General features: G+C 41.0%; 1 protein-coding gene and 2 pseudogenes across 3 annotated transcripts in view; all 3 read left to right on the top strand.

Annotated features, from left to right (window-relative positions):
- The first annotated feature begins 12,724 nt into the window (after window positions 1-12,724).
- LOC143718484 (E3 ubiquitin/ISG15 ligase TRIM25-like) lies at window positions 12,725-16,685 on the top strand (annotated as a pseudogene). Its single transcript, XR_013196395.1, has 2 exons — window positions 12,725-13,348; window positions 16,572-16,685. The product of XR_013196395.1 is annotated as an E3 ubiquitin/ISG15 ligase TRIM25-like (transcript).
- Window positions 16,686-20,260: 3,575 nt separating this feature from the next.
- LOC143718609 (uncharacterized) lies at window positions 20,261-32,805 on the top strand. The gene is made up of 3 exons (XM_077209630.1): window positions 20,261-20,525; window positions 20,941-21,078; window positions 30,480-32,805. The coding sequence occupies exons 2-3, from the start codon at window positions 20,994-20,996 to the stop codon at window positions 31,892-31,894; spliced, it is 1,500 nt and encodes a 499-aa protein (XP_077065745.1). The 5' UTR covers window positions 20,261-20,525; window positions 20,941-20,993; the 3' UTR covers window positions 31,895-32,805.
- An 8,893-nt stretch (window positions 32,806-41,698) lies between these two features.
- The window catches only part of LOC143718613 (E3 ubiquitin/ISG15 ligase TRIM25-like), a 24,460-nt pseudogene continuing 1,833 nt past the window's right edge, over window positions 41,699-64,325 (top strand). Inside the window, exons 1-5 of the transcript XR_013196457.1 lie at window positions 41,699-42,081; window positions 42,380-42,605; window positions 44,087-44,167; window positions 44,253-44,486; window positions 46,499-46,655. The product of XR_013196457.1 is annotated as an E3 ubiquitin/ISG15 ligase TRIM25-like (transcript). The remainder of the gene's footprint in view (window positions 42,082-42,379; window positions 42,606-44,086; window positions 44,168-44,252; window positions 44,487-46,498; window positions 46,656-64,325) is intronic.

Here is a 64,325-nt window from a genome sequence, read left to right as displayed (position 1 = left end):
TTACATTTAGTTTCATGACTCTCTTCTCTTTTCTTTTACTTTTTTTTATACTATAATGATTGAAGTTTACTGTAATGAAAATATACCTATCAAAAACTGGACAAAAGCACACACATTACCAGGAAAATGGTGCTCGACAGAGAAAATACTAAAAAACAGAAGAAAAAGTCAGCACACCAAGGCTCCAAAAATGCTAAAATTTTAATAATGGACTCTTACACAGGTAGCATTTCTAGCTCGTAGACTCTTCATCGTTGCCCTTTTGGAACTCTCTGCCTGTTATGACATGGCCCTTGAGACCAACCCTAACCTCTCTGTGCTCTTTGTTCCAGTTCCTCCTGCCCTGGTGGTTTTAGGCCCCGCTGTGGTGGTCCTCAGATACGCCTTTGTGGTTGTCAGCTCTGCCTTGGTTTTCAGCTCCGCTGAGTTGGTTTTCAGTCCTGCTCTGCTCCACCCTGGCTCAGTTTCTGAAGTCATTTCGAAATCAAGCCGCTTATACTGGTCTATGGAGTAAATTGTGTGTTCAAGATCACAAACCTGAATCTGATGTAAAATCCATGTGGGGAACAAATTCTTCCATCCGTTCGAAAGCTGTCCTAAGTGAGTGTTTGTGACGAACTTAAAAGCAACAGATTAGTGTTTCAAAGATGTCTTGAGCAAATGTCTGGTGCCAAATTAGAAGCAGACTAATGACTGGAAAAGCTGCCTTAGCGCGTGCAACAGAACTGAAAGCTGACTAGGCATTCTGACGGAATTGGATTTCGCGATCTCCACAGCTGCCGCTGTTGTGGAAACACGGCCCCGATCCTGTCAAGACAATAACGGGTTTACTACTAGTACTAAGTTAAGTGCCGTTATGTCTACTTCGTAGTTCAGTGCAGTGGGATTGACTGCCTGTGACTCCCCTGATCTGCACATCATTGTGAGCTTCGCTCATATTTTGGTTTCTCTGCCCCACTTTCTCCGTCAGTAAAAACAAGAGGTTTCTCAGGTGTTCCCTCGGCCCGACCACTCTTCTGCTCTCTTAACAAAGCAATTAACCAGCCCAACTGCAGGGAGATGTTTGCCTGGATACTGTTCGTTTCCCTTGGTCACAGTGAGTTTACTGTTTGAAGTGTCTTGTTCCTTGAAGTGTTCACATTGAGAAGTATCTTGTTGTTTGAAGTGTACACGAGTGCTTTGATGGGTTTTGTATTGTTTGGTCTGCACCTAGACCACTATGATTCCAGATAATCAGTCACCTGTGACCTGGGTGGGTTATGTTGATAACTTGAGTTAACACGAGTGTTATAAACAGCGGCTACCTGGATGCTAACTAGCTTTCCATTGTCAGAGCCCCCTGCTGGAGAGAACGAGAAATTGCTGTGTTGATGTTAACTAGCTTTCCATTGCCAGAGCCCCCTGCTGGAGAGAACGAGAACCTGCTGTGCTGATGCTAACTAGCGTTCCACTGCCCAAACCCCCTACTGGAGAGAACAAGAACTTGCTGTGTTGAGGCTAACTAGCTTTCCATTGCCAGAGCTCCCTGCTGGAGAGAACGAGAACCTGCTGCACTGATGCTAACTAGACTTCCACTGCCTAAGCCCCCTGTTGGAGAGAATGAGATATTGCTGTGTTGATGTTAACCAGAGCTCCATTGCCAGAGCTCCCTGCTGGAGAGAACGAGAACCTGCTGTGCTGATGCTAACTAGCCTTCCCCTGCCCAAGTCCCCTGCTGGAGGGAATGAGAACTTGCTGTGCTGATGCTAACTAGCTTTCCATTGTCAGAGACCCCTGCTGGAGAGAACGAGAACCTGCTGCACTGATGCTAACTAGCCTTACACTGCCCAAGCCCCCTGCTGGAGAGAATGAGAAATTGCTGTGTTGATGCTAACTAGCTTTCCATTGCCAGAGCTCCCTGTTGGAGAGAACAAGAACTTGCTGTGTTGATGCTAACTAGGTTTCCATTGCCAGAGCTCCCTGTTGGAGAGAACGAGAACTTGCTGTGTTGATGCTAACTACTTTTCCATAACCAGAGCTCCCTGTTGGAGAGAACGAGAACTTGCTGTGTTGATGCTAACTAGTTTTCCATTGCCAGAGCTCCCTGCTGGAGAGGATGAGAACCTGTTGCACTGATGCTAACTAGCCTTCCACTGCCAACCCCCCCTGTTGGAGAGAATGAGATATTGCTGTGTTGATGTTAACCAGAGCTCCATTGCCAGAGCTCCCTGCTGGAGAGAACGAGATCCTGCTGTGCTGATGCTAACTAGCCTTCCACTGCCCAAGCCCCCTGCTGGAGGGAATGAGAACTTGCTGTGCTGATGCTAACTAGCTTTCCATTGTCAGAGACCCCTGCTGGAGAGAACGAGAACCTGCTGCACTGATGCTAACTAGCCTTCCACTGCCCAAGCCCCCTGCTGGAGACAATGAGAAATTGCTGTGTTGATGCTAACTAGCTTTCCATTCCCAGAGCTCCCTGTTGGAGAGAACAAGAACTTGCTGTGTTGATGCTAACTAGTTTTCCATTGCCAGAGCTCCCTGTTGGAGAGAACGAGAACTTGCTGTGTTGATGCTAACTACTTTTCCATTACCAGAGCTCCCTGTTGGAGAGAACGAGAACTTGCTGTGTTGATGCTAACTAGTTTTCCATTGCCAACCCCCCCCTGTTGGAGAGAATGAGAAATTGCTGTGTTGATGTTAACCAGAGCTCCATTGCCAGAGCTCCCTGCTGGAGAGAACAAGAACCTGCTGTGCTGATGCTAACTAGCCTTCCACTGCCCAAGCCCCCTGGTGGAGAGAATGAGAACTTGCTGTGCTGATGCTAACTAGCTTTCCATTGTCAGAGACCCCTGCTGGAGAGAACGAGAACCTGCTGCACTGATGCTAACTAACCTTCCACTGCCCAAACCCCTGCTGGAGAGAATGAGAAATTGCTGTGTTGATGCTTACTAGCTTTCCATTGCCAGAGCTCCCTGTTGGAGAGAACGAGAACTTGCTTTGTTGATGCTAACTAGTTTTCCATTTCCAGAGCTCCCTGCTGGAGAGAACGAGAACCTGTTGCACTGATGCTAGTCTCGCGTATCCAGAGCTTCAGACTGACGGCAGAAGGTCTGGACTCTATCGCAGCTTTTCTTGGTCAAGGATCGCCCAAGAGGACGTTTGACTGACATGTAACGCAACCAATCACAGTTAGTTTTGTTCTGCGTCATGTTTAGGGGCAGGACGATATAATGTCGATGTCCCTACAATAACAGACTGGCGTGCATCTAATCAATTATTAATTATCATTCAAGAACGTTATGCAAGTTTACTGCAACAGTGGAGCTGCAAATTTCACATACTTTTGAAAATCCAGCGTTAAGTTGATCCTGGTAAGCGTTTATTGTCCCGGTTGTAAATACAACGGCTTTCTTCTTCCACGAGGGGTTTTGGCGTCACGGCATTTGTTTCCAGGCGGACTGATAAAGAACGCGATGCACACGTCTCCCGGACATCCTGTAGAATTCAACCAATCAGATCACGACTTCGAAACTCCTGAAGTGTTTCCAGAAAAGTGTGCCGTATGCATCAGACGTTCAGCCAACGGTTCGTGGGCATGAGGTCTGTGGCTGAGACTACACTGATGCGAACTAGCCTTCCACTGCCCAAGCCCCCTCCTGGAGAGAACGAGAACTTGCTGTGTTGATGCAACCTAGCTCTCCATTATCAGAGCCCCCTGCTGGAGAGAACAAGAAACTGCTTCGCGGACGCTAACTAGCTTTCCATTGTCCAATCCCCCTGCTGGATTAACCGAGGAACTGCTGGGCTGACATTGACTAGCCCAATTACCTCCCTAAGACTCTTTTAATAATTGAATAAAAATAAATGTTTTGAAGCTACCCATTGAGTTCTGACTTCTTTGTGGAGATACGGTTTGCTCCTCAGAGTAGCATAGAAACGAGTGACGGTTTGCGCCCCTGTCTGTGACACTTGTCCGTGCGACAGACTAAAAGCTGTTTTAGGGAACTTACTCACCCTACAACACTGGCAAAAGCCAAATCGACTCTTTGCGGATACTTCTAATATGGGCTTCATAGTTTTTGTGCTACTACTGTCTACAAACTCTGGTTATTTATAATTAACTTGCATGATTCTCTTTTCTATGCATATCGCTTGTGCATTATTGTAGTGAGCCTGAAGTTTAAAATTTTCATTGCCATTGAGCGCATCAGTGCCAGAACCTACAGATCCACCCACTCATTCCACCTCACCTGAATCCTAACCTGCTGCACCTGTTCACACTCATTATGAACTCAGTTAAATACTCACCAGTCTCCACACATCCTATGTCTGGTCCCGCCACTCACTACCGTGTCTATGGACTTATCTAACTGCTTATCTGCCTTTGGATACTTACTGTGCGATGCCCCAGACAATCAGCTTGTGCTCTGGATTGTGCAGTTGAAACAAACGAGTTCCCCTTTGGCGATTGATATATGCCACCACCGTCATGTTGTCTGTCCTGACCAGAACATGAAACCCTTCCAAGAATGGGAGAAAATGTTTCAGGGCCAGAATGACTGCCATCAGCTCCAACTTATTTATGTGAAGTTTTGCAAAGCTGGGGCGGCCAGCAACCGTTTACTGATATGCCCTGAGAAACTGCCCCCCAACCCATCAGGGATGCACCGGTTGTCTCTACTTTTCTCAGAGACATGCCCCCCAGCAGAACCCCTGTCTGGAATAGACAGGGATCTCTCCACTGATAAAGAGCCTTTACGCAATCTGCAGAGTCACTTTGTGGCGAGGTGTCGACGAGGACACAGATGCCTTGCTGCTACCCATCGCTGGAAGTCTCTCATTTTTTAGCAAGCCCAGCGGGACCACAGACAGTGACGAAGCCATCATGCCCAAAAGGCGGAGACATGTCCTGAACGATACCAAGTATACCCTACGAGCCAGGCACTGATAAAATGCCATTATCCTCCTTTCCAAAAGCATAGAGCGGTGAGCCACATAATAAGTTCGTAAACCCAGATACACTATCTCCTGAGATGGAATCAGTTGGCTTTTGGCATAGTTGATTCTGAATCCCAAATTTGTGAGATGAGATGTGAGCATCTCTGTGTCCCATTCCGTGCGCTCCCGAGATTGAGCGAAATATCATATAATCGTCCAGATCAGCAAAAATTCTGAGCCCCTTGTGTCTCAGTGATAACGCTTCCTCTATGCACCTGCTGAACATGCGTGGAGCTAAGCTGAGCCCAAATGGGAGTATAAAAAATTCATACACTTCGGGAAAGCTGAAAGGAAAACCTGAGATATTTCCTGTGCGCAGGATAGATGCTTATATGAAAGTATCATCCCTGAGATCAACCGCGGTGAACCAAACGCCCCGGTGGATTGCGCAAGTGAGAGCTGCCACTGTGAGCATCTAGAATTTGTACTTTTATGAAGTGCTTGTTTAGAGCATGTAGGTCTATTATTGGGCGTAAACCCCCATCTTCCTTTGGAATTAGAAAATAACAGGAGTAATAGCCCTTCTGAGTTTCCCCCACTGAAACTCGTCTTATAGCTCTTTTCTCTAAGGGGGAAAATATTTCTGCTTTCAACACCCAAGCTGAATCCCCCTTTGCTACAGATGCTATGACCCCATTGAAAGGAGGGGGTTTTACAGCGAACTGACGCCTGTAACCCTTGGTTACAGTGGCGAGGACCCACGGATGCGCAGTACACTCTCTACAAGACTCCTGATAAAGAGCCAGAGGGTCCTGTTGAACCGATTCCATAGATGGAGTGTTGGCGTCCTCTAGTGGACAGAGTGAGAGAAACGGACAGGACCATTGAGCCTGGATACAACAGAGAATTTCTTTTTTGCTTTGTGCCAATACACAGGAAACTCATGCTTGAACTTATCAGAGCACATTCTATTGGTTGTTGAGAATTCTCAATGCACTCAAAAATGTCCTGAAGTTGGTTAGAAGCCCCCTCTGGCAAGGTTCTTATAGTTCTTACAGGTGGCTTAATTTTCCCGATGAGAGGTTTGTAAAAAAAAAAATAGAAGAAAGATAAATGGTCAGACTGGCATGGCACAATGGGGGGGGGGGGAGTACTGACTTTGTATCCATCCCTATATATATCACTATATACATGATCCAAAACATTAAATTGATTGGCCTGATAAAATAAAATAATTTATCAGACTAAAGAAGGGAGGTGTCAACATTGATTAAATGTAGGTGTTACATTTTTATAGAGCTGTGATTGAAAGTGTGTTGACTTTATCGATTACGGTTTGGTTTGGCAGCTCCATAGTTTAGTAGAGAAGTCAGTTCCTTAAAATAGAGCGGTCTGCCTCAAAAATTATAGATCTTCCCATCATTGATGACATTTATGTCTCACGTTCGCAGAGAAAAGGACTAATAATTCTGAAAGATCCCACACATCCGGCAAAACACCTATTAACCCTCTACCTTCAGGCTGATGGTTGCAGGATGGTTCTGTCACGGAAATCACCAGGCTCCACCCTCACTCAGCCACAGCGATCACTATCACCCAAGTACTGATCTGCACCAGCTGTCACCCATCCCCTCAGCACATGTTAAAAGGACCTGCCACACAAACACTTTGTCTAGTCTCGTCTAGAGCTCGGACTGATTCCTGTTGGTTCCTCTCATACTTGAAAGCATACCTACCTTCCTCGTTCTCGTTCCTGGCTTCCAGTACCTTGTTAACCTCCAGTCTCCGTGATATTGTCCTGCAAAGAGAAAAAGGAAAGTTTTATTCTTTATCCATCAGTGACTGTCTAACACACCAGTCACTGCACCGAACACTACTCGCCCCCAACCATCTTCACAAGTCTCATGGCCAGCCTGGTGCTCTACTCTGGTTCAGCGCAGAAGTGCAACGGATTTCTGCTGCAATCTTCGCTGGCCCTCGAGATGCAGCCGCAAAGATTCCATACAGAGAGAGCTAAAATATCGTTTACTCTTCTATTGACAGGGAGAGGACTGCAATGGGCGTAAATTATATAGCAGCAATCCGGACCAGCAATCAGTCAACGGTTTTGTGGCCAATTTCCGAGTAATGTTCGATTCACACATGAGAAGACAATTTCCTTTTCAGTTAGAAAAGGAAATATTCAATAAAATGTAAAGTGTTTCATGTTATTTATTAATTTGTTTATTTATTGTCATCACAAACTAGTTGTATGAAATATTTCCTGGTGAGCTCATCAACAATAATTACATACATTTAGTCAAAACAACACACATCCATTAACCCATCAATTACAAGGAGTGAAATACAGATGCACTTAATCTGAGAGTAATTCAGACATCCCAAGTCTCCGGGAAGTTCCGGGAGTCTCCCGGATATTGATAGCAGCTCCCTGATGCCCGCAAATTAGTTCAAATCTCCCGGAATCTAGCGCAAGAGCTCGCACATACTGTGCTCTAAACCGTGTAGCGTGCGCAGGGCAGAGAGGGGGAGAGCGAGAGACCTTGTGTGTGTGTGTGTGTGTGCTAGTGTGCGTGTGTGCCTCATGAAGCGCATGTAAGACCACATCACCCCCCTCCCCACATCGACCGAACAACCAAATAGATTTGGGCTAATTTAAGTTTTACTGAAAAATAATAAGCTACGGTCGCATTATTAAAAGTGAAGAAACAATACTGTTAAAGGAAATAATATAACATTTCTCATTTTAGGCCACGTTTACAAATAGCCAGGTATTTAGAGAAACAAATATTTCCCCCCTTCCGTTTTCAATAATAACTTCGTGCACACAACATCTTTTTCAAAAAAGTTGTCGTTTACATCAACCCGCATAAATACGCCGTCGAGTGCCATCATAACTATGCCAAACCTATGGGCGGCAGTGTAGGGAGAAGGATAAAGTCATGCAAGCCAATCAGAATCGACAACAAACACGAGCGACTTCCTTTTCCTTTCAAAACAACAAATATGGCGCGAGGTTCGTTTGTTTGGACAGACAGCAAAGTTGAGTTACTCCTTAATGTCGCGTTAGACTACAAGGCAAGTAAAGCCCAAGACAATGTCGACTGGTAATCTTGCCAGTCCAAATATGTCGACATGTTGGCGCAATTCTTGGAGCAATACCCGTCCGAGACCAACGAGGAGTTTCCTCATGTGAAGGAGTAGGTAACGCGAGCCCATCTGACAACGAAACTTAAGGCAATAAGAGGGAAATACAGAAATTCAATGGACACTGGACGCAGAAGCAGCCACGGAAGAGTGGTGCTCCTCTACTTTGAACTGTGCGAGCAGGTTTGGGGTGGTCCCCCAGCCACTGCGAACATCGCCTCCGGCAACGAGACCGAACTGGAGGATTCCGTTGTTCCTTTCCCCGCCACATCTGCTTTGGACGCCGGGGCTGAAGCAGAGGTTTAAGATGTTGATGGCAGTGTGGCCATCCCCCCCACAGTGAATCAGAGGAGAGACCTGCTTCAGTTATGTATTTATAGTCACATCTTTGTCATGTACAGGTGAAAGTCGAAAAATTAGAATATTGTGCAAACGTTATAATTTTGATGATTATGGCTTACAGCTTATGAAAACCCCAAATTCAGAATCTCAGAAAATTACAATATTACATGAAATCAATAAAAAAAAGGATTTTAAATACAGAAATGTCGGTCCTCTGAAAAGTATAATCATGCATTTGTATATATTTATAAATACTAAATATATTAGTTTGACCTTTTAATTTGAATTACTGAAATACATGAACTTTTGCACGATATTCTAATTTTTCGAGTTTCACCTGTATGTATTGTTAGCTTTGTTTCAATGAATGTGTGTATGTATCTGTGAAATATAAGATAAGATAAGTAATACTTCATCAGAATAATTCATTCTGAAGGAAATTGTAACTGTAGTTCTGTCCATACACAACGTAGTGATAAAAGGCAAAAATGAAAAACTAGATGAAGAGAAGTCACATCAGTCGATCTCATGTGCTACAACTGTACGGCAACAGGGACGTGTAGTACAGTTTAATGTTCATTGCCAAAAACAGATTTCCTGTGTCTCTCAGATGCACATTTGGGGAGATTAGCCTTCCAATGAAAGTATGTTTTAATTTCTATATTCCTATAGTCTGTTGTGAATCGTGACGTTTAGTGTTAAGTACTTGTTCATAGATTGATTATGCTGAGGGAAATATAGGCCATCATTCATCATGGTAATATCAAATGTGCTTATTTTTGGATAGCTTTACTTCTGCAAATGAGCATGTTTTAATACCTTTTCTTTGGTCTACTCTGTAAAGGCTTAACTGAAGGCACACCGGCATGAACGGTTAAAAAGGAAGCTGCATGCTGAGGCCCAGTGGCTGAATGCCGTTGAGGATGACAAAAATGTCAAGAAGAAACTCGTGGAAATTATTGAGACCTCAGAAAAGCTGGCATCTGAGAATTTTGCTAAAATAACAAATACCCTGGATAGGCTAACATCATCAATTACAGATGGGTTTGCTCTCCTGCGGCAAGTTGTGCAGACACAGCCACCGCCACATTACAATATCCCATTTGAGGGAAGAGGTCCTTATGGACCAGTATATGCTCACTCGCAACCACTACACACACACACTCCTATTTTCCAAATCCAGCACCAATTCAGCACAAATTCTCACCCACCTTGTCGGACAACAGACCACCCAATGCAGTGCCACTCAGCACCATCAACATAACTGATTTGACACACACACACACACACACACACACCTGTTGAGGGCATACAGGGTCAGTTTTTATATACCCAAGCCTTAAGGAAGATTAGCGATATTGAGATATAAAAAGTTTCAATTGATGTGCAAAAAAATTACTGTACTGTACTGTACTGTATTTTGGGGACATGTTTTTATAGTGTGAAATGTTACCCAGAGTTGTTCCAATATTTTTGTACCAAGAGTTTAAAAATGGGTTTTATGTAGGTAGCCTTGAGTAAAGGCCTCTTGAAGTTTTTTTTTATACTTTAAAAAAGTTTTTTTTTACTTGAAAAGTGCCTATTGCTTAAACAGCAGTACTGAAGAGGCAGCTTATATGCACTACTTTTGTCAATTTGTGAATTCCTCTTGAAGTGTCAGATCTCTTCAGAAGTAAAATGTCTGAAAAATGAAGACGTGTGTCTGTGATTATTCAATATGTGTCAAACCAGATCAACCTATTATAGAAAGCATTCACACAAGACCATTTAGAATTTATCATTCTTTATGTGGATAATAGCATTCTACCAAACAACTAATATTTACACTTGGCAATGTCAATACATTAAATCCAAGTGACTTGTAAACATGTACAATGTAAAGAACAGAAAACTAAACATATTTGCTTTAACATGTTGTAAATTTAAAGGCTTAACACCTTGAAATGTAGCCAAAACATACTGCCTAAGTACTGGCATGAAAGGAGCAGTTTTTAGGTCTGTGATGAACATAGGCAAAATATTGTGAAATATATGACAATGAGAACTTTAAACTTTGAGATGTCATACTGTCTGATACCCCACACACAATGGAGAGAAGATTGTCCCTTTTATGGATCCAGGAATTGAGTGAGGATTCTCCTAATCCGCTTCCCTTCTGACGTCATGCTGTCTCCTCTGGCAGCTGGTTGTGTGTCTGGCTGGTTTTCCCTGTCGTATTGAATTGCCTCAGTAACACTGTTGTCGTCTACCGTCTCCTTGGAAGCCTCACAGTAATTGTGCAGCACGAAACATGCATATATTACAAAGGGAAGATCAGCCAGATTAATGTCCATGGCCCTTCTCAGGGCTCCGAACCGGGCTTTTAGTCTCCCAAATGCACATTCTATCGCCATCCGTGCTCTGCACAAAGATAGTCCAAAGTACTGCTCCTGGGCAGTGCTTCCTCCATTAACATATTCTTTCATAAGATATGGGAGCAGTGGATATGCAGGGTCGCCTATTATGTAAACGGTATGGCTTCTTCATCTTCAATGATTTGCCTTTGACAGGGAGGGATGCTTGTCTGGTGGTTGCTTTATCTCTACATGCGTCCCATCCACAGCACCTAGGCACTGAGCGAGGCCATTAAGCTTCTTCAAATCTCTGCACAAGTTGCTGGACAGCAGCTTCGGTTTTCGGCAGTGTTATATATTTAGGACCCAAGTGGACAGTTATCGCTCTACACACCTTTCTGATTATTATTGAAAGGGCTGATCTAGACAGACCGAATGCGTTTGCCGTCTTACGTAGTCTACACTCATCAGCTAAATAGTATAGGGTGAGGGCAACTTTTTTCTCTACCCTGACCGGAGACTGCATGACAGTAGTCTGACCTTCTATGGAGGGACGCAGTAACTCCGAAAGCGACAGTAGAGATCACTGTGACATTCGGAAGTTCTCATGCCATTCCTCCGGGAGGACGACTTCTTTCTCGAAGTTTTCCCACCAGACCGCGGTACGCCCAGGTCGGATCCAAATCCGGCGGTGGCGACGTGAAGGGAAAGCTGCAGTAAAAATGCTGACCTCCGTGCACTCCTTCGCCTCTGCTCCTCGAAATTGTACTGCAGTTGTATTTGCAAATGCAAACAGGCCAAAAGCGTTTGCACAAAAGTATAAATTTGTACCACCTTAACAGCATCTATGATCAGTAGCCAAACAAACTGCAAACTTAGGGCTCTCACATGACGTTAAGCACTTTCTAGCGCATAATGTGACGTATGAGAACCTAAAACCCCGTTTCTCCCAGATGACACGACAACACATAACCGGTGTTTTCAGAAATCTCCACTTTGGCCGGAGTTTTTAGAAAAAATAGTTTTCTGTGATAAAAACAAGGTTTTCGTGTAGAGTGGCCAAACCGCAGGGAAATATCTGCGTTTTTCCTTCGTGTAAACGGGGCCTTATTCTATCCATTTTTTTTCATTGAATACACCGTGCATCTAGTGATTCGAATTATTTAAAGGTGCATTGTGTAATATTTAGGAGGATCTGCTAACAGAAATGCAATATCATATACAACCTTACTTAATGAACCGTGATGTTTTTATTACCTTAGAATGAGCCATTTCTATCTACATACACCACGGGTCCCTGTGTATTGAAATGCGGCAACATGTTTATAAGTACTTTTATTATGGTTGCTAACTTCTTATTTGCCCTTAGATTAACCCAACCACCAAAAAAAGTTTTTTTCTTAGTTTTTATTTTTAAGTTCAATTTGTGGAAAGGAGATCAATTAGGAGGTCACACACAGCCTCAATCAGAAGTTCTGGAAGCTCAAAATTCATACTGTAAAGTCTGGAGAGACTCATGTGAAATGATACAGGAGAAAAGCCAGTCAGTTGTGTTTGTGGCAAAACCTTTTAAAGTGCTTTTATATTGTTGTCTTTCAATGCATTTGATAATTCACACTCAAAGTAGAACTGAAATGACATTCAGTTATAACATTTCGAAATACTCCTGCAGAATATTTTTCCAGTCATGAATTTTGTCATTGAAGATTTGTATAAAATATTGTGCAAAAATCGCTTCGTCTCGTGAACCCAAACTCGTGTCTCGTCTCGTCTCGTGAGATAAGCATCTCGTCGCACCTCTAGAAGGTAATGTTCATCTAAGGACAGTCATGCAATGACATACTGTAGATAAATTTCGTCAAGAAATGAGTGTCTTTCTGAGACTGATATCTAGTGGACGTTTTATGATCTGTGACTTTCCAGACTTCCATACATTTGCACACATCACTCAGACAAAGAAACAGGAATCACATGAGTTCAGAGAAACTGAAGTGTAGTTGGGCTGTTGTGTGTTTGTGTCTCTGTATTTATGCAGTAAAATGGCAGAAGCCAGAATTACTCAGGATGAGTTCATGTGTTCAGTGTGTCTGGATCTCCTGAAGGATCCAGTGACCATTCCCTATGGACACAGTTACTGTAAGATCTGTATTACAGACTGCTGGGATCAGAAGGATGAGAAGAGAGTCTACAGCTGCTCTCAGTGCAGACAGACCTTCAGTCCAAGACCTGCTTTAGCTAAAAACACCATTCTGACTGAAGTGGTGGAGAAACTGAAGAAGACTAAACTTCCTGCTGACGGTTACACTGGAGCTGGAGATGTGCAGTGTGACGTCTGTACTGGAAGAAAACAAGCCGTCAAGTCCTGTCTGGTGTGTCTGGAGTCTTACTGTCAAACCCATCTCGACCGCCATGAGGAATTTCACTCCCGTTAGCCACATAAAGTGACTGAAGCCACTGGACGACTGCCGGAGATGATCTGCCAGAAACCCGACAAGCTTCTTGATGTTTTCTGCCACACTGATCAGAAGTGTATATGTGTGCTGTGTGTGATGGATGAACATAAAAACCACGACACTGTATCAGCTGCAGCTCAGAGGACAGAGAAACAGGTATGAACTTAAAGAGACGTATTATGCTCATTTACAGGTTCATAATGTTGTTCATGGGGTCTACTAGAATACGTTTACATAATTTAATGTCTGCTTTTTAGTTTCAGCTTCTTTAAAACTCGCCTTCTGATAGTTCCAGTCTGTTGTGATTGGTTTACTGCAGAAATGCAACACAGCTTACCGTAAACGGCGAGAAAGCTGCGAACACTACTGTAATTACACTAACTGTGGCGTCAGTTTTGATGTATCAGTTCAAACCTAAGTCTGATAATGACAGCCAAGAAGAACAAGCTGATCAACCTGAACCACCTTCACAAGCATGAATTATGCAGGGTGTTTCACAGTGGTGATTCTTTATTTAATACCTTTCTTACAACTGTCATTTCTCGAGTTCGCCTGCCCTAATAGAAATAGAGGTGGCAATGGAGAAGTGGAGGAATGCCGGAAGAATTGTTGCTTGGATGGTGCAATGACTGCTGCTTATATATGCTCATAATGATTACTGACAGGAATGAATGATTAAGCTCCAGTGTTGGGAGTAACGCGTTACAAAAGTAATGCATTACAGTAACATATTACTTTTTGCTGTAACGCAGTAGTGTAAGGCATTACTAATCAATTTTCAGTAATATTTTACTCGGTACATGTTCAGTAAGGCTTGCGTTACAACAGACTTTTAGTTTTAATTGTAAAACAACAAAAAAACAAAAAAACATCAAGACCGCGAGACATTAACAAATGAAAAATGCAAGTAGGCTGAATTACCTGTTCGTGGTCAGTCAATAGCCGCGTGTGGTGTCCAAGTCTCTAAATAAAGACTAAATGGCAGCGTCTGATATATTTGTATGGCGATTTATTTTTTACAGGAGTGCAGTGAGGTATGATTTCGGCCTCTGTGCTCACGCTGGCCAGAGGAAAAGCGGCTAATGGTGAAGATGGCATGAAGAAGACTATACATTCGCGAGATGGACGTATGAGCATTAGGCTTTTCGTTCTGTGTTTTCTTTCTAAACAGTTAGGCTATGTTTATGTGGTATTTTTCATGTTTTCATCACGCAATCATGTTTTTGATGCCGTGGTGACGCGTTCATGTAAGGGCGGTGGCGCTGCCGATAAAGCACCTAAAAGCTGTCACAAAGAACCGGCAAAAGCAATGATTATGAATATGTCAAATATAGGAGAAGGAGACATGTTGATTGTTTATTAATAAAGTCAAGATGAAGTTGACGATGCTGATTCGCGATCTTCGCAGTAGGCTAGTGAATGCACCCGAGAGAAATGCACATTTCATTTCATAAGCAGAGAGCAGTCTGTTTTCTTTCGTTTTGAATTGTTCTGTTTACAAGTAGACATTTCAATATATATATATTTTTCAGGTCCGTGAATAAGCTTATAGGCTACGCTGAGTTTCGGTTCATTTATGAGACGCTCCAGTTCACGCCCTGGCGCCTCCGTGTCGTGATTATCTATAATTGTCTGCTATATTTAGCCTACTTCTTATTTTTTAAATCCAGGCAATTGGTTGATGAAACATTGATTAAAATTATTATACAATTAATACAAAACGAAATTCACTTTAAAGAAAGGCTTTGTGTCTTCTGTGTAAGGCCTCTGTGAAAGTTTTAAAGCAGTCTTTTAACGTCCGTAACGGAGAACTGTCACGTCTGTAACATTGTTTTTTCCTCATAAATGCGAACACGAAAAATAAAAAATAAATGAATATTTTATGTTCTGTGGAGAGGCAACCCTTCTTCATCCGATTTTCGCAGTGTAATTCACAGAATTACAACAAAAAAAATCGTTGCCTCCTAAAAGTTAAAGATTGTTTTTGTCACACATGACTGTCTATTTCCCTCATATTAAATATAAAACGCATGTGTAGACTGATATTTTTCTAATGTCTGGACTGCTTTCAAGGAGGAGCCTATGGATAAACATACGTTTCAATATTTTGGTATTAATGTATTTTCTGAGAATTTATATTTCAAGTTTTGACTGCAAATGTCATGTCCATAACGCTGGAATTCCCAAATTTAAAATAATTTATCCTCAGCTAGTTTTGTGGTGTAGGTCTACGTATTTTATAATGTTAAGTTAACTTCAAATAATACTAATAGTAATTTAAAGATGTGATAGCATTGGATCTGGACGGTATGGATAACGCTGGGAGTTGGAAGTCGTGTGTCGATCTGAGTGTCCCGATTTCGGTTTCATATCGCATATCGTTACAGCCCTAGTCATTTTAGAATGTTAAGTTCTACTTCTGTATAGTTATTTTGGTGAAAGTAACTCAAAAGTAATACAGGAGTAATGTAACGCATTACAATTCTGAGACAGTAATATTGTAAGGTAATGAATTACTTTTAAATAACAGTAACAAGTAATGTATAATGTATTACAGTTTGGAAGTAACTTGCACAACACTGATAAGCTCCTCCCGAACCTACATTTGTAACTTCATTTATAACATCTGACCTGCATTGAATTGCACAGTTCAGAAAGCAATTGTCATTAAAATGGTGAGGACACACAAAACATTGTGGTTGTATACTGTTGAGGAATAGTGTTAAAAGTAGATTTTAACCATCAAGTAAGTCTGCATTAGGAAGGCCATAAAAGCAGTAAAAGCAGTCTCTTTGACATGACAAAAACACACCACTAACTAACTCAACCAGGCCTCGCCCCCTTTATTTAGCATATGCCTTGGGAAGAAATTCATTTACTGAGGAATATTGTGACGTGTTTGTTCCAAAAGGAAAATTCAAAACTACAATGGAGGAGTTTCAGTGAGTTCAGAAACAGTGACAGATATAGAGAATAACTGGAGCTTTGCAGTGCTTTTTCATGCTCAAACAGTAACATTACACACTAAAGAAAGATGAACAAATCAATTCGTGATGTGCATGGTTTGATGTCATTGACGTGTCATCATATTTGATTTGGGCATTAGAAACAGCGACATTCTTCAGAATATCTTGTTTTGTGTTCTGCAAGAGAAGTTTGGAAAGACATGAGGATCAGTAAACAATGAAAGAATTTACATTTCTGAGTGAACTATCCCTATAAAACTAGGCAATGATAAAATAATCCTGTCACGTATGAATTAACCTATGATTTTATCAAGCAAGATCTTTAACCCTCAATCTCACCACTTCACTGATACTGGATTCTGTTTACCTGATGATTTCTGTGATGTTTCTCCTGTCATTGGTTTGTCCTTTAGCACCAGCTGAAGGAGACGCAGAGGTCGTTCCAGCAGAGGATCCAGCAGAGAGAGAAAGATGAAAGAAAAAGAAAAAAAATGAAAATGGTCTGCAACATTCTAACAACAACGTGAGTTTGTGATAACCTACGTAATTAAAGTAATAAATGATATATAAATAATAATAATAATAATAATATACACCAAAATAAATATAGTAAAGGTATGTTGTTATGGGAAGGAGGCGTGAAACGGCGAACGTTTAACAAACTTTAATAATCCTAAAATAAACCAACAACAAAATGAAAGTAAAGATGACAGCCCCTCACGGACAACTTTACTTTTGTTTTGTTGTTGGTATAAACATAAAAAAAGATAGCATAAATAGTCCAGGCCTGGTCTTCTCTCATCCTTCACTGTCGTCGCTCCTCCTTTTAAGCTTCCGAAGCTCCTCCGTGAGAGATACGATACGATACTGGTGATGACTTGAGAAGACAGAACAGTACAAATGCAACTATACAGTTTACAACCACTATACTAACAAAGAATGTTTCAGTTAAATATCTTACACACAGTATACTTGGACTCTAATAACAGTGATAATCACAAAACAGAGTAACCAGCAGCAGCAATCGAGCAAACAGCTGGCGACACGGAGGAGATGCGGGTATTTAAACAGGGTGACGTGAGGAGACTGGCAGCGTGAACTGGGGCGTCATCTTCCCTGGCTGTGGCTCCAATAAAATCTGAAACATACAAAACAGCCTAACCACACATACAGAGTGATCACTATCACTGACACAGAGCAGCCGTATCCTGATCACCCAGACAGATTTGATGATGAGTGTCAGGTGTTGTGTAGAGAGAGTGTGTGTTGACGCTGTTACTGGGAGATTGAGTGGAGTGGTGGTGTGTTTATACCAGTGTCATATAAGAGCATCATCAGGAAGAGACAGGGTAATGAGTGTGTGTTCGGATATAATGATCAGTCCTGGAGTTTGTACTGCTCTCCCTACAGATACTCATTCAGACACAATAACATCCAGACTAGGCTTGCTAAGGTAGTCGGTGTTACCGGTGTTACACGGTGTTCAGTCGCAACACCGGTTTCATCACTTGCCCAGCGCGACACCGTAAAAAAAAATAAAAAATTTTTTAAAAGCGTTACAAATATTTAACGCAATTACGCAGCATCCGTTAAGTCCTGCCTATTACACACACACACATGGCCCACAGAAAAGACGAGCGTCAGTGTCGAATTTTCTTTCGGGTTTTTCATTAAGAATAATAACGAACCAACCATTCAAGCCATTCGCAAAGACCCTTTACTTACTGTTGTCAGACAAGCCATGCCGCTCTCACGCCACACACTGTCGATGAATCCGAAATCGCCCCCTATACCCTCAAATAGGGCGTTATTTGAGGAGATAGACATTTTTAGTGGTGTCCGAAACCATAGTGGACAATAAGTGCACATATTCATTCCCACATTGCACTGCATTAACGAGTGTACAGCTGTACGCTCAACGGCTGTCCGAAATCGCTCACTCGTTTTCATTCACTCCTTGAAGTGAACAGTATTAGTGGACTAACGTAGGGAATAGGCCTAACTTAGTGAATGAGGGTTTAGGGGGCGATTTCGGATTCAACCCATGTTCTGAAGCAGTGAAAAATAGAGGAGACTGACAACGCGCTGACAGACAGGACCGAGCAGGTAATATTTAATATGGAACAAAGTCTCAACTTACAAATTTGGTCAGTCAAAGACAATTAAACACTAAATAGGCCTACCGTTTTGGGGCTCCTTAATGTGTCGTGAGAGATTGCCTCAGTTAAAGCCAAATTCAAATCCACCGACTTTAATCTACTTCTGACCACTTTGTCGGACAAAATTTTGATTGGTCAGATTGCATGTCAAGCAAACTCCCTGTGAAGGATGAATTGACACTAAAAGTGAAAGTGAAGTGCTGCTGCATCAGCTTTTTATAAGCATGTAAAAAAAAAATTGTTTTGTTTTCAAATTAGCGCCAGTTCAGGGCAAAATAATAAAACAGTACTCCAAACGACGCACCATTATGCCCGTGAAAACGCGCGCATTTTAGGTTTGCCTTTAAATTAGCGATTTAAAAGCTCCCGCCGGTGATACCGGTATTACCGGTGTTGTCACACGTCGATTAACCGGTGGGAAAATATCCTCACCGTCACATCCCTAATCCAGACTAAACTCCCTGTAAAGTTCATCTGCAGTAGAATAGGAGTGTGTGTGGATCACAGTGCAGGATCTCTGTCCTTCTACAGCGTCTCTGACACAATGAGCCTCATACACACAATCCAGACCACATTCACTCAGCCACTCTATCCTGGGTTTAGGGTTGATCCTGTGTTTTGGGATGATTTTGAATCATCAGTGAAACTGTGTTTTGATAGGGTTGCCACCTTCAGGGCAAAATAAGGGACGCACATCTTTTCCGCAAACTGTGCAGTTTGCCTTAGTAACTTGACATTGACAGACCCATTGACATTCACTCACACACTCTATCCTGGGTTTTGGGTTGGTTGTAAATCATCAGTGAAACTGTTTATGAATCAGAATAGATTGATGAGAGATTCTACCCATAATGCTTTGAGCTGCATGATAAATCAGTACAGAGTTATTTTCTCTTCATTACATTAATACTAAAGCTTAACTTCTGTCAGTGAAATAACATATCAGAATAAATGTGTGTAATGAATCCTCATATAGACAAGAAGATCAGTGTGTGTTTGTGAGTCACTATGAGTGACAGTGTGTATCTCAAACTTTATTTGTGTTGATGGAAATCAGTCATTCAGTTCTTATTGTAGTGTCACATAAATCATTTATATCACTATCAAAATTATCTTTCAATAAAATGTATCATTTTATAAAAAATGGTATTGATAAATATAGAATTATTAATAAATGTAAAATATATAAACCCAGATTATCTGATCATACTGTAAACAGCTGATCAGTGAAAGTATAAGCTCAATTATTCTCATCTAATCCAGTTTACAGTAAACAAACCTCCCCTGAACAGACCTGATGCTCTGACAGCTCTGAGAACAGATAAAAACAACAAAGATTGAGTCAAATCATCATCAGTTAAATCCAGATAACTCTGAAAATATGAGGTATGAAAGAAGGAAAACTGTAACTGAAATCAGTCCAGATTAATCACATCTTCATGTAAATGTCCAGAGTTTCTTTGTTCAGTTGTTCATGCTGGTTGTCCTGATCAAAAATCATCCTGACATGATAAAACCATGTTTTTCTACATGAACTGTGGTAATACCATGCTGGGTCCCATGCAAAATCCGTTGAGCTTTTGATACCAATATATTCAAGTGTCATAGTGAGTACAAACAAGCAAACTTCACACACAAACAACTGTTTTCACACCCTAACCGTGATACAAATCAGTTCATTCAAAGCAGTCAATATTGTGTGTAATTTGCTTCTTTATTCTTATTTTTAAATAATCAAAATATCTCTATTGTGATATATTGATATTGTTATCGTTATTTTAATTAATTAATTTTTATATTTATATATATATATATATATATATATATATATATATATACAGAGAGAGAGAGAGAGAGAGAGAGAGAGAGAGAGAGAGAGAGAGAGAGACACCACTCTCTTTTTTTTAGAGAAAATTTTCATTTTTGACCCCGCATGTGAACGGGACTTTTATTTTGCTCTGGTGGTATGACGGCATAACGTTGCGTCGCGCTGTTGTATTGACTGTGATTCGGTTGAAGAAAGATTTGCGTTTTTACTTATTTAAAGTGTTTAAATCAATGCAAACATTCAGTCTATCAAATCGATTGTACTTTATATGTACAATTAATTAACCATCCTTGAGAGTAACAAGTTCAAATGCTTTATTTAACAATAATTAGCGTTGTGTTTTAAGAGTAAATCGCATTCCCTCAGGAGTAACAGAAAAGGTGCGTCTCATTTCGCTCTCAATAACGTGAATCAGCTTTTGGTAAACACGAATCCATGTACTGGAAAGAAGTGATGAGGGGAACAGTTTTTTAAACCTCCAGTCAGTTTAATCAATTGCTTCGTAAAAACGATTCAGTGATTCGCCGATTGAATGATTGATTGATTCGAATGATTTGAATCGCCGCACGCTGACGTCACCAGCTGCTCAAACAGCGTGAATGAACACTTTTACAAATTAGCTGCAAATGTTTTTTTTATGAACGTGTAATTTATTAAACGTGATGGACAAATAATTGAATACGAAATATAAGTCATAAATGTGAACTTGTGTATTATAATTATTTAATCAGGTGATTTAAGTCCATTAGCTCTGATTTATTTTTCTTTCTGTTAAATTATTCTCATCTTAAACAGGACACACAGAAAAACTGGTTAAGCTACTGAGATCCACGTGACACTATATAAAGATGGCGTTTATTAAAGTGGAGATTGAAGACGTGAAGATTGAAGAAACATTCAGAGTGAAACAAGAAGAAACTGAGGAACAAACAGGTTGGTTTCACTCTCATAGATACTTATTTTAATGTCCAATAGTGAAAATGATCAAATATGCTTCCACCGGCTTGCAACCTAAAAAAAAAAACCGGCGGGGTGAGAGTTAAAAAATAAAAATGAAATGATTGTTTTAAATAGTCAGTAATGTCGGGCATTGAGTTGAAGCTGAAGAGGCTGCTTACACCTTCATGCGTTTATAATATATAACGCAGATATAAAGCTGGAGATCGCACAAACCACTTCAGGAAGTGGTCTGGGCCGCATTTCCGACGAAACTGGACAAGTGTAAATGCATCTGGTTGTTGAAACCACATATGTAAATTGAACTCCTCCCAACAATGCTAAAGAATAAACGTGGGAGCGTGTTATAAGCTATATGTCCTGTTATAGCCAGATATGACGGCGCTACTGCAACACGCATTACTGCAGATGAGAAGCTGCATCTATGATCTATTAATCAAGCCAACGAGCAAACTATCGCAAATCAAAGTGAAAGTTAGTCGAAGACGCTTAAAACACAATTAGCTTCATTAAAAGAAAATTAAAAAAATGATCTTACCAGTGCTGTTACTGCTCTCTCTTATTGCGGTCTTTGATTTTGAAATTAGCTGATGATCAATAAAATGCAGCTCATATCTGTTGCTTTCGGTGACGGGAACTCCATTAAATCTGCATATTGAAGATCAGATTTATGTCCATTTTGCGAAAACACATTTATGTGACCAGGTGTAAATGGAACCGTTTTGATTAATCAGATAGCAATATAGGAAATACAGAAAGCAGATAGTGTAACAGGCCCGAAGAGTGGATGAAAAACATGAACACACAAAAAACTCAACCAAACACATTCTGTAAGAGATGAGGGTGTTTGCACACGTGGTCCTTTTCAGGCGTCTGAGTGCGGTTCGCGTGATCTTTGGCCATTCGAGATAGGCTAAACTGCGGTGCAGTGGTCAATCAGCAGATGCCAAGTGGCCTTTCTACGATTTTGCTGGACGAAGTCCTTGGGACAAGCCCCTGCGCAACCCAACAAATGTCATTGAGGGAGGAAGTTTTGACATGGAGGACGAGAAAGGTATGTTCATTTGTATGTTCAGATGTTTTAGTATGTCATTTGTATGTTCTAGTTTTTGATTCAGTTTTGCAACAAAAGTTATTTATGTGCAAATCTTACCGCAATATTCATGTTCAAAACAAGTTGATGAACAACAAAAAAAAATATATATATTTTAAACTTTCTTCAACTGCTGTTCATCTTGTTCAAGTCATTTTTAGTTATCTTTTTTTACTGGGATAACGGAGCGTATTAAGGCGAGACATAACAGGTGAATAGGGTAAAATTTTAAAATAACAGATATCAACATGAAGCTTCCTCGGTTGATTACTTACACAAATTTCAAAAACTTGTAATACTTTTTTTATATATACTTGTTTAATTATGCAAATTAGGCATTATCTCATTAAATATGCACATTTTTGCATATATTTTCGGTAGATAGACCTGAACATATGATAAAGCCAGGTGCAAAATTCTTTTTTCATTTTGTTTACACACAAGATGAAGAAAAACATTTCAGAGGGGTTTCAGGATATATGCTTTCATTATCTAGGAAATCAAAATATACTGTTCATAGCTTTAAAAAAAAACGATTTTTGCCATATTTCTTTTCATTAAATGTCACACAAATCAGTCCAGGAATGATTTATTAACAAATCCCTCTGAAAATATCTTCAGAATACTGCTAAGTGTATAACTGGAAAGTTTGGTGTACATAGGTGCTACATAGGCTGAGATCAGAAACCAGCAGTAGCCAATGAGATTTCGTCATTAGCTTTAAATCCCCCTTTGGACATTCACGATTGGTTACTGATAGAAAGGAACTGCCCATATTTGGGTTACATGGCGTTGTGCAGGAGACTCGGAGCTTTACAACCATACCGGTCATGACAGACTTCAGTAAACAGACGGAGCTCGGCATGTCGCGTTGGAATGCTAACTTCTTGCTAACTTCTTGGTGAATTCGGGAGAAACTTACTGCCGCAAGTACACAAAATGTAATAAAATAAACATCTTAATGTATATGTTCAATGTTTTCTTTATAGCAGCTTGAAAGAACACATATTGAAGGAGTAAACTAGCCCAAAATCTCAAAACTGACCATTGCATGAAAAATCTATGTTTTTGCCTGCCGTGTCTCGCCTTAAGTCCTATTTAGTAATGAAGTACGCAGAATTTGATGAAACTGAAATTAAGCAAGTTATTTTCATCTTGTTTTTTTTTTTAAATAAAGGCCTAATCAAAATGATGTCTAAAATTTGTGATAATCAACATTATGCCATAAATGCTGTTCAGTAAATGTAACTTGTATTGAACCAGAAATGTTTCTCAAAGCAGCCTAGAATAGATGTGGTATCATTAAGAATTTCTGCCAAATGTATTTTTTATTACTGACATTTTGTCCTAAATGTAGTGTCTATCATCTTTCATTAGCAACTGATGATGCAAGAACAGCATCAGTATTGATGACAGCTCCACACCTTCTGCTGGGTCTGCAGTAGAGATCAGTGATGAGGGGACTTCAAGCATTCATTCAGTAGTTGAAGCAAACAGAAAGCCTAGCAAATCGCACCAAGAGAAGAAAAGTTCTCTACATCAGATACCACTTTGAGTTCATCCTTCATTGAACAGCAGAAGAAAGACCATCATCTTTTCTTGCTGAAAGAAGAGGATCGCCACCCGAGAGAATTGGAGCTGGAACGAGAGCGTTACAAGTGGAAGAATAGTAATTTCCTATTATCACTGTAAAGCTGGTTTGAAACAGTCCATATTGTTAAAAGCGCTATATTAACGAAGGTGACTTGACAAGTGGAGGAAAGGCAACACCGTGCACAGAAGGAACATGATGAGAATGATGTGTCGAGTGATGAGCTCAGCTGTAAACGCCTTTCCTCATAAGCACAAACCTTTGTACCCCACCAAAAACCATCTGTTCATACTTTGCCTGCCATACACCAACCAAGTGCTTCAGTTTATGGTCAAGGAGCCAGTAGCAATTGCAGTAGTGAGCAGACACTGTCTTCTCTCTTGCATGAGTTGAGCACAGGGTTTTTCCTGCATAGACAATTATGAGGCGGCCGCCTCCGTCAAATTTCGTGCCGCCTCCGCCTCTCGACAAAACTCGGACAGACAGTCACGTGCTCATATACACTTTTTCCACTGTGACAGTTCTGTCGCGATTCCCGCTTGTGTCCATTCTCTAACCGTGTAGTTTGCCGATAGTGCTGCACGGATCATAATCCGCGGGTCGGGTAATAAAAACATTCCATTCAATCGAGGGTGGATGACAGCTAAATGAGTGTAATAAAGACACGGAACTCCCATCATGGTACCTAATGTACGGACGTTAACAAAGTTGCGCTGTTGAGTCTCGCGCAGTTATTTATAACATTAATTATAGTTAAGAAATAATATATAGACTACACACGACCAGAGTGCTGTTTTCCTGAATGCCATCACGATTGAAACTGAGATATTAATTTCATAACAGTTCAATAAACAAATAGTTGAAATTAAGTTACTTACATTTTTAGACTGTTTTTGTTCTGTTTTAGCAGCGAAAATAGTTCCAAACAACAGAACCATATCGCGTTTCACAGCAACACTCATCCATGATTCATTACTGAATCATTCAGCGTTTTGAACTAATCGCTTGAGTCAAAGATTCAATTGCCCATTATTAAACCGCCTCATTCTGAATCAATCAGCCGTTTGAACGAATCGTTTACATTAATGACTCAATGACTCGCTCATTAAGACGGCCGCCTGCCGCCTCCTACTGGCGGTTTAGTTTCAAAGTATCATTCTTTTCAACATTCCTTGTATATTCAAAAAATATTCAAAATAATCTAATTTAATACAGTTATAATTTTTCAATGTAAATTATTTAATTTGATTAGTAACAGCCTAGTGTCTTATTATTTTAATTGAATGTATTGATAAAATGTAAGAATTTTAAATGAATGTTTTCAAAAATGAAACATTGACAATAAGTTTAAAGGGAGTAAAGCCTCTGTTTAGGCTATAAAGAAAATTTAATTTTGCCAAAAGAAGAACTTTTAATTTAAATAAATGTTAATTATGTGATATGTTACCATATTATCATGCTTAATTGAATAATTGTAATGTGATGATCAGATGCAGATATCTAAATCAAAGAATATGGGTGGTTGGCGGGTGGATTGTTATTTATTTTTAACAACAGATTCGAGTGACTCAAAGTGCACCAGATTAATGAATTTATCTTTAAAATGTACAAAATTTTCTCCCGGGGGAGCATGCCTCCCGACCCCCCTAGTGTTACAATTTTACCACCTCCGCCTCATTTTGAGCCAGGAAAAACCCTGGAGCAGTTCTGATAAATAATGAAATTAACAGAATTTTGTTGATGGAATTGTCTTTGATCTTGTTTTTATTTGTTAGTCTAGTTAAATTTAAGCTGGGGCTCTGTAGAGGGTATAAAACAGCATGTATTGTTGAAGATTGTTGTAGCTGCAATTATTAGCATTTGCTAGAGTGTTATTTTTGTTTGCTGATTTTTTAGTAATGGTTTACCACAGTTCGAAATGTTTACAGTTAAAATGGCTGGGCACTTTATCCTGACAGGTAATAAACTAATAAATCTAATATTGTTTTCATTGTAATCATTTTCAGTTATGTTTTATGAGAGCAGGACCATTATCGCTGATCGATGCTTGCTTTATGTTTGCAGTAAAAAAGAGACAATTTTATAATAAAATAAACATAAAATAATAAAATAATCCATGTCATGGAACCTTTAAGTATTTACTGCCAAAAAAACATTTTTTTGTTTTTGTTTCATCTGACCATTCAACCAGCAGGGAACAGTCCAAGTGAAGGTCTGTGTAAGTGATTTTGTGCCTCTTTGAGATGGCACCATGAGGCGCCGTTCATTTAAAGAACTCAAGCTTCTGGATGGTACGTAAGGCTGGAATAATGAGTTTAGGTAAAAGGGAGCAGAGCCAGTGGTTGTTCTGAAGGCATGCATCAGTGCTTTGAATTTGATGTGAGCGGCAATTGGCAACCAGTGCAAATTTCTGAGGAGAGGTGTGACACTTGCTCTTGTTGTGAACTTGTTGTGAAGTGTAGGCAACTCAGAAGCGAAGACCAGGAGACGTTGGGATATCTTTCAAGCAGGTTCCTTTATTGAGAACACAAGCTGCTGGTAGCTGCAGTCATCAAGACTCACAGCGCTGCATCTATTTCGTCCAAGTCTAACTAAGGCAGTATACAGTAGAGTTCATATACCTTTAACCCTCTGGGGGTCAAAGGTATCGTCGGCGATACCAGCTCACTTTTTTTCTTATCAGTGCAAAAGAGACTCAAAATATTCTGTTGATTTTGATCTTACAGATAAGTGTTATACATCATTCCATCCTGTTAAGTGTTTTTTTTTTGAGTATACTCACAATAAAAACAAAGTTTGTGCTTTTTGTCAAATAAAGAAAAATAAACATGATGCGAGTTTTGCCTTCTCTCTGTCAGTGAAGTCTATTCTGAAACGCTTCCGAAAATTAACTGTTACTTCGCGAATACTCGTCATACAGGCACGAGAGATTTTTCTTTATGAAGCTTGAATTCTCTTCTTTTAAATGAAGTAATTTATATAAAAAAAAAATATTCTCAGTTTATGTAAACTGTATGAAAAGAGAGAGATGTCAGTCTTTTTCTTTTCAGCTAATTATACCTCATTACACGTTAATGTGCCATGCCCACGGAGAGCGCGCGCTATTCAAACGCAAATGATCTGAGACAAGCCATGCAAACATGCCTACGCCCACATCAGCTGGATATAAACACGTCAAGTTTATTAAGAACCGTGTATTTTACCTCATCTTGCTGCGCTGTGAGGAATAATAGCCTACTATCGTAATAATCCTGGAACATTACCTCAGAAGTGCTGGTAGTTTAATTTCGAGGAGCACGGTTTCAGCTGATGTAGTAAGTTATTTATTCTTAAGTGCTTTATTCTAATCATGATATTGAATAGTGTCTGTAAACCGCAAAAAGACTGTTTAAATATGAATTGCGTGTCTGTGTGTGAACAATGACACAGGCGCGCGCGCTGTTGTTTACTACAGTTATACAGCGCGTGTCTGTGCCGTTCATTCACTCTCGCAGTAAACATGTTATTTTTACATGAACACATGAAAACTATTGCTATAGCCTACTGAGATGAGTACAAATAGACTGAAATATGTTTAAATAAATAGTCTGTATAAGCAACAAACTGCAAATTAACATTTATATGCTAATATATCATAAACATATGTTACAGACTAAATATGAATGTTTAGACAAGATTTCGTTGATAAGTTTTGGATAGATTATAAAGTTTTTAGGCTATTGTAAAAAAAGACTACTGCCACATTAAAATAAGCTTTTGTTCGCCAATTTCTGCTCATATGTTAAATATATAGTATGGGTTGTTTTGTCAAAAACAAAGTAGGTATATTGAATTATCAACTAAGATGTTGTTATAGAGTTTGTTCCAATATTCAAACTAATGAATCCTTACCTTTGAAATACGTATGAAAAAATTTATACTTTTTACAAAGAAAGAATACACTTGAATTATTGTTAAAATTGTAATTGGTGTTGTAATTGTAACCTATTTGTAATTGGTTACAATTTTACTATATATATATATATATATATATATATGCCGCATAATGAGCTGTATAATGAGCCTTTCACACAGATGTGTCACTGGGTACCAAAGAATGCAAGGACACAAATAAATTATATATATATATATATAATTTATTTGTGTCCTTGCATTCTTTGGTACCCAGTGACACATCTGTGTGAAAGGCTCATTATACAGCTCATTATGCGGCACATTGAGCGGTCATTGTCTTCTCAGGTGTAAACACCCCTCCACGCATATTGCCTTACCAAACAAAAAGTGTTTTATAAAATTTAAATCAATGTATTGTTTTACGTGAATAATTAGGCAGGATGATTTTCAGATCATTTTGAAGTAAAAATTCAAGGCGACAATATCCATTAGTCAAAAGTATTGTGGACACATATTTAGTGTGTGTTTTGTGGCCTTATTTCAGAAACTTTAAGTTTTAGTTATTTCAATAACCATGCATAAACAATATTCCCTCAAAAATACAAACATGTACATACATGTTGCTCACATATTATGGTAGCCCTGTTTGTGCTAAATAGAGTGTAATTACACCTTTGCCATTGATATTTTTATAAGCAATTGAAAAAAGCACAAATGTCAGGGCATGTCAAAACATCTCAAGGACCCCAAAAAAACACCTTAGACCCCAGAGGGTTAAAGGGGGAGGAGTTACATAGAGGTGGAGACACTCTGAAACAAAGCATGTAAATGAAGTACAGAAGTCAGCCCGTTACGGGTTCTAATCCAATCAGCATAACTATTCAAACAGTGAGACTCAAAAACAGGAATGGCAGAACTCTCCCGCTGAGACGGAAGCTACCAAGAGTTTCAGTAATCGCTTACAATAGAGAGATACAGGAATGGCTCGATAGACAGTAATCTGACAAATACAGAACACAGGATTGGCCAGACTCTCTTGCTGATAACTCTGATATCATCATTTATAACCTTAAATGCTAAATTCAATTTACTCTACCTTAATTTTTCATGTGAGGTTATGTAAAGAAAATAGGATCAGCAGATCTTAAACCTATTCTTAATTTTGTAATCCTTCACTCTCTTCGGCTCGTTAAAGACCACTCTAGCTGCATCATTCTAGATCAGTTGCAGAGGTTTGACAGTGCATGCTGGAGGGCCTGCCAAGAGAGCATTACAATAGTCCAGTCTGGATTGAAAAGCCCTTGGAAAAGGAGTTATGTAGAATGGTCTGATAGGAAGGGCCTGATCCTCCTAATGTTGTATAAGGCAAATCTGCAGGACCAGGCAGTTCTAGCAGTGTGGTCTGTGAAGTTCAATTGATCATCAATCACAACTCCAAGGTCCCTGGCTGACCTTGATGGAGTTATGGATGACAAACCTAGCTGAATGGAGAAGTTGTGGTGTAGTGTTGGGTTGGCCGGGACCACAAGTACCTCTGTCTTCGCAAGGTTTAGTTGAAGATGGTGGTCCTTCATCCAGCAAGAAATGTCTGTCAGGCAGGCCGAGATGCAAGCAGCTACCATTGGATCACTATCTGGTTGGAATGAGAAGTAGAGTTGTGTGTTGTCAGCATAACAGTCAGGGCTCGACAATAAGGACTGCCCGATGGCCCGGGGCCAACGTGAAAGACACTCGGGTCAGTTGACGTAAGCCAGTCATCTTCACGGAAGTTGATCATTTGCGTTTTTTTAAGCAACACCTCATTCAAGCGCACATAGACGCTAAAGTACCCGTGTCTCTCAGATTGGTACTCGCGTGATGTATGGTAAGTTTTGTGCGCGCAGCATCACACATCTAAAGCGCGCCCAGAGCTACACGTCTCACTGCGCAAATACATCTCCCTGAGCTTAAATGGATATGTTATGTTTTGGGACCTAATTGGGTCCGATCCCTCTTTGGATTCTGGTAATCCCTCTTTGGATTCTGATAAACCCACTAACCTCAAGTTACATCGGCTCCTATCATCCATCTCCATTATTTACATAGAGAGTGATACAAGTTGTCAGTCATGATCTCTTAATATCTTGCTTGTGAGCTTGTACAGTGGTGTGAAGGGAATCATATCACAACTCCATCTGCCAGCGATGGGTCATTCCAAAGTTATAACATTCCGTTTCCTGCCGGTTTTCTTTATGTAAATCATTACATGGAATTACTGTGTGACTCAGTTTTTGATCTAATGGTTGTGCAGGGAGTTTGTCCTCGCTTGTTTTCCCCCTCGTTCCTTTCATTTTTTAGGGTCTTAACCCCTCAAACAGGGGTCTAAACAACTTTTAGCTCCACACCTGAACCAACAAATCAAGGTTTTCAAGGTATAACAGTTAAGTGTGTTGGATCAGGGTTGGAACTGAAGAATGCAGGAAGGTTGCCCTCCAGACAGGGTTGGCCACCTGTCCCATAGAAGATGTAGCAAATAGGAGATTGAGATCAGTCTATAATTAACCAGACCTCCTGGGTCAAACTAGGTTTTTTAAATAAGGTATTTAGCTGCCATCTTGACAGTTCTTGAGATGTGTCCTAAAGCAAGTAAAGTGAGCAATATTGAGAAGGGTTCTCAGAGAACATGCAACACCTCTTTCAGTGGCATAGTTTTTAGTTGTATGTTGGCTTTGATGCTTTACATCAAATTTTTATAAATGTTTTGATGTCTGTTGCTTTGTGCCATTAAAGTGGGGTTAACTTTTAATTGTCTTTTTTTAGACCTGATGACACTGAAAGAGGAGAGTGAAGTACTGAACGAAATTGAAGAGAAAGATCAATATAACAATCATTCTGATCTCTTAACTGGGGAAAAATCTTTTAGTTGCTCACAGCCTGAAAAGACTTCCTCACAAAAAAGAGTTCAGAAGATAGACACTAGAAGTCACTTCATATGCCAACAGTGTGGAAAGAGTTTCAATAGAAAAGGATACCTTAAAGACCACATGAGAGTTCACACTGGAGAGAGCCCTTTCATCTGCCGACAGTGTGGAAACCGATTCAATCAAAGAGGAAGCCTTAGTAGGCACATGAGAATTCATACTGGAGAGAAGCCTTACACGTGTCCTCAATGTGGAAAGAGTTTCAGTAAAGGAAACCTTGAAGTCCATATGAGAATTCACACTGGAGAGAAGCCTTACACCTGCCAACAGTGTGGAAACAGATTCACTCAAAAAGAAAGCCTTAATAAGCACATGATGGTACACACTGGAGAGAAGCCTTACAACTGCCATCAGTGTGAAGTAAGTTTCACTCTGAAAGATAGCCTTAACAGGCACATGAAAATTCACACTGGAGAGAAGCCTTACACATGCCCTCAGTGTGGAATGGGTTTTGATCAACGTGTAAACCTGAAAGTCCACATGAGAGTTCACATTGGAGAGAAACCCTACATGTGCACTCATTGTGGAAAGAGTTTCTTTAAAAAAGGACACTTTAAAGAACACATGAGGATTCACACTGGAGAGAGCCCTTTCATCTGCCAACAGTGTGGAAAGGGATTCACTCAAAAAGGAACCCTTAACAGGCACATGAGACTTCACATTGGAGAGAAGCCTTACACCTGCCCTGAGTGTGGAAAGAGTTTCACTCAACATGGAAATCTTGAAGTCCACATGGTAGTTCACACTGGAGAGAGTCTTTACACCTGCCAACAGTGTGGAAAAAGTTTCAACCGAAAAGGAAACCTTAATGCCCACATGGTAATTCACACTGGACAAAGCCTCTTCACCTGCCAGCAGTGTGAAATACATTTCACTCTGAAAGGAAGCTTTAAAAAGCACATGAGAGTTCACACCAGTAAAGAATCTTATACTTGCCCTCAGTGTGGAAGGAGTTTCAATGATAATGGACACTTTAAAGTCCACTTGAGAATTCACTCCGGAGAGAAGCCCTACATGTGCCTTCAGTGTGGAAAGAATTTCAATCAACTAGGACACCTTGAAGACCACATAAGAATTCACACGACAGAGAAGTCTTTCACCTGTAAACAATGTGAGAAAAAATTCAACCATATAGGAAACCTTAACAGGCACATGAGGATTCACACTGGAGACAAGCCGTTTAAATGTGGCCACTGTGAAGAGACTTTCAGATATAAAGAAACCCTTAAGTACCACATGAAGATTCATGTATGAGAGAACATTTTATGTCATCAGTGTGGAATGAGTTTCACAGGATTGCTCAGCTGAACAGGCCAATGAGAGACTATTAACTACCACTGTTCCTTCTAACTATACAAATGTGCACAAATGTATAAAACTGATCAGAGTTCAGGTAAAACCCATAGACACTTGTTCAATGATTCTCCGTGAATCTGCACTATTCATGGTGTTAGATTTTGCTGTATTTGACAGAGCGTTTTGGTGGCTTGGCAATGTATCAGATTTCTCTAATATATAAAAAAGTTTGACTAGAATTTGTGTGGGGAGAATCATTTATTTAAGGTTTGTAATGTAGCAGTTCTTCAGCAGCAATGATGTTAGCATGTCGTCCTTCAAATAATCTTAACCCAAAGGTATAATATCAATATAAAGATATACGATTATTCTGTGTGACAGAACTTTACATGAAGACAAAAGGGCTACATACAATAGAAAACTGTCAGAACCTCCCACAGGAGAATGATCAACACTGCAGCAATGTTGTTTCTTTGTCATTCACACCCATCAGTTTCTATGGGCCATACTTCTGTATGGGTCATTTGTTTCACACCTTAACAGACATAGTTTCAATTGATTGCATCTTGAGGCAAAGTAACAATGTAAATGCATCTAAATAAAGTTAACTGAAATACACATAATCTTTCAATGGGTTCACAGAGATTATTGCCATCCAGGGGTGACCCATTGAAATTTTTAAATGTTTCGAAACAGTTATGATGTAATGAAGCCACGTTTAATGCAATCAAGTGACTTCGGCAGTTTAAAACATGCTCCGAACCACTGAATTGAAACAAAAGATTTGTAAAGGTTTCCAAGCTTCATCAAACAGTGTTTGGCTTTTATGTATGTTTGTTTCTTCAATAAACCCTTTGTACATAGATCCACATCGGTTAACATATTTTCAGCTCCAGCATCATTACACTCTATATGTATTTTGATAATGTTTAGGTTGTGTGATTATTTGTTAATTTAGATTATGTACATATCCATTTCCTTGCGAGTTTCGTCAAGATTAATATCTGGGGTCATGCACTTGCAGCGAGACCCTGCCCACACGCTGCTCTGATTGGCTGAGGTTTTTGATTGATTTTGTTGCATCTCGTAGTCGTGTCACATATGGACAGACAAATTGCTTGTCGCTGGAATATCATCGCATCGTGTCTGTTAGGACACAGTATTAGACACATTTGATGTGAGTCATTCGCCCTAATAAAGCGGGAACATGGCATCACACACTATCTATAAACTAAATCCTGACTTATTTTCACACACACAAAATTGCAGACAGACACTCTCAACAAACACATGGCTTGTGAAGATGAAGAAACTGTTAGCGTGCATTTCTGAAAAGACTCAATATTCCGTGATAATGTCAGTATGATAGACGTTATGATACGTCGCTATTATCAATTTTTTTGTTCGTGGAGAATTGATTGGATGGTAAGAAGTAGGGGAAGTTATTTTGGTAAACGATTACGAGCACACATGAATTTAACAAAACAATGTGCATGGATAGTACAGTCCTGCAGTACTAGTTTAGTATTTAGGATACAGAATTACTGAACTTTTAAGGGTGTTGTCTTGCTTCTGTCACGCGAGAGAACACAATAAACTGTCTTTACATTCGCAACTAGATCTTAAGTAAACAGAGAATATGAGCAAGGCAAGATGAGAGAGAGGTATAAGGGTACAATGTGTCACTTTAGAGTGATTTATTGCCCCCATAAAACCCCGCCCCTCTCCGTTTATGACACCGTTGGAATTTCCCACGCTAGACCACGCCCCTTCCGGATTGGTCATGTGACCGTGGGAAATCCCCAACCCTCCCCTCCCTCCCACTTCCGGCCTGTACATCTGTGCATGGAATTTCTCCCCACGCTAACTCCTCACCTTCCTCCCCGTTTTGGTCTGAACAGATTAAGCATGGAAAATCACAGACGATCACTAGGGCTAAATGTTCAAAATGTTCAAAATGATGAAAAAACATTAAAAACAATACATTTTAATCTTTTTAAAGAAAATGTATAATAGAAGCCATAGTCAGAGGTGAGATCATTGTGATTGTGAAAAGTACAACTTCAAATGTAAATGTGAAAGACCTTTTAAAATAAAACACATATAAAATTTACATTAAAACAATGTGTATCGTTAAAGCACATACATTTTAAAAGCTGCATACATGTTCTAGAATTAAAATGATATCATGCAAATAGTTTTATTTTCTAACATACTTTTACAATTAACTAGTGTTTAAAGGTATTAAAAACGTTGTATAATGTTAAAAAAGGTCTTACGTTTTTACAAAACTCCGTTTTGCTGAAAGAAGAACATAGACATTGGTTTCCAAAAAGCTCCGTGAGAACCGCTGTGAAACACTTGCGAACACTTCCGCGCTCCGACCAGAAATGGCTGAACGGTGCACCAGACACTGACTCCTCCCACGACACACCTCCACACCTGGATCGTGGGAAGTAGAACACACGCATACGCACATACACACACACGCACACACACACACACACACAGACGCAAGCATACACGTCGTCACAATATCTGACCCCTGGTGTTTGACCCAAGCTGTGCCCTCCTGCAAGTGTTATTTTCGTAAGAGGTCGAGAATTATTTTATTGCTGAGGTTATCTGATGAGATCGGGGTGTATGTGCGAGACAGTCGCCATATGCTTTTCTAGTTGTAAAATCAAATATCAGAATCCCTACCACATGCAGAGTTGAAAGATGTTCTTTGAAAAAGGAATGCGCAGGAAAAAAAGGTGTTTTTGAAATCACGAGATGCAATCTTTAAATTATGAACGGCTATTTCATTCAAACTCTTCACTTCGACCAGAACAGTCAACCGAATCGAGGCTCTACGCGAAACATGTCAGGAGATCACCACGGTATGTTGCTAGCACCATTTCTCATTTTAACAAAAAGTATTATTATTCTCTCTTTTATTAACATGAACAGAGGAATCACTCCCGGATTTATATTATAATGGCGATTTAGCAGAAATTCTGGATCCTCATTGTGAGTTTTTTATAAAACATTCAAATTGTTTAATATATTTTACTGAAATGGTTAGTATCAGTAACGTATATATTTGTTTATTTGGATTTTAGATAACAAATGCTTTTCAGAGGGGGTTTTACACAGTTTTTTACAAGACAATACTGTAGGTAGCGTCGAACTCCGTCCGCCACAGACTCCTGTTTCCACAACGCCACAGGCTTCGGAGGGGGACCCGCACGCGATAATGGACAACTCAGTGCAGGCGTATGATAACGTCACTCCTTGGGGTAGTCCTGAAGTGCCTGTCTGTGCACAGCCAAACAGATCGCCGGAGGCTGAAGTGAACGCACCTGACATAAGCGAGTCGTATCAGGTGCCTTCATGCAGCTACTGGAATGGAAATTATAACGAGCGCACACACCGTCCTACCTCTGGGAGAGGAATGAAGCGTCTTCGTGATGTTTATGGAGAATATGATTCAGATAATGGGGCACAATTAGGATATCCAAACGACGGTAGGCAAAATGACAATCATCATTATGTTTATTTGTTATTTGTATGTTTATTTATTTGTATATTGTAAAATAATAAAATAAATATTATTTCTCCAGGACAAAACTCCACTGATGAATGTACATCGCCAACGAATTACCAAGAGCCCGAAGCCAGAGGATAATACGAGATACGAGACACGGATTTACCCGTGTCTCACGGCTCATACGAAAGCTCATCGGAAGATAGTGGTAAGATACTATACATTTTTGTCTTATCACATGTAATAAATAATAAATATAATAATTATTGTTATGCTTTCTTCTAGTACAAGATCATGATGAAAGAGAATTGAATATATTCCTCGAATCCCAAGCAGCTGTATTGGATATAATTGAGCCTGAACAGAATTCATCAGACACCAGTGACTCCGGAGAATCTGCGGGTGCCTTTAGACCGTTATTCAGTGAGCGCGATTTTCAGAGGTTGAGTTATGAAACATTTCTCAGCGCCAACCGGAATATCCTACGAATTTTAGATGTTGTGTCACAGCCCTTATCGTATCAACAAACCGAAGGACTGCTGTTTGATTCACAATCGACAATAGTTGGACTTCTACATACGATTGCTGATCGCCAAAACCAACACACTGCAGACTTGAGAAGCGTCGTGGAGTTTTTCGGAAACTGTGACGAACAAGCATTAGATGAAAACAGACAATTGCGTAACGAGCTCTTAAGCGTACAGCAAGAAGTCGATTAGGTAAGGTCTGATCAACAATTGCTAACGGTGGCCATGTCTCTATTTTCTGAATGACTAAATGTTATCCAGAGAATGTTGAGGGAATTACATGATGCTTTTATGAGAAGATAGGGATGCATACCCTCCCCCCTGTGTTTTTTCATTTTATTTCCTTTTGAATGTTACTTTGTAATTTCTTTTTTAAAACTCATTTGAGGGTTATTATTTTTAAATTCATTTAGTTATTATTTTTAAAATTCATTTGGTTGCTATTATTTTATGTGATCTTTATTAGTGATACAGACATGTGTAGGTGGTTTAGTATTGTTGTTAAATTGTTATTCTATTTCTGTTACACTTTGTTAATCGTACACATTAATTGACAATATTGTTTATGAATGGTAGTATGTGCTTGTTTTACACAATTTTAAATAAAACATACCAAAATGCCTTCTAAAAGAGCTCGAACCGACTCAGATTCTGATGACGTAGAACACGAGCGATCAAGACAGCAGATTAATAATCAATTACGGGAATTAATAAGCAATCAGTTACAAATGCTAAACACAAGCGAACTAACCACTACCGAACGATTGCAAAATATTATAGACGAACAGCAAAGATGGTTAGAAACACCCGTGCATAATGATAATGAAAACGTACAGATCGGTACAGGTGATTCACCTCAAACGAGCTATGATCCACAGCTTCCAGAAATGGGGCTGAGTCAGTCAGAAATACGTAACCTCGCGACTGAGGGAGGCCGTGTAGGACAGTTCACAATAATACCGAGACTGCATTTCAATGGGGTAGAAATTAATAGGACACTTAATCTCCGTGAAATAGACACAAATGATTAAGTTACTTATAATATACATCTGCATAATATTTTAAATGAGATTGTAGATTTTTCTCGATTGATGGCTGGCGATACGGGGTATGTAAACATAGCCTTGTCTGGCGATAGTCTACCCACGTCCATAAATACAGTTTTAACACCTGAGAACAATCACGATCCTACATTATTTATCGAACAGATTGAACAAGCGACACAGAGTAACGGTGCTGTAAGCACAGACACAACACCATCATTACAGATTTCTGTAGTTATGGACAAGCCTGGAGGGAGTCATAGGAGAAGAATTACAACTCATGCGATCATTGAATCTATAGAGAGGAATAAAATGCATTTATTCAGTCCTAATAATTTTGAAAACAACATGTGCTTGAGTTTTTGTCTAGCCTATTTTCTTAATCTGTCGTTTACAGATCAACAACTACAAAGACCAGCGTACGAAATCCATACAAGTTTCGGTTTCACACTGCATGAAAAAAATAGGATTTCACAATTTTTTCGAAAAAAAAATATGATCTAAAAATCGTGGTATTTGGTCGTGTACAAAAACACAGATGAAATTCATCCAAAGACTGTGAATCTGTATAATCACGAGGACCATTACCATCTAATAAAAAATTTGAAAGGTTTTATAGGGAGTAGCTATGTCTCCCAATACTGCCACAAGGGACACAACGATACGAGGACACACAAATGCAAATATGTATGTAATATATGCAATACGTCAGAGTGCAGGACACATACTACAAAGTATAGACGTTGTCCAGATTGTCTCAGATTCTGTAGAAATACATTCTGCTACAATACACATAAAAAATCACGAGTACCCGACGAAAGATCGCAATGTGATACCTTTCGTTTTTGCTCAAAATGCCACACTACTTGTAGGGTCACAAGATGCGGTGATAAATTAAAACCCCACAAATGCGCTCCAGATTTATGTATGCATTGCCACAAAGTTTTACACAGCGAAGGGGCTCATGAATGTTACATTCAGCCTCTGAAGTCTGAAGCACATGATGAAAAATACATCTATTACGATTTTGAAACTATGTTTGAAAATGGTAGACATACCGCTAATTACGTATGTGCAATGACACACGCTGGTGAGGTATTTGAAGCTACTGGAACAGACACTTCAGACGTTCAAAATATGCCAACTTTACATTCATAGCACACAACGCGTCCGGTTTTGACAATTTTATTCTAGTGGAATACCTCACCAAGGAAGGGTTAACGCCGAAAATTATCATGCAAGGATGTTGTATCTTGTACATGTATGACGCAGCGTTTAAACAACGCTTTATCGATTCATTTCAGTTTCTCCCAATGTCTTTGGCAAAGACACCAGCTGTGTTAAACCTAAGTGTGAGCGATAAGGGTTTTTTCCCACATCACTTCAATAGATTGGAGAATGCTGATTATCTGGGGCCGTATCCAGCAAAAGAGTTTTACGGCTATGAGACGATGAGTCAATCCGAACGTACTAGATTTGATCTATGGTAAGCAGGCGTATCGGGTTTGTTTGACTTAAAAAAGGAACTAGCTTTTTACTGTCGGAATGACGTGATTATTCTACGCCAGGCCTGTTTGAGATATAGGGATGAGTTTTTAAAAATCACAAACATTGATCCATTTAAATCAGTAACACTAGCAGGGACGTGTATGAAAGTATTCAAAACTAATTTTCTGACACGCGACACACTGGCTCTCACCCACAGCCATGCATACGTTAATCAACACAAAACTTTTTCAAATTCGACTATACAGTGGTTAGAATATTTTCAAAAAAAGCATAACGTAGATGTGCAACATGCTTTAAATCACGGTGAAGTCAAATTCGGGCCCTATCATGTTGATGGGTGAAACCTCACAATGCTTTATAGGGCCACCGGGCAAACGCATATAAGTTGTACCACGAAACTGCTGAGGGTGAGAGGGTAGATTATTATGATTTCACATCGTTGTATCTGTACGTACAATCATGTAAAACATATCCTATCGGACATCCTAAAATAATTTTTAAGGATTTTGAATCTATAGAGAACATATCCTATCGGACATCCTAAAAATAATTTAAGGATTTTGAATCTATAGAGAATTATTTTGGTCTTATCAAAGCCCCAGTCCTGCCCCCACGCAAGCTATTTCACCCCGTACTGCCTTACAGATGCGGTGGTAAGCTAATGTTTCCTTTGTGTAGGACTTGCGCTGAGAATCAGATTCAAAACCATCAGTGCAGTCATACGGATGAAGAGAGGTGTATTACAGGGTCGTGGGTCTCCGTCGAATTACAGCGTGCTATTCAACAAGGCTATAAAGTGTTGAAAATGGATGAAGTATGGCATTTTGAACAGACATCTGACACCTTGTTCAGTGGCTATGTAAATACATTTCTAAAATTCAAACAGGAAGCCTCAGGCATTCCCACACATGTAGTGACAGACGAACACGAACAGTCTTATGTCAACGATTATCTTGAAAACCAGGGAGTTAGTTTGGATGTTTCTAATATTTCACACAACCCTGCAAAAAGATTTATAAGTAAGCTAATCCTGAACACATTGTGGGGTCGGTTCTCATTGGGTACCCATCTCCCGATCGCGGAGCTTCTGACAGATCCAGAAGAGTTCACACAGCGCCTTTTTAGTAATGCGTATGCCATAAAACATTTCTCTTTTGTATCTGATACCGTCGCATTAATCCAATGGTCTTATGCTGAGCAAGACCCCTCTCCCAAAAAATGTATCTAGTGCCAAAGCATCAAATGGACAGATTGAGGTCTGCACCGCCTCGTGGAAATATTCATACGTTCGTGGAGGATAACTTGGACTCATCTATTAGACATATATTACGGAGACATGATTTGGACACACACGAAAAAGCAAAACTTTACACTAATGCTTTACAACGATTTCTTAATGCGGTAAAACACCATGATATGGAAAGTAACACTCTAACCCTTACAATGCCTCAAGAGACAACTGACACACCCCATAGTACCGGAAATAGCACAAGTGACATCACTGATGATGCAATCGTATCAAAGGAACTAAACAATGTGTCTCAAAGAAGATTAAAAAATGTAAAATAAATTTTGGATAAAATGTCCAAAGCCAAACATCTGGCTTCATGGACTGATAATGGAGAATTTGTTTATAAAGGGAGAATCATCCCTGGATCTCATGTGTTTGATCTACTGAAAAGTGTGACGTCACCACAGATGATAAGTGACAACAGGCGTCCGATGAGGTGGCGCGAGTTTCTGGATGCGTTTGCAGAACTACACGTACCTTATTCGACTGTAACCAACCAACATGTTAGGCACATGATTGAATCGCTTAAAAGAAAAACATCCGATGGTGATTTTGAGACTGTACCACCTAAATCGTCAAAAAAGTTGGATATCATGACTCTGCAACACACATACATTCAAACACACTGGATGAAAGTGTATTTAATTCACCTGCATTAGACACTAAACACTGGTTGAAATTTTAACGATTAAATGTGTTGATGTAACGGGGTTTGTCTGTTTTACAAATATAACCATATGGGTGATTTAGTGCAACCTATTTCAAAACTGTGAATTTCATGAATGTTTTTATTTATTATTTTAAAAGATGTGTGTGATGTTATTGTTTTCTGCTGTCAAATAAAAGAAAGAAACGTTTCATCTGTTTACGTGTCATTTTATTTGTAACATATACACATATATAATACATCACAAATTAATACGACTGGAACATTTTACCAGATTGCACGCACTGTATAACCTTTAAATGATTTACTAACACTATTACATTTTTTCACAAAAAGAGATACCATAGAATCATTTTTTAAAAGATTATCATTATGGTCAAATTTCATTATATTTTCATACTAAACCCCTTGCGACATATGGTACAGAAAAAAGACACAATGCTGTCCACAGGTGACAGATGTATAATCTTGTACTTGGATGGTAGAATAATGAACATCTGTAGAATTCTTTTTTTGAAAATCCTGAATAGATCTCGGAAAACAAACTGCATCCGGTGGAGGAGTTAGCGTGGGGAGAAATTCCATGTTCAGGTGTACAGGCCGGAAGTGGGAGGGAGGGAGGGGGGGGAGGGCTGAGTATCTCGGGGATTTCCCACGGTCACGTGACCAATCTGGAAGGGGCGTGGTCTAGCATGGGAAATTCCCACGGCGTCACAAACGAAGAGGGGCGGGGCTTTATGGGGGGCAATAAATCACTCTAAAGTAACACATTGTACCCTTATACCTCTCTCTAAGATGGTCTGACACAGTGGTGCAGGACACTGTTCAGGTCTTGGCAGCGATGAGACTGCAATGGGCTGAGGTCCGATGATCAACATTGAAAATCCCAAAATGATCAGAGCAATGAGAGTCCAAACTTGAGCAGAAAGGTGCACCGGAACTGGAGACTGAGAAACACAGTCAGAAAGAACAGGCAAACCTATGAACCATGACCACTTCTCTCTAACTGATACTCTGAGCGTGTCTGAGAGTGATTAAACAAAATTTGTTATGGAACACACAAGAAACTAAAAACTTAGCAGGAATGAGGCTCTTCTGGACCAGGAATGAGGAATCTGCTTTACAGACAAACCTGTTTTACACGCGTCACAAACAGGAATCACCTAAGTTCAGAGAAACTGAATTTTAGTTGAGCTGTTGTGTGTTTGTGTCTCTATCTTCATGCAGTAAAAATGGCAGAAACCAGAATTTCACAGGAAGAGTTTGTGTGTGCAGTGTGTCTGGATCTCCTGAAGGATCCAGTGACCATTCCCTGTGGATACAGTTACTGTAAGATCTGTATTACAGACTTCTGGGATCAGGAGGATGAGAAGAGAGTCTACAGCTGCTCTCAGTGCAGACAGACCTTCAGTCCAAGACCTGCTTTAGCTAAAAACACCCTTCTGACTGAAGTGGAGGAGAAACTGAAGAAAACTAAACTTTCTGCTGACTGTTATGCTGGAGATGGAGATGTGCAGTGTGACGCCTGTACTGGAAGAAAACACAAAGCCGTCAAGTCCTGTCTGGTGTTTCTGGAGTCTTAAGGCTGATTTATACTTCTGCGTCGGACCTACGCCGGAGCCACTACGCGTTGGTTTTCATTTATACTTCTGCGTCGTTGTCTTCATTGACGCGCAATTACACATGCAGAGAGAACATGTGAAACCTGAGGGAGGGGTTCTAGCAGACCAACCACAGCGCTTGCGTCCGCGTAGAATTGACGCGCTGTTACATTTTTGGAGAGGTGCACGTCAGGGTACGCCGAAGGGTACGCACACTACACACAGCCTACAGTCGTAGCTGCGGCGTAAGTTCGACGCAGAAGTATAAATTGGGCTTTACTGTCAAACTCATTTTGACCTTCATAAGGAATTTCACTCACGTAAGCCACATAAAGTGATCGATACCACTGGTCGACTGCAGGAGAGGATCTGCAAGAAACACGACAAGCTCCTTGAGGTTTTCTGCCGCACTGATCAGAAGTGTATATGTGTGCTGTGTGTGATGGATGAACATAAAAACCACAACACTGTATCAGCTGCAGCACAGAGGACAGAGAAACAGGCATGAACTTAAAGAGGTCCCATAATGATAATTTACAGTTTAATTTCAAGTCTAGCTGGGGCCAGTTGTACTGTTAGAGGGGCCAGTTACATTTAGACCGTATTGTTGTCATATCATTTTCTGCACTGCACTGCAGGCATTAACAGGCAGCATACCATGTTTATAATCATTCAACAATGTATTTGCATTTCTATTTTACATTTGCATTGCATATTCAGTATTAGTCACAGTAACTGTAATTGCATTTCCATTATATTTTTACATTTGCATTACATATTCAGTATCAGTCACATTAACTGTATTCTACGATTTGTGTTTTTTTTTGCAAAAAGATCAGCAAATTCCTCTAGATTTAAGGCCTGTGCCCTCCTTGACTCAATACTTAGAACACCTAAATTGCTTAATCTGTCATCTGACATTGTGGACCTGAGATAGGTTTTCACCACACCAGCTTTAGTGCAGAAGAACTTTGTTCACAAGAAACAGTACTAACAGGGATTGAAATAGCTACCTTGCATAGTTTAAAAAGCTCAAAGAAAACTTCTTTATAAGGTTCAATAAATAATACCAGCTGTTGTGTTCTGCTTTAAGCAGTCCCTCTAGAAAATGTGTGGGTTACATTTGTGTTCCGCGTTGCCATTGTCTAATAACGGATGTAAAAAACGATAGCAAAAACAGTTTTGTAAAAATAATTTCACACTTCACATTTAGGGGGGCCACAAGGGGGTCCAAACTTGTTTTCACAGGGGCACTAACTCAACCAGTCCTCGCCCCCTTATATTCCTTGGGTGGGAATTCATTAATTGAGAAATATTGTGACATGTTTGTTCCCTGCAAAAAACTCAAGACATACAATGGAGGCATTTCAGGGAGTTCAGAAACAGTGACAATGAAATAGAGAGTAACTCCCTTTGGAGTGACCTATAAACTTTTTGAATATTGAAAGTCAATAGGGTCCAAAAGTTTCAATCTTTAAAAAGGACATTAGGGGTAGCATAAGGGGTAAATAAATTAGGGGTACTCTAAGGCTGCATCCAGAATCAAATACTTCTCTACTATATAGTAGGTGAAAATAGTATGTGACAAAAGAAGTATGTCCAAATTCACAGTACTCATAAAAGAGTAAGCAGAAAGTACACGGATGTCCTACTACTTCAGGCGAATTTCTGAAGTATGCATACAATCAACACTTTACTATCCCATTAGGCCACAGGAGAGGATTTGTGGCAGTGAAGCTGGTGGCGACGCTGGTAGGTCACACGATAATTAAAACATGGTGAATGTAGTACGCCCAGATTACATTCATACTACAGACATTCATACTGTGTAGAAGGAAATAAACATATTCAAAATAACTACCTATTCAAGAGAGTATGTGATTTTGGATGCATTCTCTTCTCACCATTTCACAGATATTGGATTCATATCTGTTTACTTGATGATTTCTGTGATGTTTCTCCTGTTATTGGTTTGTCCTTTAGCACCAGCTGAAGGAGATGCAGAGGATCCAGCAGAGAGAGAAAGATCTTCAGCAGCTGATAGAGGCTGTGGCGTCTCATAAGGTGAGTCTGGAGAAGAAGAGAAGTTTGAGACGTCTCAGTCAGGACTCGCTGACGACACTGTGTGATTGTGATGTGTGTGTAACAGCGCTCTGCACAGACAGCAGTGGAGGACAGTGAGAGGATCTTCACTGAGCTCATCCGCTCCCTTGAGAGAAGCCGCTCTGAGGCGACACAGCGGATCAGAGATCAGGAAAAGACTGCAGTGAGTCGAGCTGAAGGACGACTAGAGCGACTGGAGCAGGAGATCAATGATCTGAGGAGGAGAGACGCTGAGCTGGAGCAGCTTTCACACACACAGGATCCCATCCAATTCCTGCAGGTAACAGAGATCTAGAAGACCATGATCATAGTGAACTTGAGCAAGAGACTCACAGAGAAACATTTCATGAGAGCAGAATAAGCTGTTGACTGAAGTGTTGATCTGTGTGTTTGGTTGTTATATCATCAGCCAGACTCTACTTGTAGCCTTTGAACTGCTTTTCCTGATAAAATTTACTCCGCCCTGCCAAATGATCAGGGCTGTTTCTGAATTTCTCAACAGAATGTTCAAAAGGGACCATCAAAATAAAGTTACAGAACTTGTAGTTCTAACATGATATAATGAATATCAAAAGAATGAAGCTGACATTGTCAAGTCAAGTCATCTTTATTTATATAGAGCTTTTGACAATACAGAGTGTTTCAAAGCAGCTTTACAGTGATAACAGGAAAATAATGCAACAAAGTTGTTTCTGCTATACAGCAGCGCTAAAAGAAAATAGCGTCATAGTCCAGCTTAAGTAAGTTCAGCGATGGTTAATTTTTGTTGTAAAAAAGTCATTTAGTTCATCCATATATATATATATATATAGCCGCTCTGGTGTAAGCAGTGGCTGCGTTTACACTTGGCATTAACATGCGACCTGTATCCAGATGTTGTCCACATACACATTGAAAAGACAAGTGCCAACGCGCTTCTGATTGGAATGTTATCCGATCAGTGTGTCCTGGTCCAGAGTTAGTCGAGGATCTCAGTGAAATGTAAATGCAATCCAGCCATCGTGTCTGCATTCACAGGTGTACGTCACACAAAACCCCACCCACTGTCATTATTCTCCCTCTTCTCTCCGGAACTGAGAGCTGTGTGGTTTTGCGATACAGTCGAGTGCGAAGTACATTGAAAATATACTGAAATGTTTGCCTTTGCACCCAAAAGTTGCAACAAAATTCATTTTCTGTATAGAACGCACATTTTTTCTACCACAGATGGCATCAGCTCTGCTTGATCAGATCATGGTGATCGCATGTTAATGCCAAGTGTAAGCGTAGCCAGTGATATCATCGTCCAGCTCAGTTCAGTTCTCATTTCACAAATTCACACTAACATACAATTAGAGGGGGTAAAGTTTAAAGCGTATTTGGCGTGCTGTCCGGGGGGAGGGCTCCGAGCTCGGAGTACTCCCCCCTATGTAAGTAGTTAGGACTAGAAGTGTGGAGAAGGAGCGGTGCTCCTAAACTGTCAATGGATTGATGTGAGACTGCTGAGTCTATATATACACCTCTTATCGTTGATTGCTGAGTGCTATCCACCCGTGTTAATTATCTGAACGTGCCTCCCGAACTTTGTTAATAAAACATCATATAATGGTTTCAATGCAGACAGATCAATAATATAGTTGAATATTAAATTCAAAACCCCATCAGGTGACAGAATGGAGGGAGAAAAAAACCTTGGGAGAAACCAGGTTCAGTTTGGGGGGGGGGGGGGGGGGCGTTGGCCTCTGATCAACGAATGAACAGAGTATGCTTATGATTCAGGCAGCATTATAGGTCATAAGTATTATTGGATCAGAACATTCAGATTATTTATCTAGTTCCATCTGGTTGAAGATAGGAGTAATTACGCCGGTATGGAGACTGGTTTGTTGAGGATCAGTGCCTTGTAGTGTAGATGCCATTCTTCTTATGATGTAACGAGTACATCAGGTATTATTGGAAGTTTTCCCGGTTATGGCTGACCTAGGTTATGCAGCCTCACAATCATTTAACTGATTTGAATGATAGAAATGTATAATGTTCTATGTGTATGCCAGGTTAAAGAGATGTGTTTTTAGTATAGATTTAAACTTCCCAATGTTAGGAAGACTAAATTATATAATGTTTAATTGGGAGCCAATGCAGTGTTGATAGAACTGGGCTAATATGGTCATACTTCCTGGTTTTAGTAAGAAGTGAAAGTGCTGGATTGAGGAGATTTACTAAAGATCAACAAGAGCCGCACAAATCTGATAGTAGTGCAGGTTTTTGGCTAAAAGTGTGGAGGTGATGAGCTTTCATTTCTGTTTTCTGTAGAGTTTCCAGTCTTTCTCAGCTCCTCCTTAATCTACAGTCGTAAATAAAAATCCCTTCAGTTCTCTCTCCTCTTTTGATGGTGTGAGAGAATCTGTCGATCAGCTGAGAGACAAACTGGACGATTTCTGCCAAGAGGAGCTCAAGATCTCTGACAGAGGTAAAGTCCTGGAGATTCTGCTCTCAGAAATGATCTTCCATCATCTCATATCAGGTAGAAGATAATATTAGAAATGTCTTAGGAACGGATGCAGGGATAAATATAGCTGCAAGCAGCCATTACCGGGGCCAAGCGCAAGAAGCGGCAACAGATGCCATCATGGGTGGGACCCAGATAGCAATGAGTCAGCGGACCGCCGGCGGCGCTCCGGAGGCAGTAGAAGCGTCAGAATGGCGATATCGCAAACACGTTTGACGACGGACCACCGGCGCCTTCCTACCGCCTTCGTTCCGCGGCCGGCCCGCTGGCCAACCGCCGTTCCGCCGTCGTTATACCGAGGCCGAACCTTCCGCGGCCCGTCGGAGGCAAACGCTATTTTCGAGCGATCTGTCGCCGCTTATTATATATATATATATAAATATATATCATGCAGTTTTTCAAAAATATGATTGATCAAACCAGACAATTTTCCATTTGATGTTTTAATATCACGGTTCATGAATTCGCTGTTTTCTTCATGTCTCGTGTAATTGTTGTTATGTGTGTGTGAGCGCGTGTGAGTAGGCGTTACCGCTCGTTCCGCTGATCAGCGTACCAGCTGATCTCATTCTCTGCACCAGTTGCTGCAAATCATCTCTCCTATTTATACTCATCACACTCTCCTCTCTTTGTCAGATCGTTGTTTGGTGTTCACAGTGTTTGTTCCTCGCGTGTCCTGTCTGCAGTCCTGGTCCGGTTCGAGTTCCTGTTCAGTGTCTTCTCGGTTTCGTCTCGTCTGGATGTTCACCTGCACTTGGATTCACGACCAGCACTCTTCACCTGCACGCTGACCATCTAGTCCCTGCGCCACCAGCCCACCCGTGTTGCTTGGACTTTGATCTTTTTACCCTCTCAATAAAGAGATTACTTGCATCATTGCTTCCGCTTGTGATTGTGACAGAACGATCTGACCTAGAATGGAAGCAGCAAGTGAAGCCTCATCTTCCTTAGAGGAATTCGTCAAGACCAGCATTGCACGGATGGATTCCCAGGAGAGGCACATGAGTGAGTCGTGAGTCTTTTTACCCTCTCAATAAAGAGATTACTTGCATCATTGCTTCCGCTTGTGATTGTGACAGAACGATCTGACCTAGAATGGAAGCAGCAAGTGAAGCCTCATCTTCCTTAGAGGAATTCGTCAAGACCAGCATTGCACGGATGGATTCCCAGGAGAGGCACATGAGTGAGTCGGGTCGGGCTATTCAAGCTCTTGTGGCGCAGGTGTCCGAGCTCACCCAGCAATTCCAACTTATGCGAGCTCCCACTGCGCCACCCACACCGTCTGCTCCTCCCGTACCACCAGAGAGCGTCTCCCAGTCAGAGCCCCGCCTACCTGTTCCTGAGCCTTACAACGGTGAGCCGAATTTTTACCCTCTCAATAAAGAGATTACTTGCATCATTGCTTCCGCTTGTGATTGTGACAGAACGATCTGACCTAGAATGGAAGCAGCAAGTGAAGCACATCTTCCTTAGAGGAATTCGTCAAGACCAGCATTGCACGGATGGATTCCCAGGAGAGGCACATGAGTGAGTCGGGTCGGGCTATTCAAGCTCTTGTGGCGCAGGTGTCCGAGCTCACCCAGCAATTCCAACTTATGCGAGCTCCCACGGCGCCACCCACACCGTCTGCTCCTCCCGTACCACCAGAGAGCGTCTCCCAGTCAGAGCCCCGCCTACCTGTTCCTGAGCCTTACAACGGTGAGCCGAATTTTTGCAGAGCATTTCTAACACGCTGTTCGATGCACTTTTCTCTACAGCCCAGGACCTTCGCTAATGAACGAAGCAAGGTCGCATTTGTGCTCACGATACTGACTGGGAGGGTAGCTCTATGGGGGACGGCGGTGTGGGACAACCAAGATCCGTGCTGCGCCTCGTTCCAGACACTCGCCGCCGAGATGAAGAAGGTTTTTGACCGTGCGGTCGCAGGAAGAGAAGCGGCTCGGATTCTCGCAGACCTCAAGCAAGGCGAAAGATCTGTATCTGATTACTCCATCGAGTTCCGGACGTTGGCGGCTGAGTGTCAATGGAACGAGGAGGCGCAGTGGGACATGTTCCTGCATGGGCTGGCTGACCGCGTCCAAAGAGAGATTTATGCCCTGGACTTACCAACTACTCTCAATGGACTGATCGAATTGGCACTTCGTGTGGATTCCCGACTTTCTCGAGTCGAACGTAGGAGGTTACCCGCTCGGATGTCTGGAGCAGTGGAGACCCTGCGTACCAGCGGCGGTGACGCGGTCAGCCCCGTCGTCGATCACGAGCCCATGCAGGTCGGGCGAGCTCGGCTTTCCCGGGAGGAGAAGGAAAGGCGGAGGTCCCAAGGCCTTTGCCTTTACTGTGGCACAGCGGGACCCTTCGCGTTCAACTGCCCGGTAAAAGGGCAAGCCCGGCAGTAAATTTGAGGCTACTGTCGGGTGGGATCTCCGCTGAGAAGACCTCATCAACATCTACGCTCCTCCCGGTAAGACTAGGATGGTCAACCCACACTCACGACTGTCGAGCACTACTGGACTCTGGGGCGGAAGGTAACTTCATGGACTACACATTCGCACTCAAGATTCAGGCCCCCCTTCTGCCTCTCACCCGTACCATCGCAGTTCACGCTCTTAACGGTCAAGCACTTCCCACCATTTCATTCACTACTGAACCCATCACACTCAGCGTGTCTGGCAATCACACTGAAACCATCACCTTTTACATTCTGGACTCCCCTCTTGCACCCGTTGTTTTAGGACACCCCTGGCTCATCAAACACAACCCCAAGATAGACTGGCAGCAGAGATCAGTATCTGAGTGGAGCAGTGAATGTCATGAGTCCTGTCTTGTGTCTGCTTGTCCGTTTGTTTCTGTCTCTTCGTTTCAGGAGGAAGCAGTGGATTTATCAAACGTGCCCACGGAGTATCTAGACCTGAAGGAAGTGTTCAGTAAGTCTCGTGCTGCTTCTCTCCCTCCACATCGTCCCTATGACTGTGCTATAGAGTTACTGCCAGGTACGTCTCCGCCTAAGGGCAAGTTATATTCACTTTCTGTTCCAGAAAGAGAGGCCATGGAGAAATACATTTCTGATTCTCTAGCAGCTAAGTTCATCCGTCCCTCCTCTTCTCCAGCGGGGGCGGGGTTCTTTTTTGTGGGGAAGAAGGACGGATCCCTGCGACCTTGTATTGACTACCGGGGGCTGAACAGCATCACGGTAAAGAATACTTATCCTTTGCCGCTGATGTCTTCAGCCTTCGAGAGGTTGCAGGGAGCGTCGATCTTCACGAAATTGGATTTACGTAATGCTTATCATTTGGTTCGCATCAGGAGGGGGGATGAGTGGAAGACTGCTTTTAATACCCCCAGGGGGCACTTTGAATACTTGGTCATGCCTTTCGGCCTGTCCAACTCCCCAGCAGTCTTCCAGGCACTCGTCAACGACGTGCTGCGAGATATGGTCGATCAGTTCATATATGTCTACCTGGATGACATATTGATTTTTTCTTCTTCTCTCCAGGAACACGTGCAGCACGTTCGACGAGTGCTTCAGAGGCTGCTAGAGAATGGGCTTTTTGTCAAGGCGGAGAAATGCGCTTTTCATGCACAGTCTGTTCCCTTCTTAGGATATATTGTGTCATCTGAGGGTATGCGTATGGATCCTGAAAAGGTTAAGGCTGTGGTAGATTGGCCAAGTCCAGATTCCCGTAAGGCCCTATAGCGGTTTCTGGGGTTCGCCAATTTTTACCGGCGGTTCATTCGCAATTTCAGCCAACTAGCCTCGCCTCTGACCGCCTTGACCTCCCCCAGAACTGCGTTCAGGTGGTCAGACGCAGCTGAGGCTGCGTTTGCCAAACTGAAAGGCCGCTTTGTTTCAGCCCCAATCTTGGTTACCCCTGATCCATCACGTCAGTTCGTGGTGGAGGTTGATGCGTCAGAGGTGGGGGTAGGTGCAGTGTTGTCCCAACGTTCCCCTACAGATGACAGAATGCATCCGTGCGCGTTTTTGTCTCACCGTTTGTCTCCTGCCGAACGTAATTATGACATTGGTAATAGAGAGTTGTTGGCAGTCAAGTTAGCGTTGGAGGAATGGCGCCACTGGTTAGAAGGGTCGGGGGTACCTTTTATCGTCTGGACCGACCATAAGAATCTGGAATATATTAGAACCGCTAAAAGACTGAACTCTAGGCAGGCTCGGTGGGCACTTTTTTTTTCGGACGTTTTGACTTTACTCTCTCGTACCGCCCGGGTTCTAAAAACATCAAACCCGATTCTTTATCACGCATTTTTGACCATTCCGATCGCCCGTCTACTCCCGAGTGCATTTTTCCAGAGACCTTAATTATCTCTACACTCACTTGGGAGGTCGAATCGAAGGTCAAGAAGGCCTTACAAGGGGTAACGCCTCCGGTCGGTTGTCCACCGAACCGGTTATTTGTGCCAGAGGGATTACGGTCTGAGGTCATTCAGTGGGGGCATTGTTCCAACGTGGCTTGTCATCCAGGAGTTAGTCGCACTACATCTTTAGTCAAGCAACGATTCTGGTGGCCACGCATGGCTCGCGACGTTCACAGTTTTGTTTTGGCTTGCTCAGTTTGTGCCACTGGTAAGACTTCCAATCGACCCCCAGATGGGCTCCTTCAACCGCTGCCGGTTCCTTCGAGACCCTGGTCCCATATCGCTCTAGATTTTGTCACCGCCCTCCCACCCTCTCAAGGTAACACGGTAGTTTTGACCGTGGTGGACCGGTTCTCGAAGGCGGCCCACTTTATTCCCTTGCCCAAATTACCCTCAGCCAAGGAGACAGCGTTAACAGTCGTTAACCACGTCTTTCGGTTACATGGCCTCCCGATGGACGTGGTTTCGGACAGAGGACCCCAATTTGTGTCCAAATTTTGGCAAGAGTTTTGTAAATTACTGGGTGCGACTGTTAGTCTGTCCTCAGGGTTTCATCCCCAGAGCAATGGCCAAACTGAGAGAGCCAACCAGGATTTGGAGAGAACGTTGCGATGTCTGGTCTCCAAGAATCCTTCCTCATGGAGCCAACAACTGTCAATGGTGGAGTACGCCCACAATTCGTTACCAGTGTCATCTACGGGCCTATCTCCGTTTGAGTGTAGTCTAGGTTACCAGCCACCAATTTTTCCTAGTCTGGAATCCGAAGTCGCGGTTCCCTCCGCTCACGCTTTCGTCCAGAGGTGTCATCGCACTTGGACTAGAGCCCGTGAGACTCTACTCCAAGTGGGAGCGCGCACCAAGGCCAAGGCCGATCACCACCGGTCTAGACCTCCCGTATACGTCGTCGGTTCCAAAGTGTGGCTTTCTACCAAGAACATTCCTCTCCGCTCCGTTTCTAATAAGCTTGCTCCCAAATTCATTGGCCCGTTCACTGTCACCAAAATCATTAATCCGGTGGCAGTCCGCCTCAATCTTCCTCCAGTGTACAGGAGAATTCATCCCGTTTTTCATGTATCCAAAATTAAACCCGTTTTTCACTCTCGCATTAATCCGCCTGCTCCGGTTCCCCCACCGCCGCGACTCGTAGAAGGGGAACCAACATATTTGGTTAATCGTATTCTGGACTCAAGGCGGAGGGGACGCGGAATCCAGTACTTGGTGGACTGGGAAGGTTACGGTCCGGAGGAGAGAAGTTGGGTGCCTGCTAGAGACATCCTGGATCACTCCCTTATTGATGATTACAATCGACAGGTAAGGGAGTCTGGGGACGCCAGGAGGCGTTCCTAGGAGGGGGGGTACTATCACGGTTCATGAATTCGCTGTTTTCTTCATGTCTCGTGTAATTGTTGTTATGTGTGTGTGAGCGCGTGTGAGTGGGCGTTACCGCTCGTTCCGCTGATCAGCGTACCAGCTGATCTCATTCTCTGCACCAGCTGCTGCAAATCATCTCTCCTATTTATACTCATCACACTCTCCTCTCTTTGTCAGATCGTTGTTTGGTGTTCACAGTGTTTGTTCCTCGCGTGTCCTGTCTGCAGTCCTGGTCCGGTTCGAGTTCCTGTTCAGTGTCTTCTCGGTTTCGTCTCGTCTGGATGTTCACCTGCACTTGGATTCACGACCAGCACTCTTCACCTGCACGCTGACCATCTAGTCCCTGCGCCACCAGCCCACCCGTGTTGCTTGGACTTTGATCTTTTTACCCTCTCAATAAAGAGATTACTTGCATCATTGCTTCCGCTTGTGATTGTGACATTTAATTCCACAGTGCAAAGTACAGTAACTGTCATTGAAACATGTCAGATCACTGAAATATAAATAACAGAAAAATAATACACACTAAAGAACATGCACAGTACAGTAACTGGCATTGAAACATGTCAGATCACTGAAATATAATTAACAGAAAAAAAAAATATATATATATATATATATACACTAAAGAACATGCAGGTTTACAATTAAATTTTTGTTACAAAAAACAGCCTTAGCCTACAAGCAAATTATAACACTTACAATAACTGTTAATAATATAAAGAGGTCAGCTCTGGGATGAATATAATTACCAGTAAACATTAGTAATTAGAATATTTGGTACCAAAGAATGTGCAGGATACCAAAAAAATCGACGTATAACATCACATTTACAAGCCATTTCTAACAATAGGATAAGTGCTAATAATTTAGAGTAAAGCTCTGGAGTAAAATAGACCACTATAATGGCATTGCTGACCTGGGATACAAGATTTCACTGTGCTGCAATAAGATCTGTGTCTCTTGTATCTGTGATAAACAACTTGACATATACACATATATATATATATATATATATATATATATATAAAATTAGAAGTAAAACAGTAGTAGAACAGACCATTATAACTGCAATGCTGACCTGTGGCACAATGATTTACAAACTATATTTAAAAATAGAATAAAAGTTAAGCACTGTGATGGAATGAAAAAAGCAAATGTAGTAAGTAGAATACTTGGTACCAGGTAAATGTGCAATATCAAGTATCAGAGGTATTCACGGGGAAGAAAAAAAAGAAAAGAAAAGAAATTTCCAAAGTGAACAGTGTGGATTTGGTGAGTGTAGTCTGACACTTCTGGCTTCTTTAGGCATTTTGATGTTACTGACTGCAGGATAAAGAAAGGGTTCCAGTTGTCAGTGATCCTGGGGTGTCAGTAGTCAGCCTAGTTTTAAGGGGTCAGCTGTGGGTCCCTCTCAGCTGTGCGGCGCCTTTTCCCACCTTCACGGTCAGATGCTCCTTTCAGGTAACGCGTAACGTTAGCCTGGATCGCCTCATCAGTGGCATCCTGGGTTGCCGGGTTCTTCCGGATGGCTCCTGTAGAAAACACAGATCTGTCATACCATTTGAATGGCATAATACCATACACATCTACTTAAATATATGTGAAAAAAAAAATCCAACTTACTTTGAACAATGGTCTTCAGGAATATGTCTCTAAAACATGCTTTATCCCCTACTCCAGTCCAGGTTGTACTGATGGAAAGGTGATTAGAGAAGATACTCTGAAGCATTCGCCAGACGGTTGTCTTTAGGTCTTTAAGCTGAAAATCCAAATAAAAGTGTTACAAATTACGTTTCTCTGAAGCTTAGTATATAAAATAAATTAAATATAAATATAAAATGTGACAGGCTGTGGATTCAGACTGTAGAATATGCAGTGTACAATCTTAATTTTACTTTTTAGATTACCCTATGGAGTTATAAACGAAATCAGCACACTTACAAATCGTTCCTGGAGCTCTTTATCCTGCCTCAAACTGTTGTCAAGCAATGCCAAATCTTCCTGGGTGTCTAGGGGGAGTAACAGATCCCCTGGCAGGGATAACTCTCCAACAGACACATTGGCACTGAAATGTTGCAGCAAAGTGTCCATTTTGTTGTCCATGCTACGCACAACATCACCAAACTCTCCAAGACGTCGCAGCATTAAGGTCTGATCTGCACCTACAGGGGTTCCCAGAATAAAATAATATAGTCAGTCCTGGTCCCTCAACTACTAAACTATGACATTTATATCTAGGTCTACTGCATGTGTAGGTGGCCCCAGTGGGAATTAAACCAACAACCACAGGTGTTGTTTGCAAGTTCTACCTGATTGCCCAGTGCGAGCAAACGTTTTCAACATATTCCCAACTTGCTTCACCTGCTCTTGAAGTGAGCCGCTGTCATCCGAAGCTACAAAATGAAAGGCATATGGTAATTTTGGACCTACATCACATACTCTCTTAAAGTTTACTTTTTTGTGCATGTTCTCACCTGCTCATGCATTGCTTTCCCTCAGGGCTTGGTTCTCCTCCCTCAGAGCTTGGTTCTCCTCCCTAAGGGCTTGGTTCTCCTCCATCACAGCTTGTTTTTCATTTTGGAGTCTCTGGAAATCTATATAAAAAAAACAACAAATAAAAATACCTAAAGGCACTATTTTCAATACTGTTAAAACACTGGACACTAAGACATAGGCCTGGAATATACCTTCATAGCTGAAAACTTATAACGGGCAATAACGGAGCGATGACTTTCTCCTATTGATAATCATTGACATGTAAAAATATGTTTAAAGTCATTGCATACATTTAATAATTGGACTTAAAATGTACCACTTAGTTTATCGCAACAAATTACATACTTCCAGCGTTTTCACTCATATGCTGCCAGGGTAAATTTGCTGCTGGGGGTGTAAAGCTTAGTACTTGACGAGCTAGTGGAGCAAACATAACAGCTTTAATTTCACTGCAGGGTATTGCATATTCATTAATGAAACTATAATTGAACTGTGCAAAGCTAATGGAATGTACAACACACCTCGACACCTTTCATCCAGAACCTGCTGCGGCGAGAAACCAGTCCAAGACAAAAAAAACTTCACAAATAACATCACTTACTTGTACTGAAACTCTTGGCTCTGAGAAGTGGAGACTGGATTTCTGGGGAGAAACCTGGTTCTGAGAAAGAGGAAGCAGAAATTTGAAAATCTAACAAAGGGTATAGTTAAGTTGGAGGATCACAAATCAAGCAATTTTACATACCAGCTCTGAAGTCTACAGATGGCTCAACATTTTCCTGGTTTTCTGGAATCGATGCAACTTCTGGAGCATCGGGCAGCACTGAAACCTTGTTACCGGGAACAATGTTTTCAAAGCTCAAAATAGGTTGTCCAAATGACAGCACTGCTGGTGCATCTGGAAGACTAGACTCCTCTTCATCAGAAGAGGCCTGGGGTCTGTACTTGGAATTTGATATTCTCTTTCTCATTCCCTTGTAGGGTCTGGACCAATCAGACACACACTAATTATTCATATTCACTATATTTAATGAATATAAAGGTCTATGAAACTCTCCCCCAAAACTAACCTCACAAATGAAGTTACTTTGTCAGCCGGGTGTCCGGTTACAGAACACTTTAAGACTGATAACAGACTTTACGACCTCAAAGGAATGTGGCCACATGCGCCACATGCTTAAGAGAGAGAGACCATCTTTAATTAAATAAACTTTGCGGTGTTACTCTGATCTATGAAGGAACATGCCTCACAGAAACTGTGATGATTTACTGTCTCGTGTACTATTAGGTATAACAACATGGTATGTTTGATTGGGGTGTATGTGGTTGAACAACCACCCAACGGTCAATATAACCTCACCTGTATCATGCTTCCTAGCAAATTAATCCTCATTTAATGACACACACTTTGATGTACATCACCTTCTCTTAGAATGCAATGTGAATTTGTTATGTCTATTTGAGCTTGAATGAACAGTCTAAGCATGCTGGGGACAAAGACCATAAATCAACTAAGAGCCGCTTCCCCTCTCGGACATGTCACCTTACTCATAGGTCCATTCAAACCTTAGGGGTTGGTTCTTTTCTCAGGGTATATCAGAGGCAGGCAACAGTGACCGCCCTCTCTTAGTTTTTTCATCCAGCCGCAACACTGTTCTGGTGAGACTGGGGAGCCCCCTCCCCCTCCACGGGGGCCCCAGGGCCCAGCAGGCCTCGATTCCAACCAGATCCGGCCTCATGGAAAAGAGAGAAGACTCTCTCACAAAGAACCAAGGACAATCTCAGGAGTTTTGGAACAAAGACTCCAACCAACAACGACTCCAATCACCCATCCTTTTGACTTCCTCACTTCCAATCATGCGTTCCTGGAGAAAGAGAACGCTCAACCAACTTCCACTTGACGCTGCCGGAACCATCAACGACTTCAATTTTCAACAACTTCAAGAATTGTTCCCATTATAAATGCAAGTATTCAATTCAATGAAATGTGAAAATGAAATTCTGATGGTTCTTCTCATAGACCCTCTTCCGGTTTCCAATTTCATCCTATCACTAACCTATTTATGTATTCATGTGTGTATGTTGTTTAGTTTATTTATATTCATATAAATATCTATATTTAGTTAATAAAACTTGTACATAATATGTATTTGGTTCTGTTTTGTTTGCAATACAAGTCACTTTACGATCACGGTTTTTGCTACTGGCTCAAAGTACTGTACAGGCGAAGAAATAATTATTCTTCGGTGGCCATGGAAGATACCCTTTATTAGAATAAATTAATAATCAAAAGAGTTCGTTGGAAGAACTGATTAATTGATTGTAATATTAATTCAGCCACATCAAGTTAATCCAATTAACTGACCCAAATATTTATAATTAATAATAACAAGATATTATTGATTATTAATATTTCCAAAAAGCTGAGTTCCCTACACCCTTCTTGTCATCGTCCGTCGTTTCAACGCTGGAACCTGTTTGGAAGTGCACCAAATATCTCATCGCCTCTTGCCAAGATTCTAGAGCAAGGAATAATGAATGAAAGAGTCAGTTATCTACCATAAACAAAGAAAATACACAGATGAAATGCAGGAAAATCAAATGCACAAGTCAGACCCATTTACCTGCTCCCTTCATAAACTTAAAATGATGTTTCTCACAGGTGCTGTGTGGAGGCGTGCAGCGGATGGCTAAATTGTTGCCTTTGTCTTTTTTGCGGAGGTTAAATGGGGGCCAATAGCACATGCCCTCGCTGAGCGACACTTGTGGAACCACTGCAAATGGCAGATCCTCCTCGTCAATAAACTGAACAATGGCAAACAGCATCTAAAATAGAAGAAAAATGTGCATAAAGTATACATTGATCACTTTCCAGGCAAAAGCAATACAATTTAAATTCTCACCCCTTCAAAAAAACAGTCATTTTTACAAGTGGATCAACGGCAAACCAGCCTTTCCATCCAGGCAAGGAAGAAGATAATATTTCTTCTGCACATTTGGTATATGCGTAAAGCGGAGTGTGTCTGATAGGCCAGATAAATCAAAAATGCCTAGCTTTGAAGATTCCACAGGGTAAGTAAAGAAATCGACCATGTTCCGGAACCTCTTGTAGATGACCAAAGTGTTGTCCATTTCATCAACGACGACATTCTGTATAACAACAATGTCCTTATTTTTCAACAGGACACAGTTGTCTCCCTCTGAACATTTCACAACAAAGTCTTGAAAGTAACACTCCTCATACTGCTTTTTCACAGAAAGACCGTTGAGGAGTGGCCCATGGTTGTGCTCTCTCAAGGACCTTGTTTTGGAGATGTTTGTTCTTCTGTGCTGACTTCTCGCGGACAATCGGCGAACAACCTGCTGCAGTGGTTGTGTAGGCTTGCGCAACAGTTTCTTCAGATACCCAAGGAAGTTTTCAAATGGGAAGCATGAGATGTTATCAAGGACACCATACTTTTTGGCATCTTGACTGAGGTGCACCAATCCATGCATGTTATATGTCACATGTTCTTTTCCATAAATCTTGCTGCAGTGATCAACAAAGAGAACCAATATTCCGTGTGCATAGTCTGTAAGGTCAGCACACAGGGACACATTCAGTAGGATGGTGATGCCAACTGAAAGCAGCATGAAGTTGTTGTACACTTGAGTTGGTACAAGGCCTTTTAAGCTGACTGGTCCAGTGTACAAGAGGAATTGCCTGAATTCTGTAGCTTTCCAACGCTCAACATCTTCCATGGATCGTTGCTTCCTGTTGAACTCGCACGCAACATGGGGTGTGAAGGTCAGGAGTACTCTGGAGAGCTCTTTTACCATGCTGGGCGAAATTCTTGTCAGTCGCCGTTCCTTTAGCCAAAGATGCAACAACTTTCTTGTCACTCCAAGGCATACCAGATGCATATAATCCAGTGGGAACTGGGTGACCAAACCAACAGACAACAATGCCAATGGCGTTTCTCCACACTGATGACTGTCATCAGAAAGTTTGTCAGGGACTGCATGGTCTAATCTTAGAGTAGCATCTGTTTGAGGAAAGGTCAAACTGTTCTCGTAGTGGACCCCCTTTTGAACACACTTGTCACACCCATAATATCCACTGTGACCTTTCACATTTCTAACAAGTGCACGAGCAGGGGCGTCACAGATGAATGTTGATATTTTGAAAGGAAGTGCTCTCCTTTCAAACAGAACTCCTTCCGTTTCAAGTCGCTGTGCCTCTTCTACAAAAGGATTCAAAAAGTGAAGGCTGCTTGGCTTCTTTTTCCCATAATAGAGACCAATGACAAATGGAAGTTTGTTTTGCTGGACATTACCCACGTATTGCTCAATTAAACCAAGAACTGGCCAGAACTGGGCATTTGAGCTTTTGAAAAGTGGAAGTCCATCAACATTAACTTGCATTGAAACTGACGTTAACTTCTGCAATTGAGGAGACACTAAAAACTGTGATAGTATTCCACTTTCAATTCCAGAGTGATGGTATACACCACCTGAGAATTCTGTTGTTTTAACACAAGTCACTGTTTTCAGAAGGGTTTTTGGGTCTTTAGGAAGGGTTGGATGATCCTTGGACAAAATGGTTAAAAGCTTACCAATTGCCACATGGGGGATCATGTTGTCAATAGCCCACCCTGCCAATTGTGTCCTTAGGCAATCCTCCTCCTCTTCACTATCTTCTGTGCTTGAGGAAAACATTTCACCAGCTTCATATACCTTATCAACAGTTATTTCCTGTGCTTCAGAGGTTACAGTTTGTCCATGGCTTGTAGCCATTCTATGTTGATGTTCATTAACAGGAGGATTTACTTGGTCAAAGTCAGGAATAGCAGCAAGTAGAGCATTGTTTGACGCTGCAATTTCCTGTTTGTCCCTCTCAACTCCTTTCAATATTCTTCTCCTTTTGGCCCAGTAACTAGACATTGTGACTAACAATGCATTTACCTTTAAAGCCAAAACGATTGTCCAACAGTGGGTCTCTTGGGTGAAGATAACCAGTTAGGCTCCGGTCAAGGTATCTGCAAGAAAATGTAAACAAAACCACATTGTTAACATTAGGAATATACAGTAGCTATGCTGTAGGGGAAAAAACTGATCAGCCAAATGTAGAACAGTGAAATTGTTAAAAATAAAATTTACTCATTCAGTTTAGTGATTCAAGTGAACACAGCATTGTCCTCAAACATAAAAAGCACAGCAGTTCAGATATTTATAACTCATCATAATCCCCTTAAATCCTAGAAGTAAAGTAGCAACACAGCACGTGCTAGCTAACACTTGCTAGCCACTGTAGCTACATTGTGAACTGAACTAGCAGCATACTTTGTTTAAATTATTTTGTTTGTCCTATCAACCTATATACATCATTCTGCTTTGTTAGAAAACACCAAAAGTTATACTCAGTCTTTCTAGATGTAAAGCTTTGGCTACCTACTGTAGCTAGTTACCTTTCTACATGTAACATAACTAGCAACATTGCTTAACCTCAGAGTGTAACTGTAACAAAGGCAAAACAGCGTGTGTTACATTTATTCATTTACATTTACATTTATTCATTTAGCTGACGCTTTTATCCAAAGCGACTTACAATTGCTATATATTTCAGAGGTCGCACGCCTCTGGAGCAACTAGGGGTTAAGTGTCTTGCTTAGGGACACATTGGTGTCTCACAGTGGATTCGAACCCGGGTCTCTCACACCAAAGGCATGTGTCTTATCCACTGCGCCATCACCACCACCTTAGCTAACACTTGCTAGCCACTCTAGCTACTGGACTAGCAGCTACTTGTTCAGACAAACAAAATCATTTAAACAACCTATACACAACGTTAACGTTAGTCTTTCTAGATGTAAAGCTTTGGCTACCTACTGTAGTAGCTAGATACATTTCAACATGTAGAACATGCTTGAACTCAGTGTAAAAAAGGCGAAACAGCATGTGTTAGCTAACACTGTGAACTAGACTAGCAGCATGCGTGTCGGAACAAACAATTGAAAACAACCTACCGTATATACATCATTCTATTTAGTTAGAAAATAACACAAGTTATACTGATCAGTCTTTCTTGTCATAGAATTCGCTACCTACTGCTGGATCCACATTACCTAATGGGCAGCAGCATAATTGTCCATTCAAGTAACGTAACTTAACTGTTAGTTCAGAAACTGGTTACGTAACTTAATTCGACTGACCAAAACTAACTTAAAACACAAACTGTAACTTACTCACACACGTATAAGATACGCATACATACATATGCATCTTAGAAGAAAAGAAAAACTCAACGCCTGGAAGAAACTAAGTAGCTATTTCAGAAAGTTAATAGTAACATGGCGGCAACTTTGTAAACAAGGCTAACTTACTTTAGTCTTACTTTAGCTTGACTAGTAAGGCAAGAAAAAAGATGACTACAGATTTTACAAAGATAAACTAAAAACAATGTAAACATAATATTGCGTTACACAAAAAGGAAACATGTACTTACTTAAACGATGGTAGTCGACAGTAACTCGCGATTGAGCGGCGACCTGATGCGTGCTCTACATTTACATTTTACATTTACATTTATTCATTTAGCTGACGCTTTTATCCAAAGCGACTTACAATTGCTATATATGTCAGAGGGCGCACGCCTCTGGAGCAACTAGGGGTTAAGTGTCTTGCTCAGGGACACATTGGTGTCTCACATTGGATTCGAACCCGGGTCTCTCACACCAAAGGCATGTGTCTTATCCACTTGTTTGTGGAGAGGCCAGCCGCAGTAGCTCCAGTGCGTCATCGAGCCATCGTTTGAGCCCCGCCCAAAAAAATCCTTAACACAGCAATGGTGAAAACCTATACAACAGTCTACTCCACAATTCAGTACTTCACAATTCACAGTCTTTGTAATGTGTTTTAGCAATACATTTCTAACATTTATAATGCGTTTATATTTTTTTGCATTGCTTTTACAGGGAATTTAACACTTTCTGAACCATTTGTACAGGTCATAATTGCAAATTAATCCACCTGTAAAAGGTCAAATACATAAAAAACTCGAGGTTGGGAAAAAATGAAAGACATAAACGAAATTTCCTGGAATGGCAGAGAGACAAAATATTTATAAATATTTCACAAATCTGCCAGCGCAGCTGTGAAACCAGAGGAGATTTTAGCTTTTTGTTTGAGTTTATCCTTCCGGTCAAAACAGAGATTTTATGATAGATATTACCATGGTTGCAAATTAATAAAAAAATATAAAGTATGCATACCCAATATTTTGGCCATGTTGCAGATTTCTTTCACTGCTAAAAAAACAACAACTAATATTTGATATAATTCACATATAGGCTATTATGATTTTATAATTGCTTCAAATATGAAAAGTAGTAAAAATGCTGTCAGTTCCACTTCCATTCTAACTCCCAACATGCCAAACATAGCCATGGCTGGTCGATTTTAGAGTAGAAATTCTTGTATTTAAAAGCGGCTTGCCGCCAGCCGGCCGCAGTCCATTAGACGGAGGCAACCGCTAAAGAAAATGAAGCAGTCGGCCCGCCGGCTATTTCCCGGCGGCATCTCGCAAGAAATGGGAGTGACGTATTCGGCGGCAAACGTTTCATCCCCGCCAGCGGAACGCACCTATAGCCGACAGCTTAGGGCCGGCGGCAAAAAGAAGCCGTGCGGATATTTTTTGCTATCTGGGGAGTGGCAGACCAACTGCAGCAAGGAGCAATTAAAGACATTTTAAGAGAATTTTGGCAAAATGGCTGAAAAATCATATATACAGTAACTTATAAGATGATTTAATGGTTTATCACTTTCGACAAATAGGTGGCGCAGTTACGAAATCGATGTGATGTGGTCAGAGTGAGGTGACAAAGACACATACAAAGTTTGGTGTCAAAATGTGAAGGCATTGCAGAGATAAAAAGATAAATAGTCATTTTGCCAGCATGACTCAAATTTGTTGCTGCGGTATACGAAAACATTTTCGTCTATCGTCACGAAATCCATAACTTTTAGTCGGCATGGTCTGGAGATGATATGATTCGATTTTGGTGAAATCGGATGAATGGTCTAGGAGTAGTTAGAAAAAGAAGGTTTTGAAAGTAAATTAAGATGGCGGACAGGAAATTCGTCCAAATATGCAATCTTGGCATCTATGTTCTCGGCATGACCCAAGGAATCTAGTAAGACCAGTTTCATTACAATAGGCATATTTTTTCAAATGTTATTAGCATTTTTGGAAATTTAATTTTAACTTTTGACCAACAGGTGGCGCTATCTCGAAATCTTTTGAGTACCTTCAGGGGATGGTGCTGGTGGCAAATTCTGAGTTTCACAATGTTACAGCAATGCATTTGTTAAGTATAGCATTTTACATCACAAAACTGTATTGAAGTCAATGGGAATTTCATGTTTTGTTCTATTATAGCGCCACCAAGAGGCAAAATACCAAAAAAAATTCCATGTGTCTTCGGAATGAGCCCATACATGTGTGTGCCAAATTTGGTGAAAATATCTCAATTCGCTTCGGAGTTATAGACATTTATGTGAAAAAACGCGTCAAAAATGACTGACACGTGACTTTGATTTAATTTTACTACCCCTTACTATCAATATTTGGGCATAAGGGCATTTGCATTTCGTTAATAAGCTATGGTTCCAAACTTCTGACGGTGGTTTCGTCTCGATTGGACTAACGGTTTCGAAGATATCGGGAAATGTTTTTTAAGTGCTAAATCACAACGCTACACAAACCGTAAGGCAAAACCTAGCATGTTTGGTATCTGTGGACTTGGCAAGGATTCAGGAACTTAAGGAGATTACTCCCATGAAAATCAGTCAACCACAGCCAGAGTTATACGCATTTGAAAAATATTTTTTTTTCGTGCGTTTATCGAAAACGGTTTGACGAATCAACTTGAATTCCATAACTTTTGTTCCCACTGCCTGAAGATGATCTGGTGCGATTTTGGTGAAAATTGAACAAACCGTCTAGGACGAGTTCGAAAAAGTAGGTTTTTTGAACACTTCAAAATGGCGGCCATATTTTTATGACGGAAAATGACGTCATAGGGTGCAATCGAATCATCATGAGCTCAGGAATCAAGGAAGAATTTTGTTGATAGGCCTTACGGTTCAAAAGTTATACTGTTCATAATAAAAGTTACATTTTGGACAGGTGGTAGCGCTAGAGGCAATTAGTTAGAGACACCAAAATTGGTGCATTTAATGTTGGGACTGTCCTCTATCAGAATGTCATACCAAAACAACTTTCCCACAAACGGTTCTATGGGCTGCCATAGACGCCCAGTCGGAAGAAGTAGAAACAGAAGAATAATAAGAACCGGAACAGATACAATAGGTGCCTCCGCACCTTCGGTGCTTGGCCCCTAATAAGAACCG

This window comes from Siphateles boraxobius, unplaced genomic scaffold, assembly GCF_051911475.1.
Source record: "Siphateles boraxobius isolate OS27281-9 unplaced genomic scaffold, OSU_SipBor_1 61, whole genome shotgun sequence".
Taxonomy (NCBI): Eukaryota; Metazoa; Chordata; class Actinopteri; order Cypriniformes; family Leuciscidae; genus Siphateles; species Siphateles boraxobius.
Note: the sequence above shows the minus strand (reverse complement) of the source record. Positions and strands in the feature narration are given on the sequence as shown.

What these genes read in the sequence shown, in the direction of transcription:
- LOC143718609 (XM_077209630.1), top strand. Translation starts at nt 20,994, where the DNA reads ATGGCGTTTATTAAAGTGGAGATTGAAGACGTGAAGATTGAAGAAACA. An exon ending in AGAAACTGAGGAACAAACAG is followed by an intron (nt 21,079 to 30,479) that starts GTTGGTTTCACT and finishes GTCTTTTTTTAG; the next exon opens with ACCTGATGACACTGAAAGAG.